This window comes from Homarus americanus, unplaced genomic scaffold (genome assembly GCF_018991925.1).
Source record: "Homarus americanus isolate GMGI-L3 unplaced genomic scaffold, GMGI_Hamer_2.0 scaffold21314, whole genome shotgun sequence".
NCBI lineage: Eukaryota > Metazoa > Arthropoda > Malacostraca > Decapoda > Nephropidae > Homarus > Homarus americanus.
Window position 1 is genome coordinate 3,215,096 of NW_024720811.1, and position 72,089 is coordinate 3,287,184.

Genomic DNA, 72,089 nt, shown 5'->3' on the forward strand with positions numbered 1-72,089 from the left:
AGCACAGAAAAAAGCATTTAGTTGAAGAGAGTCTCAAGCAAGATGTTACGTCCAGTGAAAACAGAGAGACTAACTCCTGTTTGCTGTGTTAAGAGGCTGGATGCCGCGCATTAAACTAGTCACTTTACCTTCAATTATGTTCAATAATTGTTAAAATGGCTAAAAAATTGAATATTAAACTTTTAAAATTATTGAATAGTATAAACTTCTTGATATTTACTAAAATAGTAAGGAATTTAAGCCCTAGAACCGATTAATGTATTGGCGGACTGATACTAAAGCTGGTTGCCCGGTCAGTGCAAGCGAAAACATGTTGAGGTCGGTTCGTAAGAACTCCGTTAACCGAATTTTTTTTCGTTAACCGAATTGAAGATCCTTATGGAAGGCAGTTCGTTAATCGAAATTACGTTAACCGAGGTGTTCGTTAAACGAGGGGTCACTGTACAGGTTGACAATCCCTTATCCAAAATCCTTGGGGCCAGAGGCATTTCGAAATTTTTCGGTTTTCAGAATGATTTATTTTATTTTATTTTTTTTTTTATCAACCCACCCAGGCACAAGTCACTAACCCACATTGGGCCTGGGAGGCAAAAAAAAAAATAATAATAATAATAATAACAATAATAATAATAATAATAATAATAATAATAATAATTATAATTATAATTATAATAATAATAATAATAATAATAATAATAATAATTCATAGGTCTAGGTCGTGTTTCTCACTTTTATCTTTTTTCATTCTTGCATTTCTTTATTATTATTATTATTATTATTATTATTATTATTAATTTTATTATTATATTTTCTTATTATTATTATTGTTATTATTGTTATTATTATTATTATTATTTTATTTTGGTGTATTTTTTATTAAAATTTTTATTTACTATGAATAATTATTATTATAATTAGTATTACTATTACATTTTCGCCCCCCCAGGCCCCCGATGTGGTGGGTCAGTGATCTATGCATGGGTGAGCTAATCCCTGTTTAAAAAAAAAATTGCTCCACAAAAAACTTTTGGTTTTCGGATAAAGGGTTGTCAACCTGTATGTATGGTATGTTGTGTTGTCAATAGTAAGAGAAACAATTGAGACCCTGCAATTGTGCGTAAATGAGGCAGAAAGACAGATCAGCAACCTGGGACTTGGTTACAATATTCGTGATGCCATATGGCAGCAGGGTCTACCATTAGACAACACACATTATGCTTCCAATATCTTCCCAGGCAGTAGTACCTCCCTGTTTGATAGCTGCTTCACAAATATGGTAATGAACCAACTGTATATACTCGTATATAGTATTCTCTCGATTTAACGAACTTATTCGAGCCACGCCTTTCCGTTAAATCAAAATTTCCGCTAAATCGAATTTCTGTTATTGTCGCTCGATTTAGCGAGCGATATTCCATTAAATTCTACACCAAATGCGGTGCTTGGCGCATGGGGTTTGTTTACATCCACTCAGTCTGTGTCCTGCCACCACCACGTATGTTGTTCAGCACTACCTCTCGGTCAACTAACCAATGTGCTTAGACATCATGCTGAAAGTCTCTCAGAAAGGAAGTGGTTTGGGAGAGAAAGTCAAAAGTGAGTGGCTATCAATTGGAAAAAAATTTGGAAAGTATAGACAAAATTGAAAACACCGAACCCCCTCGTTGAAGGTAAGCCATGAATAATGTTTCTATATACATATCATATGTCTGAGGTGTCTTGGTAGGTGTGGGCGTATATTAACGGAATTAATCTCAATTTAGCGAACTACGTAGTTCAATAAACCGAGTGAAAAATAGCTTGAAAAAATTCCTCCCGTTAAACCGAGTTTGTTATATGGGATTCCGTTAAATCTAAAGTAAACTGTGCTACAGTACTGTATTTGTATGATAAAGAGTGGATTTTTTGTTGTTTCTGAACAGAATTAATTTTCTTAGGTATAGTGTTTTTTTTATTTTGTTTTTTAAACCAATTTCATTCCTTTTAGGTACAATACCAAATAATACTGTATTGAGGTATTCTTGTCGTTCGGTAACCTAACCCTATTTTTCCCATTTGATATATTATTCCCAAGTACAGGTAGTCCTGATTTATCTGTACATTATATGTGTCTTAGAATACCATATTCTGTACAGTACTGTACTGTGTTGTATGTACAGTAGTCTCATATCTTCTCCTTCAAACATTACAGTTCATTTATCGATTTTGTATTAGCATCTAACATGACAATAAATTAAAGGAAATTAAACACCTATTATAGCTTGGTAACACATGGAGTTCAGTTTTATCTTAATAAAGAATGATGATAATTACAGGTAAGCCTTAACAAATGCAGGTCCATAGCACAGTTCACCATTCACCGATGTTACTAAAAATAGATTCAAGATGATGTGGTAACAGCACTGCAACACAGGAACAGAGGACAAACAGTGGTTATTTGAATTTATTATTGAAAGTAGCTGGTAAGCAGCGCTGTATTTGTCCTCCGCACCACTACCACAAGGTCACCCAGAAGCTCCGCCAACAACTGTGACGTGAATGATGAACCGTGCTATAAGCTCGCTATCTGGAGTTATTTCTTCTAATACAGTATGGTGTAAATGGTACTATAACATTCTTATCCCAATAGGAAGCCCCAAAATCCAAGTCAGCATACCTCCAGCAAGGGGAATTAAATTAGTGAAAATCATTTATAATTTCATTAAAAAAAAAATTTACACAACCCAACCTAACAATCTTTGCTTGCTCATTTTATGGTTGTTAGGTTTTGTTGGTTCATCTTGTATGCAGTTGTATATAATTTGCCACATTGTCCTTACTGGAGGTTTTTCTAATATCTGTGACTGTTCAACAATCATCAATTACTACCTATTGTCCTAGTTTCAGCAAGGCAAACTCACCAATTCGATGGTGTGTTACACGGTTAGGATTCAGTACTAGGCATATCTGTATTCATCTGTGGTGTCATTTTCGGTTTGTTTCCAGAGTAGCTAGTTGTTTACAGAGGTAGTGTATAATTGATAAGTTTTTTCCTTACATCAGTAAAAATAATAATAAGTATTGTAAAAATAATAATACTATTGTACTATACTATATCCCAAGAGACAAATACAAGTAGAATTTACTAATTTTCCAACTAATATTTTAGTTTGGCAATACACATGAACCAACAAAACAAACTGACTGCTTACCTAACCTAGGATAAAAGTTTGTTATTACTACTGGTATGTATTATTTTAGTTCACTAACAGATTGCTGCAGGCAAATGACAGACAGACAGGCAAGACTTTGTTTGAGGGAAATTTCAGAATGTACTGTACAGTATTTGTAATTTGTCATGCACACGTTGGCATCTTTGAAGTGGACATGTGATAGTGACAATTGTCTCTATTGTTTACGTGAAAGCTATGGTAAAAAACGTGATTAGGAAAAGAGCTGTTGCTTTAGTCTTGAAGTAAAAAATAACTTTTCTCTTTCGAGATTTTTTCTAGGGGGGTGCATAACCCAGTCAACTATCTTTAAATATCACCCTCCAGACCAGCGATTTTCAACCAATGTGCCGCGGGAGTCTAAATAGCATTTGGATAGAACTGTGGGGAGCCAGAATAAAAAAAAGAGAACAAAGTTGAAATGTTTGAACTGACAAAAGGTTGCAGACTGGACAAAAATCTTGTCAGTTTAATTCTACAAAGTTTGTCGCTACTGAGTAAAAACATTGAAAAGTATTTCCCATCACTCGATGTATCTTCCGTGGACTGGGTGAGAGATCCGTGTGTGGTAAGAGCGTGTGAGTCGGCAGAATTAACTGTTGTCGAAGAGGATGAGCCGACGGAAATCAGAAACGACAGAGGACTGAAACTGAAGCACCTATCAACAGATATGACTTCATTCTGGTTGTCCCTTCGAGAGGAATACTCCATCATTACAAAGAAGGCAATTGAAGCACTTCTTCCTTTCTCAACATTGTATCTGTGTGAAGCTGGCTTCTCTGCCATGAACACAATGAAGAGCAAGAACAGGTCACAGCTTCAAACACTGGAGGAGGACTTGAGGGTCTGCCTGTCAACCACTCGACCTCGGACAAGGAACAACACCAAGCACAGGTTTCCCACTGATATTTTCATGTAAGCAAAGGCCTTTTATTTTTACTCATGTTTGTATTTGAATACAATCTATAACTGATAGTTTCATATTATTTTTTAATGGATGGCATCTTTTTCAATGACATCTTGTTTCAATGTGTAGTAATAACAAATATGCACAAAACTTTCAAATTATTTTGAAAACCATGACCAACAATATACTTTTGGCAATAAAATTAATAAAAAAAATTTTTAAACTATAAACACATTCTTATCATTCATTTTCTTTTAAATGATCAAATCTATCCTTAAATACTGATGGTGTGCCTCGACCATTTTAGTGCCTGGCTCACTGTGCCGTGAGATGAAAAAGGTTGAAAATCACTGCTCTTGACCCACAGACACGCTCCTTACCCAGCAAAAAGATTACAATAAGTTGGTGGGTAGTTACCACTGCTGGGTTTGTTGGGTTTCCTTTCAAACAACTTGCAATTATGACTGAGCATTTGGAAATAAGCTCTAGCATGAATTATTATTTAATTTTTTCTTGTAATTTTTTGGGTTGGTTGTCCTAATTACCTCACCACTATTACGTTTAAATCATAAAGAAATAAGACATGAACTAAACTAATTTAACCTAGGTAACCATAGCAACCTAACCCAATAATCTAAGGTTCCTTTATTGGTTAGGTTTCATTTCATGTCAACTTTCATAAGCGGTTTAATGACAAAGCCTCTCAACCACTATTTCTAAACTGTATTCATACTGCAGATTGTAAGGAAATTTTATGCACCATGGGGTAAATTTAACATGATTTTTTTTGCAGTTTGCCATTCGTTTCTGCAGTAATAATGATTCAAAATTCATTAAGGACAATACTGGAATAACATTTAATTACTATGAGCACAAAGAGAAAAGTAAATATAACCAAGGTAGTCACTACTGGATATTTTGGTAATGGTATAAAGAGTTAATGAATTAGTAAATCAAGTCATACAAGTATACTTACCTTCATCACCAGGTCCAGTGACTAACCACGCCCAAACAAACAACTGTTGTCAAACTAAATCATTTTATGTCATACTTAATGTTAAAATATAATCGGTTTCATAAATAAGTTTGCTAAATAGAATTGAATGATGCCTTTAAAAAAAATTCAAAATATAGCGTACCTTTAATAACTCATGTAAACAAAGAGGCCTGTCAACAATTTCATCACAGAAACTTTCGATATATAAAGTACAACTCAAATGTCAGTAACAAACATATAATGATCCAAAAAGGCAATATCCAGGTCCATAATTACAAGTATATACCACCAAAGGCATGGACCTCATAAAGAGAATTAATTCCAAACATAATAGTAACACTCAAAAGCCTATCCATTAACTTGAACTATTTACTTCATTCTGTGTACTCACCACTTTTGAAGACCTCAGGAGTGTCTGGGTCCGAGGAGTCGTCACTAAAGTGTTCCATGGTTGAAGGAGTTGGTTATCCCCCGGGGTCGTCACATCGTTACACCCTGAGTCGATCACTGACAACAACACGCCATGACAGATGCCGATATAGGCCCAACACCTTCACTATTACCGTAATTGCCGTGTGTAGAATGATTATATCCGGTAATAAATGCTATTTTTGTGTAGTTATATTAAATTTTGTTTTATGGTATGAAATATTTTGTTGTGCATTTTTTATGTAACAAATAGTATTCGCATTTTAGTATAACACTTCATATATTAGTGGAAATCGTCCATAGATAAATAGGCATATATTCCGATAAATACATATAAACAGAACTTCGTGAGATAGAATTTGAAGATAATAATTACAAATATATAATTTGTTTACAATAATTTATAAGGTGACACACCATCACCAGCCATGGCTGCCCCCAACCCCTCCACACTGTTGCCGCTCGGTATGGTTGGCTGGGAATAATTAACCTATAGTGTTATTTATAGAACATACTTACTGCTTGACATTTTTCATTCCTATTCATTTACATTGATAAATTATCAGGATAATGTGAGGAGGTTCATTATCCATAATGAACCTCCTCACAGGAGGGGGCACTACATTGTGTTACATGATGTATGTGTTTTAAATGTTATTCCAGACAGCTTGAGTGTACATTTACCAGAAATAATCTTCCGGTGACAAAATGTAATGGAAATGAATGATGATTCCTTTCCCATTGCCTTGCACTTTCGGTGCTTCAACGATTTAATGGAAAATGTCATAGTATAGCGTTATATTGTACCCTAGAGCAGAGGTCTGGGTTGATAAGGTCATCTGGGGAATCTTAGTAATTTAACCCCACCATAAAGGGGGATCTCCTCCCTCCCTCTGGTTTGGTTAGATATACAGTAGTTCCTGGGTTCTGTGGATAGGTTAGGTTACTGTCAAAATTATCGTTTCGGGGTTCCAGCGATTTTTTTTTATCAGTGGTTTAGATTCTATGGTATTTTGCCCACTCATGATTATTATAAGAAAAAAATCGAATATCTTTGTGTGTTTTTTTTTATTGAAAATATGTGTTCCGATGATTTTTTAAGTGTATTTTGAACGAATCTGACCTTCATTTCTACCATGAATCACACCAGACCAAACCTAACCTAACCTAACCTAACCTTTTGTAAAATTAGCATTGCAGTTATCCAGCAATTTTTAGGATTTTAAGTTTTAGAATCAGTAGTGCTTACCTTAATTAGACCGGGAAACTATGAGTTCTGGTCATCGGGGTCGTCGTCCTCGTCATCCACCTTCTGGAGTTTAACAAATAAAATACTTGTCCATGGCCCTGGATGTGCACCGTATAAAAATGTTCCTTTATAGTGTGACACTTTATAATTACACTTCCATTTCTTTTACTGCCAGATAGCAATTCTCCTTCCACAGTACCAAAGGTGTTTGTCAGCTTGATAGCTACAGGGCTTGTTACAGTTCATGCACTTAACCTGAATTGGTAACACACTGTGTTCCTGGAGAAATTTCAGCGCCTCACCTTCTTTAACGTAATACTGTACTCGATTTGAAATCTTGCGATTGTTTGGATGTAATCTACATCACAGTCATTGCACAAGGGAGGCATCTTGAAAATAAATTCAAATTCAAGGGGGTTGCAGTGGGAGGGGGGCCTAAACCGTGCTGTGATTGGTCGATCCAAAATCAAGCCCCCCAATGAACGTATCAGATTCTTGCAAAGAACAACTGCACATGCATAATTCAGCCTAATTACCATCAGACGAACATACAAGCTTTCGGGGATGGTGTTAACATCAACCATAACTCTGAAAAAAAAAAAAAAAATTCAAAAAATTTAGTGCAATTTTCTCTGAAAGTATTGACCAGCGGGCAATATATATATATATATATATATTAAAAATCGCTGGATCCCCAAAACGATAATAATACCAAGTTAGTTTGGTTTGGAAGGATATCAAAATACAGGGATGACCAAAACTAGCATTTTACGTATGGGTTTAGCAGTAAAAACTTTAATTTTGTGATTAGGATAAGGAATAAAGGATTTGGGGACAAAAGTGTTAAATTCCACTCCCATCGTGTATTCTCATTCTTTTTCTGTACCATATAACCAGGGAAGTAAAAAAAAAAATTTAACTTCTGTACTATACTATACTATACTATACTATACTATACTATACTATACTATACTTTCAGAGTTAGTGGACAAATGTATTGGTTCTCGTATCCACATTATAATGAAGAGTGACAAAGAAATAGTTGGAACACTTCTCGGTTTTGACGACTTTGTAAACATGGTTCTTGAGGATGTGACAGAGTATGAGTCTACACCAGAGGGAAGAAGAATCACACAATTAGATCAAATTCTTCTCAATGGAAATCATATAACAATGGTAAGACATAGATGGAGGTACAGTGTTACATTACACTATATTTATAGTGTAGTACTATAAATATAATTCCATGGACCAAAGCTGATAAAATGCTGTTGTATATTTTGTTTTTGTTTTTCCATTAGGATGTGTTGTTTGGATTATAAAGGCACTGTACTGTACTTAGATTCTTGAAAATATACAGTATTTGTGAATCAGCCTAAGACTTTAATGCAGCTAAAATGAGGTAAAAGCATTTTGGTCCTATTCCCAACTGGGGTGAGGAAGAGCCCAGTACTGTACAGTGCAGCACCAGGAAGCCATCAGGACAGTGTAAAGTCTAGACTAGGACTCGGAGTATTTGATGCTGGACAACTTCCGTCCATATGGCTGAACCAGATGAAGGTTATGATGTGCTCTTGACTCATTGCTTCTAAAAATTCCTTTTATAATGGAATTTTACAGGAATATATTGCCATTTACAGAATCTTCAGATTTAATTTCTTTTAACGTCATCACTAAAGTTCACCCTGCATTTGTATTCACTGACAACATTTGTTACAGTCACTCCTAAATGGCCTTTTCTTCACCACATGTTCCAAGAAGTGGTTCTGCATACATCAGAACACCTTTTGTAATAGGCATAATCCAAATTATGGTAAATTGCATATGGCAGTGTCTGTACCCATTGTACACTGACTGCTCTAATTTCATGTTTTTCACTGGTATTATCCATTTCTCTTCACTATGGAATTTCCTGGATCCTCAAGTTTCATTGCATATTTTGTACTTGATGTGTTTGAGTTCTGTTACCTGGGTGACATGATCAATGCTGGTGGGGATGCTGAAGCCTGCTCAGTTGCAAGAATTAGAAGTGGCTTGAGTAATATTTGGGAGTTGCTGCCTTTATTGGTGGCAAGAGGACCTTCGTCTGAGTAAAAAGAAGACTGTATGTGGTTGATGTTAGAAGTGTGATGTTATGTGGCAGTGAAACATGGGGCAATTAAAGAGGATAAGTAAGTAGACTTGAGTGAGCTGAAATGAGAATGCCGAGATGGAGGTGTAATGTGGTACTGAGAGACAGGAGGCCCCTTTTAGACCTAAGAGGGCAGCTGGGTATTGAGAGTATTGGTGAAGTCTTGTGTAGAGGCAGGCTGAGATGGTTTGGGCATGTTGAAAGTATGGATGAGGCTAATTGGGTCAAGTGGTGCATGAGCCTGAATGTGGAGGGGAGGAGAGCCAGGGGTAAGCAAAGAATGACATGGGGAGAGGCTGTAAGAATGGCTGCAAGAGACCATGCTATTTGGGGAGCTGCCATCAGGTAACTGCGGCTATCCCACACAAGTGTGGAAAATGGCCGTAAAACGATGATGTTGAATCACATAATTGTCCTTACTCACTTGGTATCATAAAATTTATTTTTACATATCTTGAGCTCATCACAGATCTTGGATAGTGATATTCTTGGTATCGAAATAGAATAGTTTTCTTAATAGCTTCTGTAGACGAGCTAGGACTGTTGTTGCGGACATTATGAAACACACAAGGTTTGAAAATGCATGAAATATAAAAAGTTTTTGGGTGATGGACCATACTTCTGCTTACTACAGTATACCCATGCTAACTGGAGGTTGCTGCCTCTGCCATGTGGTCTGTTAAAATGTAAATTTTGGTCTTATTAAAGTAAATTCAGTTTTGTTTTATGCCCTTATCTGCCAACCCACCAGATAAGGGCAGAGGTGTTCTCAGTGTGAGATACAGCTGAGCGGGAGGGGTTGTACCAGCACTGCAGTGCTTAGTGACACAACTTGCGTCGAAAGACCATGAATTAGCAGATAAGTTTACCAATCTGCATACTTCAGAATATGTATTTGATTATGTACAGCAGTGCTGTTTATGAATTAATTGATGAGTTTATTATTGAATTTGAGTAAAGGCTCAGAATTACATTAATGGTTTATTCACTTATGGGAACCTGTTTTTTTAGTTGGCCAAAGCTGAAATCGAGACAGCAGCTCGGTCCTGTAAACAATGCTGAACTGGTTGTCTATCCCTTATCCATTTCGTCATCCCTTTTCCTTCTCTTGACTTGCACTGGTTTGTCTTGATAACTTTTAGTTTTTCTGTTGAATTTACTCACTTCAGTCTTTCTTCATTATTCATGATGTATTATCTCTTCACCAAAACCTACATATCATTGATATAGGAGTATATTTTGTTGGCTTAAGGGTTGGTGTGACTTCTGTAAGTTTTTGCCTCTCTGTCGTTACTTGTTTTCATATTCCAAATATTGTAGAGTACCTGATGTTCATTAAAAGCCTCTAAACCTCTTGCATATTTCAATAACTGCTTCGTATTGTTTACCTTGAACACTATTTGTTTACAGTATCTTTTTATCTTTTATGTAGACTCGCAATTTCCTTTTTCACATGTTTTTCTATTTGGTATTTACCTCTATTCTTCACTGCTGCACCATGTCAAGAGTAGCCAAGTTTTACGTTTCGTTCATGAAGATCGTATGTTCCATTCAGTTTATTTACAGCCCATTCCTTCAGGCTTATATACATGTATAGAGTCACATCCAAGAAGAGCTTTGAACCTTTTTTATTAATTATACCATGTCTAGAGATGGACCAGGCTCTATTTTGTAAATTGTGAATTTATACAGGGTATTTGAAGCACAGAACAGTATTAGCTTTTATCATCAAACATTACAATGATTGGGGATGTGTAGCGACTATATATGTATTCTCTGTTACAGAATTGTGTGATTAGATCATCTTGTTAAATATATGAAAATTTTCAGAGCTAAGGGAACACACCCTAATTTTTACTTTTATTTGCAGCTTGTCCCAGGTGGTGCAGAATTAGTAGACTAACTTTGGAAATAACATACAGGACAGTGCTGGTTTTATAACATACCAGTATTCTGTTATAAATCATACTGCATCTCTGAAGGTAATGTAGAAGCCTTTCCAAGACATCCAAAATCTTAGTTGTAAAAAAAGTTACAAAAGAGGGTGTAAAATGTTTCTTTGAAAAATACTGTTTTACATTTATCTCAGCAAATACATTTTTCAGTTTTGACAATTCAAGAAATGTTTATAAGTATCAGTTTATTTTACTATTAAGTAGATCAGAAGAAATAATTCTGACCAGAAACCAATGTCAATAGAAAGAAAATTAAGTTACAGATGATAAAAAGAAAAACAAGTCCTATACAGTACATGCATTTTTTATTTAAGTTCGTTTCATCAAAATGTTGTGAAATATTTGGAAAAAACAAGATTCATTTCTTTTAAGTTATATTTATTTATGAATGACATTTGTACATGTATACAGTAATATTACTGAATTGTATAGTATTACAGAAAGGGCAGGGCACATCTTGAATGAGATGATTATTGTTGTGGAATTTGTGTTATCTTGGAGGTGTAACCTCGTGTTTATTGGTGGAGTTAAAATGTAATACTTTTTTATACAATAAATTTTCTTACAAGAATTTCCTAATGTATATACTGTACTGGCATATGTGTTATAACTAAAAAAAATACTTGTGTACAGGTAATCTCCGATCTTACAATAGGGATAGGACCCTGATCGTAGTCAGTGCAGTGTTAATTCCATAGTTTAGGTTAGGTTGAGGAACAACCCTGTCCATACAAAACGACAATACACAGTATTATAAGTGATAAATGCACGTGCTTATTTTTCTAACTAAAGCAAGCCAAGAGTTTTTTCTGGAGTTAAATGGGTGTGTTTAATTGAAACGTTTTTTTTTTAGCCAGAGTGGATAATATTAGCAATATTAACATGGCTGAGCCAGTTGAGAATCTGAGCTCTCCTGTAGGCACCTGATATATACAGTACGTACTGTACATTTATCTCAAGGAAGTATTATGTAACATTTAGTATCATCTGGAATAGTACACATAGCATGGTAGTAATAAGAACATCTCAGAATGTTACCACGGTTATCACTTCAATTTATTTATTTATTTACGTATTTGTTTTTTTACATTTATATGATAAGTATTATGCATAAGTTAGTGGAATTGAAAAACAAATATAATGGGGAAGCAGTACAACATGGGTTGTACAATATTAAGGTTGAACAAGAGGACAGAGCTGTCAGGATTATGTCTAGTTGGCAAATATATTTATTGCAATGGTAATTTCTTATTTATTTACATGATAATTTCCGATAAAACGGTTTTGATGGTACAATAAGAGCAGGTACTGGTATATATATTAGGTATTACAATAAATATCAATACAGTATAGTCTCGATTTACGCGGATTTCCTTTACGCGTTGGGTCATTTATGCGGCACCTGGCCAGACTGGCAATTATTAGTTACGCGGAACATTCCATCATTTATGCGGGAAGCGTGCGGGCAGGGTGCGCACAAGGTCGCCCAGTCAACAAAACATTACCGAGTTCTTCACCCACCACAGCCAGCCCAAGTCAGTGATAGTGAGGATATGGACTTTGAGGGGTTTGACAAAGAGGCCCTGCAAGCCTCTGTGGTGGATAGTGATACAGGCGAGGGCCAATAATCTGCCCTCTGCCTCGGAACCAAGCCCCCATCCCCGTGTACCCAGTCATCTCTTCTACTTACGTAAGTGTTAAAAAAAACCTAATATTATTAGGTGTTAGTAAACAAGATCATGATAGATTTAACAAGTTCATGATTGATTTCTTTCATTGCTGTGAGAGTGAGTGACTGTCGAATGTGGTACCGCACTGTTTATTGACTTGTATGTGGTTTCTCATCAATAATAACTCCTAGGAATTTAGTATTCTGTTTGTGTTTGAGGCCTGCATTACCAAGGTACAGGGGGTACAAGTCTGAGGTCAAGTTTTCCTTCTGTGAAAGATCATGTAGTGGGTTTTCTCAAGGTTTAAGGTCAGTTTATTATGTATTACCCAGGTCCTGACTTTAGTCAATTCAGTGTTCATAGTTCTCATCAAGGAATGGAGGTCTGAGTTGCTGGCATAGAGATTACTATCTTCTGCAAATAAGGTGTATTTTATGAGTGTGCTGCGTGGACCATGTCGTTTATGGAACCTTGGGGGGCGCTATACAAGATTGGCTAGGAGTCAGATTGGTGATTATTATAACAGACATACTGCATCCTGTTGGACAGATATGAGATAAACCAATTGTGGGATAGGCCCCTAATGCTGTAATGTTCAAGCTTTGAAAGGAGGATGGTATGGCCGACAGTATCAAAGGCTATAGAAGGGTCCAAGAATATACCAACTGTGAACTGACTATCATCAAAGGAATTTAAGATGTCATTAGTAAAGGATAGCAGAGCACTTTCAGTCGACCTTCTAGCTCTAAATCCAAACTGGGAGTCTGTAAAGATGTTATTAGCTTTGCAGAAGTAATTTAGTCTACTACATGCCAGCTCCTCCAGTATCTTACTCAAGGCTGAGAGGACTGATACTGGGCGGTAATTCTTGAAGAGACCTTTCTCCCCAGAATTTTTATATGCTGGGTGGACTTTAGCAATTTTCAGTTTATCTTTTAAGACACCACTAGTGAAGGAGGAGTTACAAATGTGTAGGAGAACAGGTAGTAATAAGTGGGCTACTTTCTTAATGATGCTCATTGGTATATTGTCTTTGCCTGCTGCTGCATCTTTGGACATTTTTATGATGGCCAGTAATTCATCTGCTGTGACAGGGATTCTTTATGATTGTAACAGTAATGAGAACATTATATATCTACCTTTACCAACTGTGTATCTGTTGAGGTGACTGTTAGCGTGATATGACAGTTACTTGTGAAACTGCCATATATGTAACAACCTTCCTGGGTTGTCACCACTTGTAACAATCACTTGAGAAGCACGTTACCGTATATTTTAGACATACTAAAATAGATCAAAGTTTATTGGATCTTCTGTAGTGAAATCCAATGTGTTCCTTGACTGTATTTATTAAGAAAATATATACAGTTCCAAATGTATATCACCGTAACTTAATCACTGTAGCTACGAGTGTTAAATGAGGATGGAGGCTATATTAAATAGTTCTTCTAAAATATGTCCTGCTTGTGTAAGAGTGCTTGTAATACCCGTCGAGGGAGAACGGTAATATACATCCTCCCTCGAGGAAGACGGAACCAACCACTATGGCTCTCAATAATGTCTTCCTCAAGTCAAGGATATCAAACTACTGCCGCAAGAGGTGGCCAGAGAACCGGCTACTTAATGCCTTAGCTCAGCACTAAGTGACGCGACTTCCCGTGGGCACACCTTATCGCGTGCTCTGAACATGTTACCTCATAGCTAGTGGAAAGTTACAGAGGGTGATAGAGTATATAAATCAAATGTAATTAACCCATTTATATAAATACTTCTGCCTATAAGACAGGGGCTATTACCTCATTCTTCCAATATAATTTGATTATCAGAAAATATCTAAGAACAATGTGCTAACCTCTCTGCTAGTAGAGTCAGACCATTATGTTCCTACCTATTTTTTTATTGATTTATGTACCGGGGGACTATTAAAATATTTAGCTCCTATGTACAGTCTCACCCAAAAGTTTAACTCTCCCAGCCAGCTATTGCTGCACTGCCTGCCTCAGATGTATGAACTTGAGTCTGTTACTTCGAATCTTTAAATTCATTCGGATCGGTTTCATGTTCTGGTTGGTACTGAAACAATTTCAAACATATGAAGCAGGCAGTGCAGCAATAGCTGGCTGGGAGAGTTAAGGAACTTTTCGGCGAGACTACCTCTGAAAAATGTTGGCTAACTCCGCGGGAGTGCAAATTCCAAAATGGCAGCCGGTGGTCATTTTCGCAATATGACTGGTGATAACTTTTGAACTAGATACACTATAATCATAAATAGGGGGTAATTTTCCACTAATTTTTAGGTGAGAAATCTTATGGGATGGTAAATTTTTCGTTCGGGCGCCATCTTGACCTCCAAATCCAAGATGACGGCCATTGCCAAGGTTAAAAATGTGAAAACGTTACAACTAAGGAACCAATTGAGCTATATCATGAATGAGGCTGCTTCTGCCACTTGTTCCAACGTGGCAAAATGGATAAGATAGTTATTTTACTTCCGAGGTCACCTCGATCCTTTATACAAAATAGTTTCTCTGAAATTTTATAAAAACGGGTGGGAGCATAATGATCACTGATTTTATTAAAGCAACGCCACCATGCGAGAACAATTTGTGATCTCAGTATCTGGGGAATATTCTAAATAAAATTGAACAGTTAATTTTTTATGCTTTACTACAATAATCTCTTGCATTTTAAGCATCATTGTCGCTGTCACTCCCTGTGCCACTGCTGCCATTAGAATCACTGTCAGTATCAGCATCATCTCCATTGTCACTTTCACTGTCTGTGTCCATGTCTTCATCACCTTGATTCAGGGGTAGGGGTATTGATGTGGGAAGTGGTGGCTGGGTGTAGCAGACAGGCAGGCACAGGCCGCCATCCATGTCTGATGGGCGAGTGGGTGGAATTGAAGGTTTGGGTGCTTCAGCAGAAAACCAAAATAGTTTATTTGCTTTAAGTGGAGGTGAAGACTGTCTGAGTCAGGTGTCAGTTGGACTGTGTTCTACTGTGCCCTCCACTTAACTGCCCTTTCTTCTCCCCGAGTCGTGTTCTTGGCATCACAAAAGATGTATCGGATCACAAACTTCTCTAAATCATCGAGGACCTCTTTTGGGGCTTGCTGCTCTGTGCCACATGATGCCAAAAGGTCACATACCTCTTTAGAACTTTGGACATGATCTGCCACCAGTTTCTTGCTGGTGCTATAGAGGCTAGAGTTAGGATCGCAGCCAACGAGGACACAAAGTGGAATGATGCAGGCCATCATTTCCTCACAGCATAGACTTCAAGGGGTGATGAATTGTGTCTTCCTCTTCAGACACAATACTCCTGATATTTGATGGGCAACATAAGCTACCTGCACATAGTTATCGGCATCTTCTGTATCAAGAATGACAGCTTCTGTATAGCCCTTTGACCAGACAAAAAACATTGCTGTGTCAGCCTCTGCATAGGAACAAGTGAACTGTGGTGCAGGCTAGCCTGTATTGACATTTTTCACAGTGGGAGAAGATGTCTGCAGTGCTCTGGCTGCCCCAACCTGCAAACAGATCTTATTTTCTGCTTTACCCAGAAGAGAGTGGAAGCCTTTGATTGTAAGAAACTTATCTTCTGACTTCATGTAAATGTTACTGATTGACGTACTAAATCGAGTGAAAATAACAAATTAAATTTAGCTGAAATTTTGATTCAATGGAAAGGGGTGGCTTGAATTAGTTCGTTAAATCAAGAAAATACTGTATTGTATACGTGTCACACAGAACATGTATGATAAGGTTCCTTTTAATTCTTCTCTGTGAAATCCAGGAGGGCATCATACACAACATAGTCATTTTACATATTTCTCTGAAGATCAACAACAAAGTGGGCTCCTGTATTGTTCTGTAACACAATCACATACATACATACAGGTGTTTCACACTTTCAATCTTGCTTCTCAATTGTTTTCAGACATGCATTTTCCCAAAGCAATGACTATGGTCCCAAAGTGGCCACATAGGAATGCACACAGCATATATTTTCAGTATGCTGGTCATTTAAATCTTGTTTCCAGTAAATAATGAATCTCACCTCTTTGGGGGCATGTTGAGTGGAGTTACTTTCTGTTGACAGATGGCAATTGCCAAGATTACAGAAGGAAAAGGTGTCAGCCAAGCCATTTCTTCGATTTTAACTGGTACCAGTAGAATACAGATATTAAATTTGAATACAGCATTACAAAATGTTTCTTCTGGTTTCACAGCGGTAATTGTATGCACAGTGCGCACTCCTATCTGTACTGGCGCCTCCGTGATGTGTTCAGTTTCACCGCACACGATTCCCTTATTCCATCAGGCTCGGCATGTGTTTTCACAGGCTGGTGCCTATTGGGTGGAGCCTTAATAAGGACAGGGTTTTCCAGGAAAGAATGTGGCATGACTCTGGGGACATAAACATATATTCTTTTTTCTAATGGACAGGCATTAGTCACTGACAGATGAGCTGACTTTTCTATACAAGTACTGTACTGATACCAGTATATGTTGTCCACCTGGCTGGCAAAAGCTAGGTTGTAGGCAAGTCTATGGCTAGTACAGTAATCAACTCCATCTCCTCTTCACAAGTGGTGTACCTCTATGTAAATATCACAGACACTGCTGTCCATCACTCGGCTGATTATCGGCCGCTCCTGATGTTCCCACACTCCTCTATTTGTAGTGGTAGGTGGGATAGGACTGGGCACAGCTGATGCCATGCCACACCACAGCAAATGTTGTTGGGGCAGGACTAGGTAAAGGATCAAGGGGGTAAAATAGGCACCCAGGTCAGCTCTGATGAAAATGGCTGGCTTGTACCTTCCTTCAGTAAGATGTAGTGAAATTCCCATGGGAATGCTACTATGATTGGCCCTCTTTCCTGTGAATGATCATGTAAGATTAGAGCTTGATAGACTTCTTGTTATAGCCCTTAAGCCACCAGACATGATTTTGCTAGAACTGTCAATTTATTCAGCGTTTAGCTAGGCGTAGAGAGGGATGCAGGTTACCTGTGTGGGCCAAGCAGTTTACATGATAGTTTGCTTGAGGCAGCAGCCAGAACTCCACCCTAATGGAGTTATGTTTCCCACTATCCCACACATAAATTATTGGTTCTGATAAATTGAAAGGTGGCAACCTATGTATGGCAGCCTACCCTGGACTAGAGTCATAGGATGGGAAGGTCTTACTAATTGGTTAGTTAGCTCATCATTAAACCCGGTGACAGGTGGACGGGGAGGTACACTCATGTGCCATAGTTTCGATGCACCCTCTACCCCTACTCCTGGCTCGAGGGAAGTCGTAGTCAGGGCTGCAAACCCAACAGTCTCTCTTGTATAGTGATGTTAAGTATAGTGAACTGCTATTCGTACAATCCAGCAAAGCTTCGAGCTACCACATTGCACCACTAAACGATGAGTGGGGGGAAGTGAGGGGGTGGGGGGGGGGACGTTCGGTATGAAGCCAAGGCTACGACTTCCATCGAGTCAGGAGTAGGGGTAGAAGGTGCATTGAAACTATGGCGCGTGAGTGTACCTCACCTGTCTTATCACCAAGAGAAGTGTTTGGAAGGATTCGTTCTTGTGATGGTGTAAACAACCTAAGTTTTTTAATATTGACAATACCTGGTTCAGATTCATCAAATACCCATTTATTCTTATAGTTGACAGGTCCTTTAGCCTCAATGATTCTATAAGGCTCCTTCCAATGAGTTGCTAATTTTCTACTTTGCCTAGGTTCTGACTAGTGTTTTCATAGCATTACCAATGTTCCAACTTTCACTTTCAGTGGTTTTACTCTGGTTGTAATACTGAATGTAATATTACTTTGCTTGATCAGAGGCTTGTTGTGCACTATACCATGCAGCTTTCATCTGATTGGTTATCTTGACAAGGGTATGCTGTCCATAATGAACAATGGGATCATTGTTTAGACCTGATTGGAACCGACCTGGCAACCCAGTTAGGAGAAATATAGGTCGAGTGCCCTTTGACTGATGGACGGTTGTATTTAAGCCAAGTTGTAGAAAACTTAATTGTTCATTCCAGGTGTGAGGATCCTCCTGACTTAGAATGGACAGTGTCCCCTTTATGGTTCTAATTGTTCTTTCAACCAAACCATTTGACTGAGGGTGGTAAGCAGTGTTTGGTGTAGTGCGGACCTATTGCTTTAGGGTAGGGCCATGTTTCTCGTGAGAGTATTAACAGTGTGTAAAGTAGACGGGGAATTAGGGACGGGTGAAGATAATGGCTTATTAACAAGAGCTGTAGAATCTACCATCATCTTAGGCATTTCTGATATTTACGTCTATGTCTCATGGAAGTGATTACCGGATCATTCATGACAAATCTTACAGGATAATTCTCATTATTCAAGTGCAGGAAACTATTTTAAGGGGGTGCACTATGCGACAAATGAAAGTTTTGTGGTAGAAATTCCATTCCTTTTATGATGTCTCCTGGAAACTTTATACAGTATTGCCTACCTCTAAACATGCATGTCTAAAAAGGGAACTTCCTATTATTACATCCGTTAAAACTGCCTGGTCTTCAACAGTGTGTGTGACCACTCACGTTGGATGTCTGTTTATTGGACCCAACAAACTGACCAATGGGATTAAATTTTATATACAGGTGGTCCCCGGGTTATGAACGGGTTCAGTTCCTGAGGACGTTCTTAAGTCGGAACACGTGCTACGTGCATACCGTACTTATAGAACAATGTTTAAAATCCTGCTATATCGTAGCTTAAGTCCTTATATATATCTAAAATCACTTAATTTAAGACAAAAGAAGAAATAGAATGACAAAATGTAGTGAATGAAAGTGAAAAAATAAGTCATCAGGTAAATAAAATACCCTGTACTATAAATTTCAAGTTTAACCCCGTTCGTATTGGCGGGAGTTCAAAAGTTGGGGACTGCACGGTCTAGATTCTGTAATATTTCAACGTTCTGCACAATGTTCAGGGAACCTTTTCTTCTTTGGGACACTAGCAATTCCAGTAGGGCTTTAGGTCACTTAGAGGCTATAATTGATGCAAAGAAAGTAAAAATTTTAGGCGATCACACGTGCACAGCACTGGCTAGAATTCAATGCCAAAACGAACCGACCACAGCGCAGGTGGGAGCGTTGTAGAGGAACTTGTGGAAATTGCGGGCAGGCCTTTCAAATTCAGGATATTTTAAGTTTTGCCCGTAAATCCATTGCTGTTAAATCGAGGTTCAACCTGTATTGCATTACAGTATATGAGAGTGAATGGTGAGAAATTTGAGGTGATAGTAGGGGTGTATCAGGGATCAGTCATGAGCCTCCTCCTGTTTATCATGGTGCTGGAGGCAATATCATGGGACTTCTGAACCGTTCTACCCAGGGAGGTGTTGTATGCTGATAGCAAATAATATTGAAGATGCAGCATAGAAATTGGAAAATGGAAGGAATACTCAAAATGAACGTGGCAAAAACAAAATTGTTGATTAATAGTAAGGATGAGGGACCTGTTGTGGCAACTGGCCATGTGCTGTCTAAAAGAAAGATGTTGGCAGCAACTCACCAATGTGTAGTGAGTTTGGAAAGTGGCTACACAAGGGGAGTTTTGGCATGGATGGCAAACTGCATTGTGTTGCTAGAGAAACTCAACAATAGGGACATGTCCCTGGCCTGTATTAATGAGTTATGCTATCTGGGTGATATGATCACTTCTGGAAGGGATGCTCAAGCCAGTTCAGTTATAAAAGCCAGAAGTGGTTGGAACTTGGGGCAAAGTTAAGGAGTTGTTGCCTTTATTGATCACATGAAGACCTTCCCTCTGTGTGGACGGTGAATGGTGGCAATTGCCTTATGTGCGATTAACGGCAGCAGTACAGTGAAGACTGTGAATGACTCATAAGGACTCGTAAGGTCTCATAAGGTCTCACAAGGACTCGAGGACTCATAAGGACTCGTAAGGTCTCGCAAGGATTTGTAAAGACTCACAAGGACTCACAAAGACACACAAGGACTCACAGTGACTCAAAAGGGCTCATAAGGACTCACAAAGAAGTCACAAGGACTCACATGGACTCACAAGGACTGATAGGGGGTCATAAGGACTCACAAGGACTCATAAGAAGTCATCAGAACTCACAAGGACTAATGAGAAGTCATCAGAACTCATAAGGACTCGTAATAAGAACTCACTCACAAAGACTCAAGGCTCACAAGGACCCATAAAGACTCACAAACGACCCATAAGAACTCCCAAGGACTAATAATGATTCATAACTCATAACTACACAAAAGGACTCGCTAGGACTCATAAGGACTAACAAGGCCTAACATGGACTCATTAAGGACTCGCAAAGATTCATAAGGACTCACAAGGACTTATAAGAACTCACTTGGACTCACAAGGTCTCATAAGGACTTACAAGGACCTACACACTCACAAAGACTCAAATGGCGGCAATTGTCTTATGGGGGATTAACGGCAACAGTATGGCAAAGACAATGAATGGCAACAATCGCCTTATGTGGGATTAACGGCAACAGTGTGGCAAAGACGATGAATGACAACAATCACCTTATGTGGGATTAATGGCAACAGTATGGCAATGACGATGAATGGTATTAAACCTTATTTAATTTACAAAGCTTAGGATTTTATGGAATCTCCAGGTACGAGTGACAACAGTGTCTACCCAACACATGAGTACCGATACTGAACATCCTTTTTACAGCGCCCTAATCTTTGTCGTTTAATCATAAATACAATTATGAATTTTATCCGACTCATAAAATCATCCAGGATCGTATTTACAGTTCCATATACGTACGTCATTACTACACCTACACGTAATACAGATACGCACAAAACCTTAAATTTCTGTAAGCAGAACACGGTGATGGAAAGTGATATTACTGCGTTGGAAATTAAGTTAATACATTTTCTCATTATCCATTACCGTCAAAATCTACTCAATGAATCTTGTAGAAGCACCAAATTCTGGCTAGACAAGCACTGGCACATGTTCAATTAAGTATAGTATTGTATGCCCAATACCTACTGACAGTGTGAAACCCTTAAGTTGCTGGCCCTCTGACTGATTACAAAGTTGACTAATAATGAGGGGATAATACTAAACAAGTAGTTTAACGAATATATGACAATCAAGACCCTGACCTAGAGTAGGATTACACTTGAACATCAGAATGGAGGAAATGACAGCGGGCCTATTGGCCCATAGTGGGCAGTCCCGTTTACACCCGACCCCCATCATTCATATATCCGTCCAACCTATATTTGAAGCTACCCAGGGTGTTCAAGTTAATAATGATATTTGGTAACTTGTTCCACTACTCTATTTCTAACTGTAGTGCACCTTCTCCCATGTGTCAACAAGGAATAAAGCATTACAAGAGCATCATCTTGAGACTCACCGGGCGTGTGCAAGAGGTAAAAACAAGGGATTTATGCAGGTGATCCTGTCGTGTTCACTTCCGGCCTTGTGTTGACAGAGATCACGATGAGTGGACACAAGTAGGGAGGCGGACCAGGATGCAGTACCTCCACCCCATCACCATAACATTTGAGGCAATGATGCACATTCTACGACATCAAATTGTGATTGCACCCATAAAAATGTTGGGAGTTAGAGAGCCGTATTATCTGGCAAAATAACAAAATATTACATAAACATTAAAACAGCCATCAGAGGCCCCCTGCTATTGTGATTTTGAGTACTGTAATTAAAATTTTACTTTCTCCAAGTCTCCTCATCCTAGGCTCTAATAGTGTGATGCTGTGTGTGTCCTGTCAGGGTCAGATGATTTACCAAAAAATATTTAATTGAATCTTAATTTATATAAAATGTTTTACCTGAAATGTATATAAACTGTTGCCCAATTGAATTTATGAGAATTCAACACTATGTACAGTAATAGTAAATAGCAATTCGACAACTACAACAACAAAACTCAGCATAAATAACTTCCTCCGTGAATTAAAAGACTACACAAAGTTAACAGTGAAATCACTTGAAGATTAACCGTCTTAACACTACATTGGGGTTAAGTTATAGAAGGTTAGGTTATGTTTGGTAACACATGATTAGGTTAGCAATAGGGTGGTTAATCTTAGGTGATCTGGCCCTTGAAAGGTTTTGAGTTTGACACCACTGCCTTAGAGCCAGCCAGGTGAGGTGGAGAGGGAGGATGTTTTTGAAGAATCAAAGTGGTGTAAATTTAAACAAAGAGGAGAGACTTACTCATTGTTGGATGTACAGTGTGTACAGATCCTCAAACTTTAGCTTATTCAACCAAAGGAACTTAAGAGCTTTAATTGACAGCACAACAGCGCTCAACCCTAGCCACCTCCTTGTCATAGGAGGTTGCCTCTGAAGATGTCTTGAATAAAAAGACGAAAGCTGAGGTGCTCCATTGTTTCCCTTTTCCCTGTGTGAGTATATATATATATATATATATGGAGCACCTCAGCTTCTTTTTATTCAAGACATTCTTCAGAGGCAACCTCTATGACAAGGAGGTGGCTAGGGTTGAGCGCTGCTGTCAATTAAAGCTCTTAAGTTCCTTTGCTGAATAAGCTAAAGTTTGAGGATCTGTACACACTGTACATCCAACAATGAGTAAGTCTCTCCTCTTTGTTTAAATTTACACCACTTTGATTCTTCAAAAACATCGTCCCTCTCCACCTCACCTGGCTGGCTCTTAAGGCAGTGGTGTCAAACTCAAAACCTTTCAAGGGCCAATTTTTATTTTATGGCCAACACAAGTGCTATATCACATATTTGCTGGATTGAAGTTTATGGCTTCACACATTGCCTTACCTGTATTCTCAGGAATACCTCATTTGGGTTTGTCTGATCTTAAGTACGTAAAATTCATTTTACTAAATAACCATAATCATATCTATTTCTATCATAATTTCACGGGATAATAAATTTTACCATCATCCAGCGGGCCACATCTGACCATCCCAAGGGCCACATTTGGCCCGTGGGCCATGAGTTTGACACCCCTGCTCTAAGATCTTGTTTAGCATAGATAACCACACCCCTCTTACAAGTTGCTTGAAAAAGGTTCAGAAATGTATCACATCTATCTATATTGAACTCCCATACCTCCAGATTTATTCTCCAATTTTTGTACAACAATTCTACAACACCTACTATAGTGGGTGGCTGTATCTTGAGTGGGTTTCAAATTCTGCTCTCGCATCAAGGAACGTGTCAGTATTAGTGTACATACATGACTTTCAAGCCAGAATTAGTCCTAGGTAACGTCTCTGATCTTAGTAGTGACTCCAGCCCCCCTCCATTTTCAGCAACTGCCTCAATTACCAAATTCATTGTACAGTATTTTGTGGAGTGTGGTCAGAGATGACGTTTACATAGCACTCACCTCCTCCTGAGTGGGAGGTAGAGCGAGTGGGGGGGGGGGGGTGTCCCGCTGTTAACACGAAAAATAACATAAAGCAGAGATGTTTGAGGTGAATATGGTGGACATTTTTTTAAACCTTAGTTTCAAAATGTATACCTCTGAAGAAAAAACAAAACATCAGGAATATGTAATCAATTTCCTTAATATTGTACTAGTCACAAGATCCACATAGCAGTTCATATAAAATGTCACATTTGGTAATAACTGTAATTAAGGTGGTACAATAAATAAACCAATAATCTACTACTGCAGTAATACAAATTACCATCAGGTTGCTACTGTGGTACTGTCACGAATTTCATGTTAGGATTCAAAATTACAAAAAGACTACAGTGGTACTTATATGGGTGAAAAATATTATTATTCCTACCAGTTAATACCCACTTGAAAACTGATATGACACCATGATCTATTAAGCAGAAATTGAACTTACATGAAATGATGAAAAATCTTAATAGTGGCCCAAATGCAATTTCAAGTGCCTTAAGTTCAAATACTAAAGGAACTACAATCGCCAGGAAAGGGTATGGAAAATAAAACAAGCAAATGATTTCGATGTTCATTTAAAAGTAGAGCGAGGTTCACAGGTGGGAGGGTAAGAAGGGTGGGTGGGTGCTATATGTAGGTCCTTTGAGTTTCCTACAGGTGACCCATGCAGGCAGACCTTCAATATCACCATTTAAGCCATTTAGGTCATCACCAAGTAATCTGGTGGTGTACAGATGTGTGGGTAACAACTGTCATTATTTCTGCGCCACATGCAGTGAGTCGCGTTACTTTTAGTGTTCATGTACTATACCACAGCACACCATCCATCACTACTATATCTCTGCTTTTGTACTGCAGGATGTTACACTACACCATACTACCACTGAATAATTGTTCCTGATCTTTAGGAGGATACAATACCCATCACCATCACTATATCCTTTTTCTTGTACTGTAGGATGATACAACACCCATTACCATCACCACATAATTTTTCTTGTACTGTAGGATGACAACACCCACCACCATCACTAAATCCTTCTTGCTATACAGTAGGATGACACACCACACCATCCATGTTCTTGTGCTGCAGGATGAAACGGTAAGCCATCCTACCACTATTTCCCTGCTCATGCACTGTAAGATGGCACACCAGCCCACCACCACTACATCCTTGTTCTTGTACTGAACCAACTGTCATGACGTGTGCATAACAGAGGTGAACCCTAGCAAGTACACAACCTGGTGATTACCTCTACTTCATTACAACTTACAAGCTAATACTACAAGTGACCACCAGCAACAAGGGTACCAATGAGGAAGGTGTCCACATTAACACACTAATCCTGCACTATATAATAACCTTGAAACATGAGGCTAAAACTATGAATACTTAAGTAGCCTAAACACGGAAGACTCGTCATATACAAAACAACTTATGAACATACAAATCAGTACATGACACGAGTAATCAGAAAAATACTGCTTGCCTTGTCAAGAAACCAGACTTGAACATTTGACTAGAAACATGTAACGTACTTAAACATCCAAAATATATGAAGGAGATGTTATGTCAAAAAAGCACATTTCTAAATTACAGTAATTTCTAAAACATTAACACACTTAGCTACGTTGGTTTTTCTCTGATCAATCCCAATTGAGGTGTTAGCTGGCTAGGAGGCAGCGAAGCGCTCCTCCTGCCAACATTCTCACATTAAACTTCAGCTACCAACTCAAAACAGCTTAGTGGAATGCATTAACTGTCTATGAAGAATTGACAACTCGTGGAAATTATAAACTAGTCTGCCCTTAATATCTATGGTCCAGGTACCGAAGAAATTGTTAGTAGTAGCTTAGTTCTAAAGAAGTCTCATTATAATAGGGTGTTCAAATGGAGGAAATAAATTAGGTTCCTGAACTGATATTAAACTGAAGAAGGTCTCTAAGGGTGATCGTAGATTTGAGGTTTTCGGGCTTCCATGCCTGACAGTACCCTTAAGTCTTTCCCTTTAATGTACGATCTCTCAATCAATAATATATTTCATGTCCCACGAAAGATAGTATGCACGAGTCCCTCTTTTAATAGTAAACTGAAGGTCCCTCAGCTGATATTATGCTTATGGCCTCTGTTGATTGTGCAATTAGTCTGAATTGATACTGTTATTGCATCTTTCAGTCTTTTACATTTACAAAACTGAACCACAAATGGCAACCAATGTAGAGCTCTTCGTAAATGCGGTCTGCTTCATAAAATGTTACATGAAGAATCCCACAGATAATATTCAACTCACAGTCCATCTGCTGGCACTATTATACTTGTGACCTCGCCGAAGGGTATCCCAGATAATGTGCATTATACTCGGAACCTCCAGCTGAGGGCCGTACATCAAGGTTTAAATGAAGTGAACAGAATCAGATGCCAACCGACAGTTTTAGTTAGTATTTCAGTTGTGAGCTTTGCAAATGTCCCTCAGTTGACAACACTAGTTGGGCAACAGATGTTGGCACCTGATTAAGGGCCACACTCCTGCAATGCTGAATGTCAGGACCGGTAATTATGCCCTGGTAGACAAAATGTAAGTTAGTATCACAAGTGACACATCAAAGTTGAGATTTATAAGGTTATAGCTGGAGTTGAACTTTACAGCTTTCCAATGGGTGACCCATTTCGTTGGTCAACAAATGATAGACCGAGACTTAGGCTCTATTTGACAGTGGTTTAGCTAAAACCACAACTAACAGTGCTAAAGTTAGGACCAAACTTGACAGTAGTTAAGTAGAGATCTTGCTTGACAGCATTTGAATTGGAGCCCCCTACTGGCAGACAGCAGAAGGGAAGTGTTCTATATACTGTAATAGCAATAAAGTCCAGGTCTTAACTGGTAGCGATCCTGTTTGTTAACACTAAATGAAGCCTTAAGTGACAACAGAAGACTAGTAGGGCTGAATTGACAGTACCATATAGAAATCAGAGCGCCAACTAAGAGTAAATACTAGGAATAGTAATTGGCAACACTGCAGTGAACTGAGGGGGCCCTACCTGACACAACCAGTATCTGTTCCTCAACTGACAGGACCTCCGTGGTGAGGGTTGAGGTAAGCCACTAACTGAGAGACCACCAGCAGGCAAGGTGGTTTTCTGGCCATCGTTTGTGTGTATGCACTGGTTGGTTTGCATTATCATCATTCAGGGACTTGATTTTAAAATATGTACAAAACTCTGCACGCAAAGAGAGAGAGGGGAGAAAAATAGGCTAGGTTAAATAATTCTGGTGCGGGGAAACAAAATGTTGAGTCACCGCTGAAAAACAAAAAAAGAAAGAAAAGTTTCTTATCGCATTTATTATTATTTTTTTTACCCTTTTTCTATGTAATGAAGTTAAAAAGTTTGGCTGATGAACAGACCTTAGGTGGGGTGCTTCACTCAGGTCTTTTTGTTGCCAAGATAAAATTAATTTGCTTCCCATTAGGAAGCAGCCTACTGTTAAAAACTAACTTAACCCTAGTTGGCACGTTGTTGCTCATCTCATATATATCTAACTGGCACGCTCTTGATGCCCGATATGTATATTTGGCACGTTATTCCCTGTCCCTTATGTTTGATACTTCCCGCCATGCCTGTCTGCAGGCTAGGGGAGGCGTGCAGGCCTTAACGCTAGTCGTGGGTGCGGGAGTACGCAGCCAGCTTGGCATGGATGTTGGTGAAGGAGGGGCGGTGGGAGGGGTAAGGGCGCCAGCAGGCACTCATCACCTCCTGCACCTCCCGGGGGCACCACGCCGGCGGGCTCAATACAACCTGCAGCACCAACAATTTTGGAGATAATGAAGGGCATAAAAATATGTTGTGAAGCATAAATACTTCTAATACAGTACACAAATTCTTAATTAATTTTCAATAAAAAATCTATCAATAAATAAAGAAATGATTAAATAAATAAATATAGTTTTTTGATTCATCATTTGTACATCACGAAGCAAAACAATAATCTGCCCAATGTAGAATAAACCTCAAAGTAAGAGCATGATGCCTGCACATGGTGACTCACCTGCGGAGTAGCGTAAGTATCGTTGGCTGGTGTGGGTGGGTGTGCGTGGGCGTGCGTGGAAAGGATGGCGTGGAAGAGGAGGTCGTCAGACAGATGGTGGTGAGGTCGACGGCGTGCCAAGGTAAGGATCTCCCACAGTGTCACCCCAAACGACCACACGTCACTGGCTGAACTAAAGGTGCTCTGGGGGAGTAGATGGAGGTGAGTATTACCTGTAGCACACATTGTTCATGGTAAGGATTATGTTTGGGGATCTTGTTCCCCTAACTGGTACAAACTAATCAGATCTAGTTAGTTTAAGTGAACCAGTTAGATCTGCTCTTTTATCTACAGTTACAAGGAAAATTCAGCATACAAACATTTTAATTACGTAAAACATGGATTTATCAAAACACCCTGAAAAATACATTCTTCTAGTTGCATTTCTAGTTCTTTCTTTCTTTCTTACACAACCTCTCTCTCTCTCTCTCTCTCTCTCTCTCTCTCTCTCTCTCTCAATTTTCCTCCTATTGACTCTGTCTGTTGATCTCTTTCACAATTCTAATTCATTTGTGTCTGTCTGAGAGATGATGATGATAATCTTTCAAAACACTGCCAGGTGCCCCACGGTGTTGTGACCAGCTGGCTGCCAACTTAGGTAATTAGTCTACTTCTAACATGACTCACTGCCTCCAGCACATCGAGTCCAGTCTTAAATACAAGTGCTACTCCAAACTTGATGAAGGAGGACCAACTTGATGAATCATGATAGAAGGATACTTTTAGCTGGGGTTATCTTTTGTTCTGCCTTAGTTATCGTTTGTATACCTGGCAGAAAAGCCTTTCCACTAGGAGGCCTTCGTCCTTCCCACCAACCAGACACAGCCCCTCACTCCTCCCATTAACTAGGCAAACAGTCCCTCACTCCTCCCATTAACTAGGCAGACAGTCCCTCACCCCTCCCATTAACTAAACACAGTCCCTCACTCCTTCCATAACCAGGCAGATAGCCTCTCACCTGACAGAGTGCCTCTGGGCTGCACCATCGTAGCGGTGCAGGACCCCGACCATCAGGAGGCCGCCAGTAGTCGCTGGAGTAGCGTGGTAGAGCAGAGCCCACCTGCGTCACCTTCACGCTGCTGCCCACCACTACCACGTTCCTGCTCAGACACAAAGAACAAGTTTATAAGGTCAGGTCAAAACCTTTCCATACATAATAACGTCACACTATATGTAAAAGTTGATTTGGGAAAGGTTAAAATGTTCATTATAACTGCCGTCTTGTAGTTTCAACTACAACCACCATAACAACCCACTCACCACCACAACGTCACCTAACAACTTTGCCTGCTACATACAGGTCCAAGAGGTATGTACACACACGGTGAGAGTAATTTACAGGTAAGGTGGTGTACCTGGCGAGTGTGGGAAGGAGATATTGGCCGAATATGGAGTGTGTCTTAACAGGGTCATAAACAGAGCTGTGGTGAGTGAGGGATGGTGGGGTCATGTGGATGTTCCTCGTGACGTTACATGAAACATCACAACTTTTAAATGATTTTTTTTAACTGCTACTTTTTATGTACTGAATGTAAATTCTTTTTAAACCTATTGTTTTAGTGTAATATCAACTTGGTTTATATAATTTAGGTTTTAGTAAGTCGAGTGTTTTTAATGTAAATGTTATTAATGTTATATGATTTTGATATAAAGATATTTCTATGGTGATGATTTAAATAGAATAAATTCTAATTCAAATACTTTCAATTGTGTAATACTGTTTTTGATATCCAGGATGTTCTTCTAATGTAACAACACCTGTTTTTAATATTGTTTTTATGTAATATATTTTCTAATACTCAACTTAATGTAATTCACATATTTATTAACATTGCTTCCTTGTAGGTCATTACAGGTAGTGGGGTGATAGTACTATACAGGTAGGTCATTACAGGTAGTGTGGTTATGGTACTATAGGTCATTACAGGTAGTGGGGTGATGGTACTATACAGGTAGGTCATTACAGGTAGTGGGGTGTTGGTACTATATGTCATTACAGGTAGTGGGGTGATGGTACTATACAGGTAGGTCATTACAGGTAGTGGGGTGTTGGTACTATAGGTCATTACAGGTAGTGGGGTGATGGTACTATAGGTCATTACAGGTAGTGGGGTGATGGTACTATACAGGTAGGTCATTACAGGTAGTGGGGTGTTGGTACTATATGTCATTACAGGTAGTGGGGTGATGGTACTATACAGGTAGGTCATTACAGGTAGTGTGGTTATGGTACTATAGGTCATTACAGGTAGTGGGGTGATGGTACTATAGGTTATTACAGGTAGACAGGTACGAGGGTCGGGGTCCTCTCGCCAGCTACACAACAATGCCTCTCTCTCTGGCTTCCCGGACGCCCATCAGAATTAATCAACAAAGGTTCAAATCACCGGCCAGAGCTGAGTGTCGGCATAGTAATGAAACCCAAGATGCAAATGCCCTTCCTTGACTCACGGTTACCAGGGAGAGGCATTACCAGGGGGGGGGACATATGGTCAGAAACTATCTGAATTTGTCTGTCTATTACCTCTATAGGAGTTTCTGGTACAGCACTGTATTGCCTCAGCGGGGGTTAATTTATAATGTGTTGAGGGAGGAAAATTAGGACTGTGTGGGGGAGGGAGACTCTCACTGTAGGCCCTACCTGCCATCATCCACTACAACCTCCTCGTCTTCCACTTACGTCTCTCATTCTTCGCCCCTGACGCCCACCCCAGCTTCCTCCTCAACTCACATAGGCTGCCGGTCACCCTCCTCACCCCCACCATCGGAACACACCATCCAGGATAAAATAACTCGAGTTCTGAGATAAATGCACAAGTTCAGATCATACAACAGAAAAAAAAAATGAAAGATGGTTTTAGTCAACTTTTGTTTCCCTAAGATACAAAACAATAATAAATCACAAAGAAAATGTATTATATCCATCAGGCAGTACAGTCATGCCTTATCGATAAATTCCAGGGTTTCGTTCCGTCTTCCCGGTAAGTCGGAACACAATTACCTCGGTGATTCATTGTTCTCATAACCATAATTTATGTGTTGCTTGGGATCACCTGAAGATTAAGCACCCAGGTTATTTTACCAAACGCTAACCTAATCACCCTAACGCTAACCTAAGACTACCTTAACCTAACACTAACATAACCAAATCTGATAATTTTTGCCGTGGTTTCCCTCACCAACTTCAGACCCCCCCAACCCCTACACACACAACACACACCCACCACTTATCTAACGCGGTACTAATTTCACCAGACAGCGACCAGGTGTGTGTAAATACCTGCGCGGAGGGGGAGGAAGGGGCAGGGGAGTACAGGAGCTTGCCACCCTGTCATTACACCTGTTAACCAATATTTACACGGATAAATTTGTGTGGCAGGGATCGCCAGGTAAGTACTGTGCCTCTGCTGTCACTCAACACTTTATTGCACTAAATATACACCTGTGTTAATAGCCACACTTAGCACATTCCATTAAATAATCAGTACCATAAACCCGGTTTGAATAACGTCATGTGGTCGGTAGGTTAATTACACCGAGTCTTGAGTAGCGTGTGTGTGTATTGTCTAATTATATGTATTTGTAATATTTCTGAATATATATATATATATATATATATATATATATATATATATATATATATATATATATATATATATATATATATTTATTTATTTATTTATTTATTTGAAGATTATACAACTCGGATAATACAACTGTGTGGATGATCAGGTGTATCTCTGTGTGATCAGGTAACTGAGTGTTATCAGAACAGCAGCCCAGTAGTTACGTCGTGGCCTGGTTGAGGTGTCGCCTATCCGTCTCTTTACTCAGTCTGTTCTGCTGTGTCTCAAGGGCCACTAAAATCCGCATAGAACTGAGCTTAACTAACTGAGCTAAGGTAGATACTTTTGTATTTGGATAGTTGGGTAATAAAATGTGTGGATAGCTACTTATGTATTAGGATATTTAATATTAAGGTAATTAAATGGTGGCGAAGGTGTGGCTATTGGGGGAGGCTGGAGGCCACGTTTAAAAAAAAAAGTAGTAGTATAAGTGTTAGTAGTAGTGGTATAAGTGGTAGTAGTAGTTGTATAAGTGTCTAGTATAAGTGTTAGTAGTAGCAGTAGTACAAGTGTGAGTAGTAGTTGTATAAGTGTCTAGTATAAGTGTTAGTAGTAGTAGTAGTATCGCTTACAACTGTAATTGAACACCCAGCTTGACAAATCACCTAGATTGCTGGGAGGGAAGGAAGGAAAAGAGGGAGAGGAGGGAGGGTGAGGGAGAGGAGGGAGGGTAATGGAGAGGAGGGAGGGTAATGGAGAGGGAGAGGGGGAACGGGAGGGGTAGAGTTTATTATAACCCTTGTGGTTCCCTTACCTCTTTACCCCCCCCCCCTAACGTTATCTCTCACTAGTGTGTATATCTTTCGTCTTGAAAGTTACCTTAGCGGACACTATCACGCACATCCGTAGTGAGGGGATGCTGTAACTCACACGTCTCTCTCTCTCTCTCTCTCTCTCATCATACCCACACTATATCTAGTTGAGTGACATCCCCTACCATCATCACTAACATCACCACCACTACTAACAGTATCACCACCACCAGGAGACCAGGTGTAGAACAAGGTAATAACGCCCCAAGGGTTTTAATTAGCAAGTTAAACAACTGCAAATAAATGGAAAAATCATCCAGCTTCCACAATTGCTCAATGATCCGCCTCTAGTTGGAAGATTAGTATAACGGCTACAAATCACCAGCGTTACCATCGATTACCGAAGTAGAGGGGCGCGCGCGCGTGCACACACACACACAATGATAATTCCCCTGAGACTCCACGATAGAGAGGCCTGGGACCACACCTCACCCACTTGAGTGAGTGAATTCCTGTGACAACGGACCACGTGGTGTCCCCATTATGCACGACACCGCATAGTGAATGAGTTGCTACAGCATTATGTGAAGTTCCTCATAACACCTGCGAGGGAATTACTACACCACGTGATGCCCCTTATAACACCATCTGTGAGGGAATTACTACACCACATCAGGCCCCTCATACACCATCTGTGAGGGAATTACTACACATCAGGCCCCTCATACACCATCTGTGAGGGAATTACTACACCACATCAGGCCCCTCATAACACCATCTGTGAGGGAATTACTACACCACATCAGGCCCCTCATAACACCATCTGTGAGGGAAGTACTACACATCAGACCCCTCATAACACCATCTGTGAGGGAATTACTACACCACATCATGCCCCTCATAACACCATCTGTGAGGGAATTACTACACCACGTCAAGTCCCTCATAACACCATCTGTGAGGGAACGACCCCTCATAACACCATCTGTGAGGGAGTTACTATACTACGTGTCTGCTGTTCAACACCTCAGCTCACATGATCTACGTGTGTAAACATTAATCTGTATGTTCACTGTATGTTCCTTCACCTTTCTCTAATGAAGGCTTTTGTTAAACCACCAATGTATGTAATAAGTCATTTATGTCCAATGTATATTTTCAGCCTTCGGGCTGCAGAACTTTTTCAATAAACCGTTTATTATTATTATTATTATTAATATGCGCACCCACAGACAGACAAACACTATGTCTATACCAGGAATGAAAAGCCGAAAAGAGAAATAGTCAACTGCATCTGGTAAGCAATTCGCCTCCTAGTTTTAACATACCCAGCTACGCCTTCCTACCCCCTAACACCACTACCAAGACCTGGGAACAGGAGCAGCACCTGACGCATAGTTCACGATCAACACACGTAATGTAAGGTCACTGAAAGCGAGACTCATCCCAATCAGATTTTTTATAACCAATTTTTTTTTACCATGAAATTTGACCATTGGGCCTTGACCTTCGACTTTAATTTAGTGTCAAGATCAATCATTGAATGACCTTTGACTTCTAAACTGTACGAGGTTAAGTTAGGATAAAAATTGGGGAAGGTTGGTAGTCTTGTATCCAGGAAAAAATAATTGAGTGTTCTTTTGATATTTTATAAAAAATACGAGCGTGGCGAGGCGGAAGAGACTGACGCAGGGTCTGGGGTGGTGTGGAGGTGTGGGGTGGTGTGGAGGAAGTGTGGGGTGGTGTGGAGGAAGTGTGGGGTGGTGTGGAGGGGGTGGGGGGGTGGGGGTGTGGGAGGGAGGTGTGGGGGGTGTGGTGGGAGGTGTGTGGTGGGGGGTGTGGGTGGAGGTGGAGGTGTGGGGTGGAGGAGGTGGTGGGGTGGTGGAGGGGCTGGAGGGGTTGTGGGGGGTGGAGGGTTGTGGGGGTGGGGTGGGGTGGTGGAGGGGGTGTGGGGTGGGGAGGTGTGGGAGGGTGTGGGGTGGTGTGGAGGTGTGGGGTGTGGAGGGGGGGTGGAGGGGTGGGGTGGGGAGGAAGTGTGGGGTGGGTGGGAGGAAGTGTGGGGGTGTGGAGGGAAGGGAGGGGTGTGGAGGGGAAGTGTGGAGGGGTGGGAGGAGTGGGAGGGGGTGGAGGAAGTGGAGGGTGTGGGAGGAAGTGGGGGAGGTGGGTGTGGAGGAAGTGGGAGAGGGGTGGAGGGAGTGTGGAGGGGTGGAGGAAGTGTGGAGGGGGTGGAGGAAGGTGGAGGGTGTGGAGGAAGTGGAGGGGGTGTGGAGGAAGGGAGGGCGGTGTGGAGAGGGGTGTGGGGGTGTGGGGGGGTGGGAGGTGGGGAGAGGGGTGTGGTGGGGGGAGTGGGGTAGTGGGGAGGGGGTGGGGAGGGGGTGGGGGTGGGGTAGTGTGGGAGGGGTGTGGGGTGGGGTGGGGTGTGGGGGGGTGGGGTGTGGGGTAGGGAGGGGGTGGGGTAGTGGAGGGTAGGGGAGGGTGGGGTAGGGAGGGGGTGGGGTAGGGAGGGGTGGGGTAGTGTGGGAGGGGGCGTGGGGTAGTGGAGGGGGTGGAGGGTGGAGGGGCGTGGAGGGCGTGGAGGTGTGGAGGGGGGTGTAGTGTGTGGAGGGGGTGGGGGTGGTGGAGTGTGGGAGGGGTGGGGTGGAGGGGGTGGGTGGGGGTGTGGGGGGGTGGGGGTGGGGGGTGGGGTAGTGGGAGAGGGGGTGTGGGGAGGGGGGTAGTGGAGGGGGGTGGGGTAGTGTGGAGGGGTGGGGTGTGTGTGTGGGGGGGAGGGGTGTGGGGTAGTGGGGGGTGGGGGTGTGGGGGGGTGTGGGGGGTGTGGGAGGGGTGGGGTGGGGAGGGGGTGTGGGGTAGGTGGAGGGTGGGGTAGTGTGGAGGGGGGTAGGAGGGGTGGGGTAGTGTGTGTGTGTGGAGGGGTGGTGTGGGGAGGGTGTGGGGTAGTGTGGAGGAGGGGTAGTGTGGAGGGGGTTGTGGGGTGGTAAAGGTCCACAACAGCCCTGGATATCTACCTGGCTCTACAGTGGATTAGGTTCCTGTAGAATGAATCGGTAAATCATGAAGCATAATTATCTTTTCAATACTACAATATTACTACTTCAGCCATCACTAGCGTCCAACATACAGGAAATGTCGAGTAAATAATTGGATTCTAAGTGAAGAGGAAAATTTTGTCTGCTTATAAGCAAGTTAATTTGATATTCTGAATTTTTATTTCCAAAGGAGTGTTTGATGAGGTTACGATAGGCTTGTCTTTCTTAGGTTAGGGTCATGTTACAAAAGTGTTGGTTAGGTTAGGTCAGGTTTGGTGGAGTACAACGCTGGAGCCAGAGGTCAGGTGTGGGCGCGTGACCCTGGGTAATTAAGGGCAGTTTTATGTGGCGTGCAGCTGTACCATCACCACTAAACTACCAACATTAAACACCATTTTCACAAGGGGTGGGTTTGGCTCACGCATTTCGCGGGATTTCTGTTATGGCGGCAATAAAAGGTGGAGATATCGGCTGTGTGGAGCGTCAGTCGCCCACTGGGGTCGTTTGCTGGTCACCGACAAAATTCCCAACAGACAAAATTCCCAACAGAAAATCCCCCCCCAGCCCCCCAAAAAAAATAAATTACTGCAGACAAAATCCCGCAGGTAATCCTACTCGAGAATTTTCCACAGCACAAAACCTCACCTGTAAAATAGTGAACAGAATCCAACTAGAAGATATACAACACCTACACCACACCCCCAAAAAAAAAAGAAAGAACAAAATTACCACAACCACAAAGTCCTCAAAACTCCCACGTCCCTTCTAGGTTAAGTGAGACTTTGCCTGTTGGCTCCCGAGCGTCGGATTTCATACAGCGAGATGATGTCCGACACAATGATTCACCACTACTGCCAATCACAGTGTGTTTGTTTCCTTACTTTCTGGCGCTACCTCGATATTACATAGGTACTTCCACTCTAAACCTGAATAAACTGAGGCTGTATTATCGCCCTCTTTATTTTCACAAGTTTAAGAGGTTTAGTGTCGAAAAAATGTATGAAAACAGTGCCCCGTGAATGTACTACAGCAGGGTGTTTTTCAGCTGGAAGGGGCCATGTTTTTCAATTTGTTCAGCAGGGTTTTACGGAGCTGTTTCACACCCACCAACCATCACACACACACAATTGTAATCACAATATGTACAAGTATGTTAGAGTTTGTAGTTTACACCTCAGCTTTCTTACCAAAGAGATTTTTTTGGGGGGGGGCGTGAATTCAGCATTATTTGTTTGCCAACCAACGAGAATTTATACTGTTTGCGACGATCACTTTGGCGGGCTGAGGAACAATAACCCCTACCCGCTTCCTAGTGTACTGTCGACGCTGTTTATACATAAGTAACTCGCACACTAGTGATATATTCTACCCGGAACACTGAAAAAAAGGTGTTGTAGTTCGGTCGGGTTGTTTTGTCGTGTGCCCGTGTCCAGCCTTTTATTTGATGTTCTGTATTGGCCGCTCTCCTCTCCCTCACCCCATCCCTCCCCCTACCCTCCTCTTACACCTTCCCCATCCCCCCATCAGGTCCAATAGGGAACATATAGTAACAACTGAAGGATTTTTTATTTTCAACCATTTAACTGCTTGGCGCTGCTGCATATTACCTCCGAAACTCTTGAGGTGTCATTGAATCCTAAACAAAACTAATCGACTCAGACGTTCAACAGCTGGTAATACCTAGCCTCCAAACTTCTGGGTCATACACGCGATCGGTTTAAAGATTATGAAAGCTACTTCTCCCTATAAATTACGCCAGAATAAATTAATCTTATATCACAATCGCCCTTACCAACATGACTCTCATACAGACAACAGTGGAGAAGGGATACAGTCATCGTCAATTCACAAACACCACCAACAATAAAATAATAATTATATTAGAAACAATAATAACTGCAGCGGCATTATTTCGGTATGACGCCCACAGATGGAACACACATACACAAGACTACACCAGCTTAACACCACAACAGGCAAGAGAGCCACATGAGCCAAGAGAGGGTCACATGAGCCAACAGAGGGCCACATGAGTCTACAAAGAGCCACAGGAGGTAACAGAACATCAAAGGGGATTAAAAAGAGTACTAAGATGATGTCAACAGGTTCAACCCCCTAGGTGATACTTCTGAGAGGCAATGAACACTACTTAGAGGCACCGAACACTACTGAGAGGCACCGAACACTACTGAGAGGCACTGAACACTACTGAGAGACACTGAGAGTCATCAACAAGATCCAAGAAGGAATTATGGCCTCTCAGAAGCTGCCACGAGGATTAAAGAGGAACCCAGAGAATGTGTGTGTCTGAAACTGTACCAAGAGGAAGTAAGAAGCCCATATATAAGCAGCAAAAGGCACCAAGAAGGTCTGCTGAAAAGGTTAGGTGATGAATGCAAGAGCAAATAAGAGGAAATTCAAGAGGAACGCTAAACACAATATCAAGAGGTGTCAAGAAGGTCGAATAAGATAATTAGTCCCAAGATTCACCAAGAGGCTTAAAGAGGAACGTTAAAGAGCCCCCAGGGGAAAGTTTTAAGATGGCGGAACACACGGGCACACGATACTTAACTTCCTGGATTTTAATTTCAGAGTAACATTATTTTTAACCATTAATTTTTTTGCATATTTTTGTAGTTAATCTCTCTCTCTGGATCAGCTGAAGACTAAACCCTTCAAGGGACACAGGCTACCCTCATAAATATAATGAACCAACCCAGCACCTGAGATCGTAAACAATACACGAAAATGTTCAGCATTTTTTTTTTAATTTGCGTCTCCATAATATAATAAACAAGTAGCCATTACGTATGATATAATAGTAACAACTTTCAAAAAAAATGTACAGTACACCCTTATGTTAGGTTAGGGCTCCGTCTTTGTACATGGTCCCCATCTCTGTGTTGACACGACAGTCAGCTGACCTTTACACACCCTCGGCCCGCGGGGAAAATAACCAGGTTGGTCGCCCTGGTATTTACACTAAATCCTGCCAGAGGGTGGCGTGTGGCGGCGCTGGTAGTGACGACGTACGGCGGGAAGTACCATGGTAGTGACGAGGCATCAAGGGAAGTACTTTACCTTGATAGTGATAAAGTACCTCAAGGAAAATAACAAGACACACCAAGGAAATATCTGAAATGCATAAGGGAAGTACCAAAAGACAACAGGATAGTACCGAGAGACAAGAAGGAAGTACCAAGACACAAGAAGAAAGTACCAAGGTGACAAGGGAAGTACCAAGAGACAACAGGAAAGTACCAAGAGACAAGAGGGAAGTACCAAGGGACAAGAGGGAAGTATCAAGAGGACAAGGGAAGTACCATAACTCCACCAAGCCAATGATCATGATAAACTGACACAGGGTTTTGCCAAGCTCGCTACGACAGGTTATTTGTGAGAATAACGGAGAGAGAGAGAGAGAGAGAGAGAGAGAGCGAGTGTGTGTGTTAAGTGCATCATTTGTACCTACACCCTCCCTGGCTTCATTACAGACGAGCTCCCCGACACCCTACGATTTACGGTGCCAATAACACCATCACGACGCCCCGCCGCTTGCCAGGGTGGGTGGATGAAGCCAAGTAGGTACCACTCTAGCGGTCTTCTGCTGATCTATTCCACTATGACGACTCGTATCCTGTCAAGGGTTCGTGTGTGTGATTAATGGGGGGTGTATAACTCACCTAGTAGCCAGGAAGGTGAGACTACCTGTAGCCTCAGAGATAAGACACCTAGTAGCCAGGAAGGGGTGGGAGCTTACCTCTAAGTCTCTAGAAACAGAGGAGAAGAGACAAAGTGACTCACCTTGCGGCCAGGTCGGTGTGTGAGACTCGGTGAGACTCGAGGAAGGCCATCCCTGCTGCCACCTGCACTGCCACGCCCACCAGTCCCCCAACACTGTGTAGAAACTCACTGTTAGCATGGCACGTGGGCGGGGGAGATGGGAGGGGAAGGAAGAAAGGGAGGGGATGGGATAGAAGGAGAAGAAGAAAAGGAGGCGAGGATGGATGGGGAGGAAGGAGAAGTGTGAAAAAGTGTAAGTGGAAGGAGAGAAGATTAATGAGAGGTGGCAGAGATGGGGGTGGGATAACCTTACTATAATAACAAGTGCCATTAAACACTTGTGTTACCTTCACCTACTGTTACAGCAAGTATATTATAACAGTTACTGTCGGTGTGTGTATAACAACTACTGTCAGTGTGTGTATAACAACTACTGTCAGTGTGTGTATAACAACTACTGTCAGTGTGTGTATAACAACTACTGTCAGTGTGTGTATAACAACTACTGTCAGTGTGTGTATAACAACTACTGTCAGTGTGTGTATAACAACTACTGTCAGTGTGTGTATAACAACTGTCAGTGTGTGTATAACAACTACTGTCAGTGTGTGTATAACAACTACTGTCAGTGTGTATAACAACTACTGTCAGTGTGTGTATAACAACTACTGTCAGTGTGTGTATAACAACTACTGTCAGTGTGTATAACAACTACTGTCAGTGTGTGTATAACAACTACTGTCAGTGTGTGTATAACAACTACTGTCAGTGTGTATAACAACTACTGTCAGTGTGTGTATAAAAACTACTGTCAGTGTGTATAACAGCTACTGTCAGTGTGTGTATTCACTACTGTCAGTGTGTGTATAACAGCTACTGTCAGTGTGTGTAAGTGTGTATAACAACTACTGTCAGTGTGTGTATAACAACTACTGTCAGTGTGTGTATCAACTACTGTCAGTGTGTGTACCAGCTACTGTCAGTGTGTGTATAACACTACTGTCAGTGTGTGTATAACAACTACTGTCAGTGTGTGTATAACTACTACTGTCAGTGTGTGTATAACAACTACTGTCAGTGTGTGTACAACAACTACTGTCAGTGTGTGTACAACAACTACTGTCAGTGTGTGTATAACAACTACTGTCAGTGTGTGTATAACACTACTGTCAGTGTGTGTATAACAACTACTGTCAGTGTGTACAACAACTACTGTCAGTGTGTGTATAACAGCTACTGTCAGTGTGTGTATAACACTACTGTCAGTGTGTATAATCAGGTGTGTATAACAACTACTGTCAGTGTGTGTATAACTACTGTCAGTGTGTGTAAATACTGTCAGTGTGTGTACAACAACTACTGTCAGTGTGTGTATAACAACTACTGTCAGTGTGTGTATAACATACTGTCAGTGTGTGTATAACTACTACTGTCAGTGTGTGTATAACAGCTACTGTCAGTTGTATAACAACCGTGTATAACAACTACTGTCAGTGTGTGTACAACAACTACTGTCAGTGTGTTATTACTGTCAGTGTGTATAACAGCTACTGTCAGTGTGTGTGTATAACAGCTACTGTCAGTGTGTGTATAACAGCTACTGTCAGTGTGTGTATAACAGCTACTGTCAGTGTGTCATATCACACTAAATATCAACACAGTAGAGGTATGACGTGGACACCTACCTGATGGTGGAATGTGTGTGGACGTCTGGGCGTGTGATGGCGGTGTGGGCATAGTCAGCCGGGGCGAGGGTGCGGGCGTGCAGGTACTCTGGAAGGTGTGCATCTGCTTGGTACTCCAGCACCAGCGTCACGCCCACGGGTCCGCCCACCACCACCCCCAGCAGTCGGGTCAGGTTCTCGTGGTTGAGTGATGCCAACAACTGTGTGGGGGAGACAGCGAGGGATACTGAGCGAGCGTTAAAGTGTGCGACTGTATGAAAGAGAGACCGAGTGTGTCAGGTGGTGGTGACACTGTTAAGAATTGTTGATAGTGGGTGTGAGAGGAAGACAGCGAGTGATTTGAGAGATAATACGAGGTAGTGCGACAGGCAAGATAGAGAGATCATGTCATGCAAGTAAGGACAGGTAGTAATTGCTGCCATACTGATAATAGGGGTGGGTGCTATTGTCATACTGGTGTCATGGCTGAGAGCTGACTGACCTGTGCGTGGCGTGTTGCTGCCGGCGCTGCCTCGTGGGCAGTCACTGTGATTAATGCAGCCTGCTTTGGGGGCGGGGCCATGCTATCATCATCCACAAATCCTTGTGGTGCATCTTCCGAGACCACGCCCACCGACAGCTATTTCGAGTAAAAACGTTGTGTTCTAATTATATCCAAGTATTTCTGTTGTCTTATTTTGTGTATGTAAATGTTCGTATATTTTAACCGTATTTTACGACAAATATATTCAGATTAATGTGAGATGCAAAAGTATTGAACAATGTAGATCCTTGCCCTCCACTAACGTGTGACTTCTCTTCTAAAACACTAGACCAAGAGAGTCGCCACGAATGCTGACCAACTTGTAGGTATCTAAAAATACAATGTGCATGTAAAACACAACACGAGAATGGTTGTTTAAATTTATTAAAATACAAAGTTATGACTGAGCTTGCTGGGAGAGCGTGTGTAGGGCACCTACGGGCTCCACTAATGTCTTCAGATAAAGGCTATTTACAATGTCCTTTGATGTATGTGATGACGGAGTCGTTTGAGGGAGTTATACACCCACAACATCACTACCTCCTGTACTCCAACAGTTTGTGTACATAACTGCTCTTCAAGTCCACTTGTAAACATCGTATCAATGAGAATAGTGAAGCGTCCTCTACTTGTCCTCCCTTAAGTCAGTGTACAGTACATGGTGAAGAGTACTGTACAAGTTTGTGCAGAAAATAATGGAGTGCATGCCTGTGTTTTGGATGAGTACTTTCCTCAAAGAACTCCGTTAACACAAACATCAAGGGATTTTGTAAATAGCCTGTCAAAGAGAGTCCCAGCACCAGCCGTCTGTTTGTAACAAAGCAGATACAGCTTCGAGTAGCTCTTCAGTATACAAGGAGGCAGTGTGGGGTCACACGGCACTCGACAACCATCAATTCCTCAACTATACATTACACTAATTAATGTGCATTACCATAATGATGAAATCACTTACTTAACCTACAATCTGGACAATAATCTAGTTCATCACTGAACCACACTGTAATAGATAACTTATTTTTTCTAGAACGAATGTTGCGGATGCTTTATATACAGTACGTGTCCACAATGAGAAATACAACATACGAATTAAAAATGTGAATCAGTGTACAAATTGCTAGCCAAGGCTTATTAATTAAAATATAATTAATAGCCAAACACCACCAGTTGACTCACCGTAGCAAAGGCCCCTGAAGCCAGCATGCCCGTCCGGGTGATCCGCTCCGGGGCAAGCCGGCGTGTGTGTGGGTGTAGCCAGGTGGGTCGGGTCCTGCCGGTACACGCATGTCAGCCACGGACCAGTCACGGACGGTACCTGCCCCAGCGACACGGACGGTGGAGAGAGAGAGAAGAGTTATTAAAGCCAAGGGTCACGTCCACACTATCAGCCGCCCGGCAGGCTGTTGTAAAGGACACTAACGTAACTTACCCTTAACTTTTTAAAGCTGAACTATTCATATACATCTATAAGGTTAAATATTCTTTCACTAGAAATCATTACCGGTTCTAAAATTACTGTTACCCCTTATTACAGTCAAGGTTTGTAGGCTACTACCTTTAATAGAGTTATTACACACAATATATGGGAGGTAATACATATAAAGCGTGACAACTGCATTGTTATTATATATATATACTGTACATACTGAATAAATCTAAACTTGCATTGAATATCTATCTATCTATCACCAGAATACCCTATCCCCTGGTAGAAGGTAAAACTGTTCCCCAGCAGCTACACCGTCAGGAGTGGTAGGCGGGCGGTAATGAGGGGAGTTCACTAGTGTGGGTGCAGCGGAGGCTCCAGATACACTGTCAATAGCAACACTCGTGCTCGTGATGAAAAGATTTCCTGATGCAATTTACACTCGTCCTGTTCCTCGCCGACCTGCTCACAGTCTCACACCACTGAACACTACACAGGTGCCGACGCCTCTACTGCTTCTCAAATATTTCCTTGTAATTTGAGGAACATCGGTAAAGTAAGACTCCTAACCTACACGCAGTGCTCCAAGAAGTTGATTCGGTAGTTCCATTTGTGTAATACTGAGACATTCAAGTGAACCCGAGTCACCTCAAACGAAGGCTACAATAATGTTATTTGCCTACGGAATACAACCATTTACAAGTGTTGATAAGAATAACCAGTGTATTTGCGTCGTTTCATTAATGGCAAGTGTATACTAATGTTGTCAACCTCAATGCATAACGACTGATCTTAGACGAGGGCTTCAATAGTGTTACTCAGAAACTAACAAAGACGGGCGGTGGTGGGTGATGATCTGGAAGAGTGAGCGGTGTTTAAAGTGGTGGTGTCACTAAGTCACTCGGTGATCCCAACCTCCTGCTAAAACACCTCCAGAGAGCACCAAACTACCGTCGGGCAGCTCCTTAACCACTCCAGAAATTGTAGCTGTGGTGTCCTGCTGGTGGAGGGCACCACAGCTGCCATGCTCATCTCCCCAAGATGGGAACAGCTGCAGCAACCACGAGCCCTACACTAGCGCACGACACTAACTATGCATGAACAAAACTTAACTGGACAACACCTGCGAGTCCATCTCCAGGATTGAGGTACAACTTCAACAATAACAACAAGTCTTTGATCAGTACTAGCGTTAAAGGTTTGCAGTTCTGGGAATAACATGGAGAAATTCTACATCACAATACTAATCACTGCTGGGAATTTCTACATTAATAAATAAAAACTCTTTACACTCCCGGAACAGTAGTACTGCTCACTCCATCGATGTAGATCAAACTGCTCGTAACTGGAGTTCAGTTCTCTCAACTTATTGCCTCTCGTAAACTTCACAAAAAGCAAGACCTGGATTCTCAAAGGCCCATAAATTAATTTTAGCTACGCCAACAGATATAAGCGACACTCACTAACTGAAAAACTCAATCGCTGGAGAAAAATAGATTTATTTGTGATAGTCTGTTTTAATCTACCCAAACAACTTAAAACTGCCTTGCTAGACATAACACAGAGCTTCTTTCTATCATCACTCAAGAAGGTCACTCACGGCTGGGAAAATTTACTTGAACACTGACCTAGTGCGCCACTGAGAGGGGTTACTGTGTGTGTGTGTTTACTCTCACAGGGGATACAACACACACACAGTGACGACAGTTTGTGTGTAACTTGGACGCCACTATAACTGATGATGAGTGTGCCATCATGTCCAGTTATGTGGAAAAAATAGCATATAAACCTTTCAAGAATAGTGATTATCGTCTCCCCTGGTACCATAAAACAAGGCACTAGAGATATATATACTGTACATACGAGTATTTCCATCACCGACGCCGCCAGCACTCAACCTCAAATGTTTGTGTGTTAAATTATTCTCCTACAGGGTGATACAAAACACATACGAGAATCCAACGTCAGCTCCGTCAAACACAGGCACAATCATAACTGGAGTTAGAGAGAGCTGGGAATCTGCTACAAAGACAATAACGTTTCCTCAAGACGATTAACGGTGAGGAAACACTGCTCTGAAAGTACTACAAGTACCTAACACGGATTAAACACTAAAGTAACTGTGAGAAAGACTAATATACGCACGGGGGGAGAGAGAGAGAGAGAGAGAGACTAGATACAATATACAGTGCCTCATTCTTCACAACAAAAGGGGTCATTTCCTACACCTGTGTTGTATTATACGTTATATAAATCACACACACACACACACACACACACACACACACACACACACACACAAAAAACACAATTCTTGATGCACCTGTGTCATACTATACGTTGCAGTGTCCAGAATAATGATAAAACTAAGAGTTAATTTTTAGACACGTCCACAACATAAGCTGGTGGCCGACTTCCTCCCTGCCTGAAAAATATTGTTGTTTATCTTATGTTTCTCTCATTCTCACTTTCAACCATGAGAATAGTGCCAAAGAACATGGTAATATAACGCGCGCGCTTCAATATTTCACCGACATGATAATAACACTTCACCTTTTACCTGTTTTTATTATACCACAAAGGACAAACACTTTCGCCAAAAATCATGAATTTCGTCCGTACACGCCATCTGTAGCAAGTGGTGTGAAATTCCGTTGATAACTACTGGACGAGTCGAGTGTATGAACTATTGATAAGACATACAGACTGATATGATGAACACAGACACACTAAAAAAAATCCCTTTATCACCCGGCCTCGCCTAGGGGTCAAGTATAAAAAATATAAGGAAAGAAAAAAGAACGTCTCACTTTTAGTTACACACTACCTCTTGACTGTTACATTATTACACTCACTCACCTGTATCTGTCTCATTTCTCAAACGGGGTGGAATTGGCGGTGGCCGTGGCAGTGGCAGGCGGGAGATGGAGGCGAGGGTGACAGGGCGGGGGATGGGCGTGAAAGAGGAGGTGGAAGGGAAGGTGGAGGAGGACCTGAGGGCGGGGGTGGCGTCAGTGGCGTCAGGGTAAGGGCGGGGGTAGGGTGTCAGGGGGCTTCTGTAGGTCGTCGTAGAGGAGGCAGCTCCCTTCCTCGTAAGTGGGCAGTGGTGCTACCCATGATGTTCGTGCCCATGCCCACTCCCTCCATCAGGCTCTTCATGTCAAGGGTGTCCGGGGGAGGGCGGCGGAAAACACGAGGGGACGAGGTTTTGCCCCGTCTTCGTCGTAGCCATACCCCCGCCCACACCAGGACCAGGACGCCCACGCCCACACTGAAGCCCACAGCCACGCCCACGTAGGTACGGTGTTGATGAGCGGTGTAGACGGCCCACACGTCGGCAGGAGGTTCAGGTGGGCGGGCGGCGGTGTGTTCCTCAGGAGTGGTCACGGGGCGTCTCTCCCAGTCACTCAGACCACACCCACATGGCTCTATGGGAGACAACACTTAAGTAAAACAACGCCAGCACAAGCAATCAACATCGCCCATAATGGTAAGGTTATTGGAGCTGTACCAGACGAACGCTTCGCCATCTACCCTCTGCCTACAGTGGCGCTCTCAGATGTTCAGTACTACTCGTGCACCAGTATACTACACTGTGTATCTGACGCCATTAAGCTATAACCACCAGGAGGATTAATCTAGTCACCACCCCATAAATCTTACGTCACCACCCCATAAACCTTACGTCAGTACCCCATAAATATTAAGTCAGTATGTTAGTAAATCTTACGCCAACAAGCCATAAATCTTGTCACTAAGCCATAAATCTTACATCACAAAGACATAAATCTTACGTCACAAAATTATAAGTCTTACGCCACTAAGTTATAAATCTAACGTCACTACGCCATAAAGCGCTGTCATAAGGTTCGTAAACTTTGTCACTAGGACGTATAGTATATTTTGCGCCAGTGTGTGTGTGTGTGTGTGTGTGTGTGTGTGTGTGTGTGTGTGTGTGTTCCTTTTAAATACTCGACACAAACTTCTATCAAACTTTACTCTTTCATTTTTTTTCATCTCTGAGGGTCATCCCAGGTTGAGGTCACAAGATTAAAAGGTCATATGGTCGGCTCTTAATGCTGTTGAGTTACACTTTACACTCAGACCTTGAGATGTTCTCCAGGACGACTTAAGAGAATCCTTCCAAACTCCGGTCTCCAGATAAGTCCTCCATTATCACTGGCATTTACACATACTTAATGAACAAAATTCCCCCTCATCTCTTGCAAGGAATGACTAGGTTTCTTCATTTCTTTCCTTTTTGTTCCAAGTGTTAGGACATTACTGCCGGGAGCTGAGCAACACAAAAAAATATCAGTAGTGCCCCGAGGAGAGCCAAGATGAGACAAGTATTTTTGAAACGGAGGGTTTCACCAGACACGACACATGGACGTTAGCGGGGAGAGCAGCATCACATCCCTTGGCCCAGCCTCTCGTGATGTGTACGATCGACTCTCTTACCTCACACCTCTTACACACTTTTCTTCTCATCTCTCAGCTGCAACACCACGTTTCTAATAAAGTTAATATAGAATCACCATCTGCACAACTTTGACTTAAATCTATATTTATTTAACTTAAACTCCCTGGTCATGGTTCACTTGTGTGAAGGGGCAGAGGGCGAGGCTGGAGGCGGTGCAGGAGGTGGTCACCACATCAACTCTGAGAGGCGGTCATCAACGGGGGTAAGTCTCCCAACACACGCAGCTGACCCACTCGGTCCCTGTTTAACCTCACTTAACGTCCCTTCTTTATGAATACATCACCCAAAGACAAAACACACACATTTTATATATATATATATATATATATATATATATATATATATATATATATATATATATATATATATATATATATATATATATTTCACCAAACCAGATTATTAATCTTCCAGTGGGAGAATTTTTTTCTTCCATCCTTCCTTCCTTCCTTCGTGCATAAAATGAACAATCATTCTTTAATGTCTGTCCAATCATTGTAAACATATATTATGCTCTGCTGTTCTGTCATATTTACACCATTTAATACGAGAGCTGGCAGCATACTGTAGACCTCGCACAATACTACGACGTACTTCAACGAGGTCACAGCTGCAGGCAGGTGACGGTACCTAAAGACATGTTGTATTCACTTGTTAATTCTTGGTGATGTCATGAGCTTATCACTACAACAGGTCACGTTAGGTTGATATATTATTCACGTATTTAGCGGAAGTGACAGCACACGGCGTGAAGATCAATTGACAACAACTTCAAGGTCATAAATCTTTCTCAATACGGCCGCTATCAGACATTGGGGCGTAAACTCAGAGAAATAAATTTCCCCTCGAGTTGTCATATAAAACTTCGTCTTTTATCAAGGCCGCACCATCAGTGATTAATGCCGAGTGTGACGTCATCAGCCAGTCGAGCATGTAGACGAAATACAGGATTAAATATTTTTCATTTAAATTTTTTCAAGCTGTTTTTCAGACGTGATTCTTGTAGGCGACACCCAGGAAAAGTCCTCCTGTGAGACTGACCTTTCAATATTCATCAGGGTCATCATCAACGACTCTTAATTGGGTGTGTCTTTGTGATCTGCTGATTTCTTTTAAACTTTATTCTTAAAAAAACTTGATAATGACAGAGGAAGATCAAGTTTCACATTAGTTCGTCTGATTATTCATTCTGTTCAGACTGTCGGTAGTAGTAGCTGGTCGTCCGTCCCCGCGTGAGGTTGACGCTACACTGTTTCTACATATTTTTTCTACTAAACAAAATCCCACGAGAGAAAGTCCCACTAGCTCAGGTTTTTCACAGTCCTACCACCATTAAAGGTATGTTTAGATCTTGTTAGTGTAGTTAGGTTAAGTTATGGTAGGGCTACAAGAAAATAATGTTCGGTATGATGAATCACATAAACATAAGGTGACATATGGTGCAGTAACAAGGCTAGATTAGTTTAAACTACACCAGGGTAATTTAGGTGTACTAACACTAGGTTTAGAAACATTAGCTGAAACCACAACAGACCACGTCCAGGTAAAGGTTAATGTAGCGAGAGTTGGGGTACCATCAAGCAGGGTACACCACCCCCAGGTGTTCTCTTGCTGCTTCACCTGCTGACTACTGAGGCGGAGGGATTCTTACAGGATTCAACTATACTGTACAAGATGCCAACAAATGTATCATAAACGGACAGAAAGGTTGGCTGGGTGCGGGGTTATGGCTCTGTAGGAAGACTCTGAAAGGTGGTACTGTATATTCTTTGGGGGCATTCACTAGCATTTTAGTCTACACAAGGAGGAAATATAAAATATATATAATCTTGAATCTATATAATATGTTGGAGTCCTCAGAGAGATATAAATTCAAGGAGGATAAAGATAAGACAAACACATGTGGAGTGGAGGGCCGTGGTCGCCAACCCTTAGACTGGCTGATGAAACATTGACTGATTGATAACAAACACATCATATCGTAAACAGTGCCTAATACGGTCTTAGTTAACACAGTAATGGCCGGTGGGCTTTGGCCTCGATGGCACCCAGCTACCAGCCTCTGTTTCCGCTTCCGCTATAACGAGATAAAAATGAAAATGACAAAAATGTTGCAATTACTGTCGTCCATCAGCCCTGACATAAAAATTTCGGCGACATTGTCAATAGCCAACAGTTTTATGCGGGACGATTTTTATTTTACCTTTTTATTTCATATTCGATTTATTCACTATATTGATCCCTAGTGGACGATGGTTTACAACTTTAACGAAATATATTTGAACCATTTAACTACTTGTGTACAGAAGTCCCCAGAGTGTAGCAAGGTTAACGGAGAATGCTTACACCCTAGCGACGATGTTTAACCGTTCTCAAAGCCCCAGTTACGATAGTTTGCTAGAATAAGTCAAACAGACTGTCACCATTATCTTACACTGTACACGCCGCCCCGACAAGCGTGGTGGACGTGTACAACATTTATATACAACACACGACTTATGAGTATCGGTGTATCCTTCATATATGCCCTGTGGCAGTAGTCAGTGGGTCACGTCTGTTGTATGGAGCCTCGAGACGAGTTGATTGTTGACGAGTAATGTGAAGTGTAACAATATCTTTAATGTTCCAGTTTTTAAAGAGATATATAAATATAGTTGTTTATACAACATTTAGGCTGATATACTCGTAATATAGACTAATAGCACTACTGTATACTGATTTGTGCTCGCCAAGACCATGATGAGTCACTGTGGCGGCCCGAGTGTGGATTTATTTCGTGGTGAGCCACAAGGTTTTTCGTTCACCCTGAGTGCTCTTTCTTTGTCGCTTTAAGGATCGTCACTTGGGAGTGTATTTTTTTAAATTAGCATAATAATTACAAAACTTATTAATTTTACTTACGGGAGTCGGGGTAGACCTCAAGGATGTTGACTAAGTGGTTGACCTGACCTCCACCTGGAGGCTGGAGGCCGGTCGCTGCCGTAAGTCAAATGTGAGGTTCTGAGGTCCCTCGGGGGTGAGGTTGGAGGAAGCCCAGGTGGTGCTCACAGCTGTGTCATCCATAACCGAAGAGTTGAACCCAAACATTACTGTGGCCTTGATTCGGGCTGAAACACAACACAACCAATAATGTTTACATAAATATTGAGTATATATATATATATATATATATATATATATATATATATATATATATATATATAATATATATATAGAAAGAATATATATATATATATATATATATATATATCAGCTGCACTTAATTATTCATGCAGGCACTTCATTTCAAAGTAAATTAGATTGCTTACTGTAATTAGCAAACGAGATGCTCCATACATAATGGCCAATGTAAGTGCAGTCGCTAGTAGTTAGAGATACACACAAACACCAACCCTATATTAGCTCGATAGTAAGGTCCAGTATACCTTCCCAGAGATCCGCGGCGCTTGTTGAATCTAGTATAATATTAAAAGTAATAAACTAATGTTCATTACTCATTTTATTCAGTTACTTGAAAAAAAGATTCACCCATGGGTAAGGTTCACTGTCTCATACACCTGCCTGGTGATACTTGCACAACCATCTCCATCCTAACCCTTAACCCCTGGATACAACTGGCCTGAATCTTTCATCCCCCCGGCTCTTCACCTACTAGCACGTACCTGTCTCAGTAGCTATTAACGCCTTAATCACTTCCTTATGTTTGTAGTCACCCGCCTGCCTGCTGATAACCTCACCTGGGCACTGAGCTGGAGACTACCTGGGCACAGAGCTAGGACTCACCTGGGCACTGAGCTGGGAAACTCACCTGGGCACAGAGCTAGGAGACTCACCTGGGCACTGAGCTGGAGACTCACCTGGGCACTGAGCTGGGAAACCTACCTGGGCACAGAGCTGGGAAACTCACCTGGGCACAGAGCTGGGAAACCACCTGGGCACAGAGCTGGGAGACTACCTGGGCACAGAGCTAGGAGACTCACCTGGGCACTGAGCTGGGAAACCCACCTGGGCACAGAGCTAGGAGACTCACTGGGCACTGAGCTGGGAGACACCACCTGGGCACTGAGCTGGGAAACTCACCTGGGCACAGAGCTGGGAACCTCACCTGGGCACAGAGCTAGGAGACTCACCTGGGCATGCAGAGCTGGGAGACTCACCTGGGCATGCAGAGCTGGGAGACTCACCTGGGCACTGAGCTGGGAACTCACCTGGGCACTGAGCTGGGAACCACCTGGGCACTGAGCTGGGAAACCCACCTGGGCACTGAGCTGGGAGACTCACCTGGGCACTGAGCTGGGAGACTACCTGGGCACTGAGCTGGAGACTCACCTGGGCACTGAGCTGGGAGACTCACCTGGGCACTTGAGGCTGGGAGACTCACCTGGGCACTGAGCTGAGACACCTGGGCACTGAGCTGGGAGACTCACCTGGGCACTGAGCTGGGAGACTCACCTGGGCACAGAGCTGGGAGACTCACCTGGGCACTGAGCTGAGAGACTCACCTGGGCACTGAGCTGGGAGACTCACCTGGGCACTGAGGGCGAGATCACCTGGGCACTGAAGCTGGGAGACTCACCTGGGCACTGAGCTGGGAGACTCACCTGGGCACTGAGCTGGGAGACTCACCTGGGCACTCAGCTGGGAGACTTACCTGGGCACTCAGCTGGGCACTGAGCTGAGAGACTCACCTGGGCACTGAGCTGGGAGACTCACCCAGGCACTGAGCTGGGAGACTACCTGGGCACAGAGCTGGGAGACCACCTGGGCACTGAGCTGGGAGGTGATGAGGTAGAAGCACAGGGCGCGGAACCTTCTCATGACGTCGAAGGAAGACCATCACACCGTGTCCGGGGCTGGTTCTAGCCCTGGGGAGGTGGCGGTTAGTGACGGCGAGTAGTAGTGATGGTTAGTGACGGCGAGTAGTAGTGATGGTTAGTGACTTATGGTAGTAGTGATGGTTAGTGACGGCGAGAGTAGTAGTGATGGTTAGTGACGGCGAGTAGTAGTGATGGTTAGTGACGGCGAGTAGTAGTGATGGTTAGTGACGGCGAGTAGTGATGGTTAGTGACGGCGAGTAGTAGTGATGGTTAGTGACGGCGAGTAGTAGTGATGGTTAGTGACGGCGAGTAGTAGTGATGGTTAGTGACTGCGAGTAGTAGTGATGGTTAGTGACGACGAGTAGTAGTGATGGTTAGTGACTGCGAGTAGTAGTGATGGTTAGTGACTATGAGTAGTAGTGTATGGTTAGTGACTATGAGTAGGAGGTGGTGGTGGTAGTGTGGTGGTGGAGGGTGGGAATGGTGGTGGTAGGAGTGGTAGTAGTAATGAGGGTGGGAGAAAGGAGTGGTGGTGGTAGCAGGAGGTAGGTAGCAGGAGTGGTGTGTGGTGGCAGGCAGGTGGTGGTGGTAGCAGGAGTGGTGGTGGTGGTAGCAGGAGTGGTGGTGGAGGAGAGAAAGAGTGGTAGTGTGGTAGCAGGAGGAGTGGTGGTGGTGGTAGCAGTGAGTGGTGGTGGTGGTAGCAGAGTGGTGGTGGTGGTAGCAGTGAGTGGTGGTGGTGGTAGTGAGTGGTGGTGGTGGTGGTAGTAGTGAGTGGTGGTGGTGGTGGTGGTGGTGGTAGTAGTAGTGAGTGGTGGTGGGTGGTGGTGGTGGTGGTAGTAGTAGTGAGTGGTGGTGGTGGTGGTGGTAGTGAGTGGTGGTGGTGGTAGTAGTGAGTGGTGGGTAGTTGAGTGGTGGTGGTGGTAGTAGTGAGTGTGGTGGTGGTGGTGGTGGTGGTGGTAGTAGTGAGGGTGGTGGTGGTAGTAGTGAGGGTGGTGGTAGTAGTGAGTGGTGGTGTGGTAGTAGTGAGGTGGTGGTGGTAGTAGTAGTAGTAGTAGTAGTAGTAGTAGCTATAGCGCAGAGGTGGGCGCTCGAACTGGTTAACTACGTTACCGATAAGGGCAATGGTTTCAGCCTTAACAAACAAGAATTTACAGATGCCATTGCTCTAAGGTACGGTTAGTAGATGTATTTGGTCCTCCAAATGCGTGTGTGGCTATTCCTATGATGGCGATCACGCCATGGTTTGCAAGAAGGGCTTACGGAGGCATGACGAGGTAAGTGGATCTCACAGCAAATATGTTGAAGGAAATCTGCCGACGTCATGTAGAACCGACCTCCTTCCACTGGATGGCGAGATCCTCCAACACAGGACTTCAAACACATCTAACGAAGCCCGTTTACGTCAGTGCTCGAGGATTCTGGACGCGGGACAGCGAGCTTTCTTCGACATCAGGATTTGATCCCATGGCCGTTTGTCACCGTAACCTAGCTCGATGCTGCGCATAGGAGGAACGAGAACGACAAGAAGGGCATAAGGGGAGAGAATTCAAATGTTGATCAAGGCAGCTTCACCCTCTAGTGTTCACAACCTCTGGTGGATGGGCCCGTGCAAGAGGTTTCTTTACGCCAGACTCGCGGAGCTGATCTCCGAACAGAAGCAGCAGCCCAGAAGTTATGTCACAGCCCGATGATGTCGACTGTCCTTCTCTCCTTCGGTCGGCTTTGCTCTGCCCTCAGGGGAACGAGAGCTTGCCCCTACTCCGTCAACTGCCGCAGATATCGACTATGAGGCTACAGTCAATGAATGCCGCATGGATTCGTGGCTCAACTAATTTAACACAGATAGATAGTTAAGTATTTGTATTAGGATATTTAATATTAAGGTAAATAAATGGTGGCGAAGGTGTGGCTATTGGAGGCTGAGGCTGTAGTAGTAGTAGTAGTAGTAGTAGTAGTAGTAGTAGTAGTAGTAGGAGTGGTGGTGTGGTGGTGTGTGGGTGGTGGTAGTGAGTGGTGGTGGTAGTGAGTGGTGGTGGGTGGGAGGGTGGTGAGTGGTGGGAGGGTGGTGGTGGTGGGAGTGGTGGTGGTGGTCGGTGGTGGTGTGTGGTGGTGGTGAGTGGTAGTGAGTGGTGAGTGGTGGGTGAGTGGTGGTGGTGAGTGGTGGTGAGTGGTGGGTGAGGGTGGTGGTGTGGTGGGTGGTGGTTAGTGACGGCGGTAGTAGTGATGGTGAGTAGTAGTAGTAGTGGTGGTAGGGTGTGGTGGAGGGTAGTGAGTGGTGGTGTGGTAGGAGGTGTAGAGTGGTGGTGGTAGTGAGTGGTGGTGGTGGTAGTGAGTGGTGGTGGTGGTGGTAGGAGTGGTGGTGGTGGTGGTAGTGAGTGGTGGTGGTGGTAGTGAGTGGTGGTGGTGGTGGTAGTGAGTGGTGGTGGTGGTGGTGGTAGTGATTGGTGGTGGGATACAGGGTAGTGGTGGTTGTTGAAGTTCATCAGAAAGCTGTTACTATCACTCATTACTCCCTGTCAACACGGCTGGAGGGGGAGGATCATGTGGTGTCTTGGTCTGTATATTTTTGTGTGTGTGTGTGTCCACCTACAGGAGCACCACACACACTACCTGGCCACCTGCAGGAGCACCACACACACTGCCTGGCCACCTGCAGGAGCACCACGGTGTTCCTCTAAAAATATGCAGCCGAAAAGGCCAATAAATTATCATAATTTGGCTATTTACGGTAAAAAATTCGGAAAATTCAAATAAAATTGCTTTCATCTTCTTCTGAACAAAGCTTCATATATATACACACACTGTATATATACTGTATAATGAACCGTGCGTAAGAACCTTGGTGGGGAGGAGGGTGATTACGCCGCCACGTCCTACATAGTGGGGCATAAAAAATAATTTCTTGGAAGGTAAAACTGTGTGAATTATTTACCTTCGACCTGGATCAGCTCCTGGGCGTCTAGAAGTGTTGCATCAAGCTCCTCCTGGCCGCCCACACGCCCGTCATACAGCATCCCCTCACCGACACTCACTGGGTCTCCCACGCCCGCGCCCACGTATGTCTTAGACCTGCCCACACTGTAGCTCAATAGCCCGTCTGTAACACACAGAGTAGAGATGTTAGGGGCTCTGCACAATAATAACACATTATATATTATTATTATTATTATTATTATTATTATTATTATTATTATTATTATTATTATTATTATTATTATTATTATTATTATTATTATTATTATTATTATTATTATTATTATACACACACACACACATAATAATACTAGTAAGAAATATATTACCAAAAATGCATTATTCCTACAATTCCCAACGACTACTTTTTGGGAGGGGGAGAGGAAATTGTCGAGTTTGAACATAAAAATATATAACCTTGGCAGCTGAAACAGCAAACTCTACAACAACAACAACAACAGGAGGTGCTGTAGACGAGGAGAATAAGAGTGTGGTTCACTGTTACTGTCAGTGAACACCGATGATTACTGATGGAGAGTGAATGTAGTCTGGCTGGGCAGAGGATGAGAGGGTGGCTCCTCCATCCCCTTCACCTCCCTCACCCCAACCCTTCCTTCTCCATCCTATTCCCCTCCTTCACCCTACCCTTCCTCCTCCGTCACCCTACCCTTCCTCCTCCGTCACCCTACTCTCCTCCGTCACCCTACCCTTCCTCCTCCGTCACCCCACTCCTCTCACCCATCTTCCTCCCACTACTCCCTCTCCTCCTTCACCCCACCCTCCTCCTCCCCACCTCCTACTCCTCCTCTCAATTTCACCCCACCTCACCACCTCCTCCTCCATCCCCAATCACCAATTACCACTCACAATCACCAACCCACAAGACACAATCATCACCTCACAATCACCAAGAGTGGGGAGAGAACTCCTGTCGGCCGTCAAGGAAAAAGTTTCTAATGACTGTTATTTCTGAAGACGGCAGCAGCAATAATAACTATAAACACAATGCCACGCAACACAATACAACATAACACAATACAATCTAATACAAAACAATACAATACAAACTAACAATATAATACAACCTATCACAATACAACATAACACAACACAATTCAACATAACCTAACACAATACAAATACACAAACCATCTTCTTCCTCATAGTAAATCAGTATAAGAAGTCTAACACAACACCATATTATTTGTTTTGTTTTTTCTTACGTTGAACCTTTGAAGTAACACCGTCACACAGTTGAGTACTTAGACAACCAACCAACAGAGCCAGGCTGATCCTCACATCAACCCACGATTTCCAACTTAAAACCCAGGATTAGTTAGTTAGGTAAGGGGTGGGGTTGGGGGTGGGGTTGGGGTTGAAGGAGGCTGGGGTTGGGGCTGGGTGGGTTGGGGTGGGGTTGGGGCTGGGGTTAGGGGTGGGGGCTGGGGTGGGTTGCTGAGGTCAGTTGGGCTGTGAAGGGGTAATAGGTTAAGGCGGAATGGGAAGGTTTGGTTGGTTAGGTTAGAGAGACTAGATAAGGTTAGGGTTACGTTGCTAGGTTACGTTGAAGTTAGGTTAAGTCTGCTAGGTTAAAGTTCTGCCTGTCAGATTACGTTAGAATCCGAACTGATTTGCACTCACACACCACCTGGATCTAAGACTGCCTCTCAAACTGGTAATTCACGATCCGACATTTATATAAAACAGTGTTAGCGCCGACTGGGATTAACTCTGCAGTTTACCAATCTCTTTTGCCAGGGGCACACAGCGGCTCTGGAACACCTGCTGTTTTTATGAGGGGGTGGAGGAAGGTAGAGCTTTATAGAGGTGGAGGTAGAGCTGTTTGAGGTGGTGGAGGGAAGGTAGAGCTTTATAGAGGGTGGTGGAGGGAAGGTAGAGCTTATAGAGGTGGTGGAGGAAGGTAGAGCTTATAGAAGGTGGTGGAGGGAAGGTAGAGCTTTATAGAGGAAAGGTAGAGCCTGGTAGGCTGGGATAACATTAACAACATTCCTCCGTGGATGACAATTAACACCCAGAACTCGATGTTAATATTGAAGCCCACAGGATTAGTTAGGGTTAAAATAGGGGAGGGAGGCCTTTACACGAGGAGAATTTTCCCACACTATTGGACGTAGGGAAGGAGGAGTGGGGAGAGAGGAAGGGGGGAGGGGGAGGGAGGGGATGAGGAGATGTAGGGTGGAGGAGGAAGAGGCCCAGGCCCATCTGCCACATCTGGTGTAAAGATTACCATCATCTGGCGAGAACTGATCAGGTGGGCGAGGCATCTTGACGTGCTGCTTACGCCACCAACACCTACCCTTGGGGATTTTGAAGGGTGGGGATGAGGTGAGGTGTGGTGTTTAACCTTATCCTCGCCACCATCCATCGCCCACTACATGATAATCTTCGTCCACATCATCCATTGTTTCACTTGCAGCCAACCCCACACTTTCTGCCCTACCCTTCAACCCATCCTCCTCAATCTAGGTGCCTCCCCATCACCCACCCTCACCCATCAACCCCTCTGTACGTTCCATCCGCTCATCCATCATCCCCCATCTTCACACACCCGTCATCCACCCTCACCCATGATCCTCCTCAATCAGCCACACTCATCCATCATCCTTCCCTGCCCTCAGTCCCACCCTCACCCATCATACCTACAGTACAATACCCTGTTCCATCTAATCATCCAGCCTTTGTGTCTTCCTCATCACCCGTGTAGATGAAGGTGCATGGGGGGTACCTGTGTCGTACCTGTGTAGTTACAGCCATACAGTTCGAGGCGTAGGCAGACGACCCTGGTGTGGGCGCTGAAGGGGTGGAGGCGGACTGGCCAGGAGGGAGAACGAAGTGCCTTCTATGTGTTGTTACCACGAGCAGCGTCTGGTGGAGAAATTACTATATGTTAGAGACACAGTTAACATGTTAATATTAAATACATTACTTAGTTAACAGGTCTTACCCAGCATCAGAGTCTGTCATAAACAAATATCTATACTAGAATTAGGATTGAGGACGAAGAAGTGTTGCTGTCAGGTAACAAAGTAGAATTATGTGTTATCCTCTGGCAGCGTGTGGTGAAGACAATCAATGGACATATTACAAGGATAAAGCCATGATAGATAAACCTACACCACAATTAAATGAACAAAATCCTATCAGCCAACATTATATACACGTAATATATATTTAGATTTAAATATAACCAAATTATCAAGTATCCAATTAGTGAGTAAATAATTTCACCTTGGAAAAAATGGTGAGCAAATACTGTACCTCAGCCAGGGAATGTTTTCTTAAATGTAAGTCTGGTGGCATGAGAGAACACACCTGGGCCCACTGATGGTATCCGTACAAAAACCATCCCAAGGCCTGGGCAAATTCCGCCTGGACCGCCGGGGAAACGGACAGAAACAAGATGTGAGAAGAAAAAATTCCCTCACTCGGCCTATTCCAGGAAAACTACCAGGGGGTTGTGAAGGTCTGAGGAACATAAGAAATACAAGAATGGATGAAACTGCAGCAGACCTATTAATAATACTTAGGCAGCCAGCTTTACACCCAACCCCTATCGCTCATATATCCATCCAATCTATGTTTGAAGCTACCCAGCGAGTTCGAGTTAATGATTAGTGCTGGTGTTGTTCCAATCACTACTCTATTTACAAACCAGTATTTACCTATCTCAAAAGCAAATCTAAGTTTGTCTAACTTAAAACCATTGTTACGAGATCGCCCTGTTTGATAGTTTAAATACCTTTGTTATATCACCTTTGCTTAAACCGGACTTCCATTTATACACCTCGACCATATCGCCCCTCACTCTACGTCTCTCTGATAACACAACATACATATACAGGAGATAATGTACAGTAGTTTTAACTCTTGACCTGTTTAATATGATTTATTTAATTATGGTTCTTTATTTGTATTTTATTATTTTATTTTTTATTGATTTTTTTATTAATTATCATTATTATTAGTCCGCTGGAGCATCTCTAAAAAAATGCAAGTCAACTTATTATTAAGAACGCAGACGGTGCATATTAGGTCACATAATTATACAGTAGTCTGTCTGCCTGTGAGATGAACTGTTTAACTCAAATGTCAGACCCAATGAAAGAGGCAGGACAATGTTTAATTGGTATATTACAACAGCCACAAAAGAGCTGGGGTGCTCATCAAACTCCACGCTGTTGGTTAAGAGCTCATTTACCCCCTTTTATTAGAAATTTTCTCACTGACAGGAAGTTTGTCAAAATCTCTAAATTTAACGTAAAGTCGGACACATTTGTCCAAGAAAAGCCCAGGGCAGTGTTCTTGGTCCGGTTCTTTTTAATTATGATCTCACTGTTCGTCGATGACTGTGCATTGTGGCACTACGGCGCCGATGATCAACTTGTATTTTTCACTGCACGCCCGCCAGGTAAATAGGCCTGTCGTAATCTTTGGTAAGGTTTAATATTTGTTTTCAATAGAAAAACTGAAAACAATAGCACTACTACTAGTACTAATATCAACACCATAATTAAACATAATCCGAGCGGGTGCAAATTAATACAGGTATAGTCGTAGCTGAAGGCTGTCTCATGTCATCGTTTTTTAATTCCCACATCCTATAACCCATGAATCACTTGGTCAATTTCAACAATTTACACGAAACGTTTAACATGTGGACCATGATGATCAAAACCTCGAATTTGGCGCACATCTGCACACCCGTTCTCGAGTTACTACTATGGAGACAGACAGACAAACAACATCCTGACCCACAATTGTGAGAAGGACAATAAAGCAAAATATTAAAACAAATTAAATGAAGTTAAAAGTAGGATGAACTTTCAGGAGTAAGCATTAGTGTAACATTCCTGGTCTGAGGTAGCAGTGTAGCCAAACTTCCCTCAATTATTAACACTTAACATCCTAACTTGTGAACTGGACCGAAAAGACGGCCAGTGAGGGGAGATCAGGGTGTGTGGTGAGGCGTGGTGTCCTCGGCGGTGGTGTAAGAGGAGGTGATGGTCACGGTCAACAACAACACACCGCCTACACTCCATTAACATTATACATGTGGTACTTGATTTGGCTTATTGGTGCCTGCTAGTGAGAGAAGGAGGAGAGGGTAAATGAAGTGAGGGGGTGGAGAGGTGAGGCAGACAAGTGAGGTGAGGAAGTGGCAATGAGACGAAAGGTGATGCAAGCCACCAAACAGATGAGGTAAGTTGGGTGTGGTGAGGGAGGGGGGCTGGGGTGAGGGAGGGTGTCAGTGGAGGGAGGGTGGGGCTGTGTAAGGAAGGGCTGGTGAAGGGTGGGAAGGATGAGGGAAGAAGGTGGATTTGGGTAAGAGAGGATGGGCCCTGTAAGAAGGTGTTGAGGGTGACAGGCATCAAGGCATAAACTAACAGGTATAACGAGACAATCAAACCAGAAACCAGGGAAGGGCTTCACAGTATTTGACCGAGAAAGTGTGGAAACCGACCGAGAGAAAAATACCTGACATGATTTAGCAACATATAGGTAAGAAACCAAGATGTAAATTGTAATAGAGAGGCCCCACACACACATACCTGGCTACACCTCCGATAACAACCGAGTTATGTTCCGCTTCTGCCCGCCCTCACACTACCCCAACCCACTGCACCTCCCATCGTTACTCAATATCTCTCCCCTGTATGGACGAGTGTACATCACGACTGCTGCCTGTCCGACCTAACAACATCCCCAAATAACAGCACAAAATACAACAATTAAAAATACAAAAGAAAAGAGATATAATAATACTACAAAGATGACAAGACAAATTTTTAAAACCACTATGGTAAATGACAAGTCTTCTGAAAGGTAATACCAAAAATGACGAATACAGATAATATTGTAGGTAAGATCTGAGTATATTCAAAGAACTGCATAAGTTGTAGGCTGATGGTAAACTGTGAAGAGGAGAAGGACTGCAATAATCCCAAAGTGTAAGGAATAAAGGAGGAAACTGGTAATAAGTTTGACAAATGGGAACTTGTAGTGAGTAAGGGTAGCATGATGGAGTATGACGTGGATTGTAATGGTAGGTTAGATGATGGATCAGTGTTCACTATCACCTGGAAATAAAGGTAGGGAAAAATAAATAAACAGGGAAGAGTTGGATTATCTGATGAGGAGGTGAGGGGGAGGGGTGAGGTGGGAGGAGGTGAGGTGGAGGGGGGTGAGGGGAGGGGTGAGGTGAGGGGGGTGGGGAGGGGTGAGGTGGGAGGGGAGGGAGGGGTGGAGGTGGAGGTGGAGGGAGGGGTGAGGTGGAGGGGTGAGGTGGAGGGGTGAGGTGGAGGAGGAAGTGTGGAGGGGGAGGAGTGGAGGGTGGGGGGCTGATTGACGGAGAGTGAGCTGGGTGGTTAGAGCTCCATCACCCCAAGACAATACCTCAGAGACGACGAACACACAGCTGAGAGCAGGTGAGAAGGGAGGATGAAAGGTAGACAAACCAGACAAACAACAGACAAAAACCTCACATCTTCACTTAAACCAACCTTCCCTAAACCAGACAAAAACCTCACTAAACCGGACATCTCAACTTAAACCAACCTTCCTAAAACAAACAAAAACCTAAATACATCGAACATCATTACTTACACAAACTGATCTTAAACCAGATAAAAACCACTAAAACCGGACATCTCCACTTAAACCAACCTCCTAAACCAGACAAAACCTCATAAATCGGACATCTCAACTTAAACCAACCTTCCCCTAAAACAAACAAAAACCTAAATACATCGAACATCATTACTTACACAAACTGATCTTAAACCAGATAAAAACCTCACTAAACCGGACATCTTCACTTAAACCAACCTTCCCTAAACCGGACTAACTTCACTTACTCGTACCAATCTCCCGGCTTTTGATTACACAAGAAATGAAAAAAAGAAAACCCCTAAAGGAAAGAAGAATGAAGGAATAAGGTGTAATGAAAGACAAATACAGGAGATAAGAAATGAAAGAAGAGTAAATCCTTTGTACTGTATTTTCTCCTACAATATTTAGTGAAGGAAGGAAGGAAGGAAGAAGGAAGGAAGGAAGGAAGGAAGGAAGGAAGGAGGAGGGCTGCACCACACACCATATCAATGTTTAAACACCTCTTAGACCAACTCCAAAGAACACCCTCACCTTGTACTCCTCCTCCCCCTAACCCCCTACTACTACTCCCCCTTACACCCCCTACTCCTGCTCCCCCTAACCCCCTACTACTACTCCCCTTTACACCCTATACTCTTCCCTCCTGCACACCCCATACATCTCACCCCTACACCTCCCCCCACCTCGTCCCCTTTACACCCTCCCACCCTGCAACGACTCTCCTCTACTCCTCTCCTCCTCATCCCCCTTACACCTCCTCCTCCCCTTACCTCTACACCTCCTCCTCCCCCTCATCTCACACACCTCTACTGCCCCCCACACCCCCTCCCCCGGTGATGAAGGTAATAGGTTTCACTTAAGTCTGTGTCCGGGGCAAGTTTACGCAGGGCGGTGAGGGAACAATGATGGGATGAGGGAGGGAGAAGGGGACCTGGGGGGGAGAGAGAGGAAGGGTGGAAGAGAGAGAGAGAGAGGAAGGGTGGAAGAGAGAGAGAGAGAGACTGACTTTAGAAGGCTCTCCTCGTGGTGTCGTGGTCACCATACCAACATAATAAGACCAAGATCCAGGGTGCAGGCGGAGGGGATGAAGCCTCGGGTGAGTCAGTGAGCTCTCCCTTCTGCTGTAGAGGGGGGCGAGAAGAATATGACTGGTACAGGAGGAGTAAAATACAGTATTATCTAGAAACTGAAGAAGCGGTAGGAGGCAACAATTGGAGGGCCAAGTAACTAAGCTCAGTATGTATATAAGTATGTATATGGAAATGTTTTTATTTTTTTGGGAGATGATTTCAAAGTCATTATCCCGTGTAAAAAAAAGTTTGATGTATGTGTGGGATTGAATCGTTAGGCTAAATTAGGTTAGTAGCTATACCTAAGATATTAGACAATAGTTGAAGCGTCTAGTCCTGGATATTACCGAGTATTGAAGTTATTAAAAAATGATCGTGTAAGTAGATCAATTCTCATTACACACACACACACACACACACACACACTTAACACTATATACACCCCCTCTCCGATCTATAACACGGAAATAAATATGATTAATTTATTTGGTTTACATCTGTCAGCCAACACATAAATCCAGGTTACGGCTATAAATCACCCAGGCGATGTGTTCCGTCCATTACGCATTACGATCACGGACTTTTAATATCAAATCCCATTCTTTCTGTCTTTCTCCCTAGCAATTTTAACGCATTATCTTGTCGTTCATCATTGTGGTAACCATTATTTGTGTGTCTAATGAAATGTTAAGGCGAATACACTTTTTTTTTTCAGGTCGTTTATCTTGGGGCAATAAGACCTGGTAGTGTACAAAGACCTGAAGACAACGAGTGCACCAGCAGCGTCGCGTTCGGTATACCGGTACTTGACACAGGTTGACGCTGTTGTGCAGGTGTTGTGTTGGTAGCGGATTTTACACCCTGACACTATAGGTACACAGATTCTACACCCTGACACTATACGTACACAGATTCTACACCCTAACACTATACGTACACAGATTCTACACTCTGACACTATAGGCACACAGATTCTACACCCGACACTATAGGTACACAGATTCTACACCCTGACACTACAGGTACACCGATTCTACACCATGACACAACAGGTACACAGATTCTATAACCTGACACTAACCTACACCTCTACATCAGGTATTACAGCATACTAACTACGTCTAGGTGGCTTAACAGGGTGTCAGTCATTACTTAGTCACGAGGAGCGAGACCACTATCAGTGTGTGTGTGTGTTCTATACTGCGTCTCACCCCCTTCCCCCTCGCGTCCCCCGGCGGCCGTAAACCAGGTGTCAGGAGAGTCTTATTAAACCACGGCACTGACAGGCTGGGTCACTCACTCCCTCCCTCCGTCACCCATCAAGCTCAACCACTGCAGTCTGTCTTCCGTCTCGCACTCTCATTATACCCTCCCTCTCTCCTTCCGTTTCTTAGCTCCCTCTTCGTCTCTGTCATCTCTACCCCTCCATCCCTCCTACCCTCTCCCATCTCTTTCTCTATCCCTCTCCCCTTCCGTATTCCCCTTCCATCTCTTAGTTCCTTCTTCACCCTTCCAACTATATCTCTCCATCCCTTCCGTTGTCTCCCTCCGTCTTCCTTCTCATCTTTCAACATAAGAATGGAGGAAACTACAGCGGGCCTATTGACCCATACTGGGCAGCCCCATTTACACCCAACCCCTGTTGCTCATACATCCATCCAACCGATGATTGAAGCAATCCAGCGTATTCGAGTTAATGATGATGTTTGGTAACTTGTTCCATTCATCCACTACTCTATTTACAAACCAGTATTTACCTATCTCGCTGCTAAATCCAAATTTGTCTAATTTAAAACAATTGTTTCGAGTTCGCTCCTGGTTGGATAGTTTGAGTACCTTTGTAATGTCCCCTTTGTACAGCCCTGACTTCCATTTATACACCTCGGCCATATCGCCCCTCACTCTACGTCTCTCGAGGGAGTGCAGATTAAGATGCTTTAACCTGTCTCTGTACTCGAGGTTCCTAATTTCCGGGATTAGTCTCGTCATTCTCCTCTGGATTCTTTCTCGGGATTCTATATCCGTTATGTAGTACGATGACCAGAACTGAACTGCGTAATCTAAGTGAGGTTTCACAAGCGCAAGATACTGGTTTCGCTTTAGGATGACCTCTCTAGTCTTGTAACTAACACTCCTTTGCATGAACCCAAGTACTTTATTAGCCTTCTTTCGAGCAAATACACATTTTTCACTAGGTTTAAAATCCCTACTTATCATTACTCCTAAATCTTTCTCACAGTCGGATTTCTCTATGACATCGTTGTTCATCTGGTACCTGGTTTCTCTGTTTATATCTCCTTGACTAAGTACTTTATATTTGTCCACATTAAATTTTCTCTCCAGCCTTACCTTTCCATCTCTCACTTCCAGTTCGTTTCCTTCCTTCCTTCCTTCCTTCCCTTCGCTCCTTAAGTCCTGCCCTCTTTCTTCTCTCCCTCCCTCTTTCCTCATCAAACTCCCCGCGTCTATAGCAACTTCTTGAATGCCCTTTTTCCTCCCCCCTCCCCTCATTCACCCTCTCTCCTTACCCAGCCCACCTCCCCCTCATTCACCCTCTCTACTTACCTAGCCCCCCCCTTCATTCACCCTCTCTACTTACCCAGCCCCTCACCCTCCCCTCTCCTTACCTAGCCCCTCCTCCCCCCTCATTTATAGCATCCCTCAGACACTATTCCTTCCCCTCACCTTTCCTTCTCATCTATCTATCCATCTAATATTCCTCCTCCTCCTCCTCCTCCTTCCACCGCCTTCAAGAATTTCCTCAGATTTTATTTCATTATTATTATTTGGGTAGAGAAAGAGGAGAAAGAGGAGAAAGAGGAGAAAGAGGATAAGAGGAAGAGGGTTAATAGTTAGGAAATTGAAGAGTGGTGAAATTTTAGATCTGTTAGTCAGTTTAGTCGTCGCTGGCACTAACTAGACAGTCTGCCCTATCCCATGTACAGGTGTTTTGAAGACCACATTTCATACTCCGCCGATCTTGTTAATGCGGAGTGTGTTCTAGGGAGGTTGTCTATTGTCTGACTCCATGAGGTCTGGTAACTAGTGATGGCTGTTGTCACTCGCTGGTGGAAGTCTTTGTAGGAGATCTTGTTCGATTCGTTCTATTTTTTTCCAACTCTCCAAGCCAAAAGTGTGTAGCTGCTCGGTGATGGGTCTTACTGCCAGGTGTGTGTGTGTGTGTAGGACAGTAGACTACCAAAGCAGCTACTTTACAGTCACCTAACGAATAGTAAACGTAACGCCGGCGGACAACTGAAAAGGTATAAGGATATTCTTAAGACAAACCTGAAAAAATGCCAAATCGACCCCGTCACCTGGGAGTCGATTACTCCACATCGTAATGCTTGGAGGAGCACCAAACGAAAGTGTGTCAATACTTTCGAGTTAGCCCGACTGCAAACCGAGGCAGACAAGCGCCAACGCCAGAAAGACGGTGCCGCCGCCCCTCCCGCACTAGAAGTAGCCCTCTGCATGTGCAATATCTGTGATCGAACCTGCCGGTCCCGTATCGGCCTCTTTAGTCTCCCCAGAACTCACCAACCTTGGTGACATCCTTAATAATACTATATAATTTCATCATAGCTGGATGATCGTCATATTCGATTCCGAGTGACAGCAAAATAGTAGCAGTAGTGTTTCTGTTATGGTGGTTATATATCTTGCACCTGTGATGACTCAGGGCTTCGTACTGGACCACCTGCAGGTTAAATATACGGGCGGTGGTCAAGAGTGTACTTAAGGTTATTATTTATCGGTATAAAGTATTATTTAACCAAGCGTAGTTTTACTTCCTTAGCTACGGACCCTCTTATTCCCCCTCAACTACCCCTTCCTCCCCTCCCTCCCAGTCCCCACTACTCTCTCCCAGTCCCCTCATATATCAACCCCTCCACCCTCCTCCATGATTACATGATTTCCCCTTAACTGTTATTATACTCCGCCACTTATTGTTTCTTCCACGAGGGGAGGATGAGGGGAAGAGGGGAGGGAGGGAGGGGGGAGGGGATATGGGAGGAGGTGATGGATGGAGAGACGCAGTCAACAAGGGGAGGGGTGTAGGGGATGGGGGGAGGGAATGAGGAAAGGGGGAGTGGTGATGGGGAGGGTCGACGAGTAATGGAATGAGGTAGAGAGGCGATGGGGAGGGGAGGGAATGAGGGAATGGGGGAATGAGGGAATGGGGGGAGGGAGGGAAGGAGGGAATGGGGAGGAGGGAATGAGGGAATGGGGAGGAGGAATGAGGAATGGGGGGAGGGAGGGGAATGAGGAATGGGGGGAGGAGGGAATGAGGGAATGGGGAGGAGGGAATGAGGGAATGGGGGAGGGAGGAATGAGGGAATGGGGGGGAGGGAGGAATGAGGGAATGGGGGGAGGGGAGGGAATGAGGGAATGGGGGAGGGAGGGAATGAGGGAATGGGGGGAGGGAGGGAATGAGGAATGGGGGGAGGGAGGGAATGGGAGGGGAATGGGGGAGGGAGGGAATGAGGGAATGGGGGAGGGAGGGAATGAGGAAAGGGGAGTGGTGATGAGGAGGTTGACGAGTAATGGAATGAGGTAGGAGAGGCGATGGGGAGGGGTGAGGGATGGAAGAGAAAGGTAAAATGGGCAGTAGACTGATAAAAACTATAGGTAAGTAAACCATGTGTATAAAAATAATAATAATAATAATAATAATAATAATAATAATAATAATAATAATAATATACCTGTAATAATGAATATCCCCCCATTAACTAAAGCAGATGTCTCCTTACCGATAACATATCCATAATAACACAACCTGTCCGTACCTGTTACCACAGCCAAGATAACACAAGAGATAACTATTTAATAACAAGAGATAACACCTTCGGGACGACTAACACACAAACGTTACCCCAGACAGGATAACACAGTAATAACGTTTCACCGACAATCCTCAACGTTCCTTATTTAATAACTGGCCGTCATAACCTGCCTCTACACGTCACCTCACACAAGATAACACAAAGACAAGCTACTAAGTGTTATCTTTTTTCCCTCAGGGTTATTTTTTTTTTTAACGGAGCAAATTTCATCGAGTAATTACACTGCTAATTTCTGAGGGTAAGAGGGACATAAGTAGCAGATAACCCAAGACATAAACACGGGAGTTACGGAGGTGGGGGCTGGGGTGGGGCTGGGGGTGGGGCTGGGGGGGGCTGGGGGTGGGGCTGGGGGGCTGGGGGGTGGGGCTGGGGTGGGGCTGGGGGGTGGGGCTGGGGGTGGGGCTGGGGGGTGGGGCTGGGGGTGGGGCTGGGGGTGGGGCCAGGGGCTGGGGGTGGGGCTGGGGGGGTGGGGGCTGGGGTGGGGGCTGGGGGTGGGGCTGGGGGTGGGGGGCTGGGGGGTGGGGCTGGGGGTTGGGGGCTGGGGTATTGAGAAGGTTAAGGGCTGAAGGGAGGAAGCTCAGGGTTAGGAAGTTAAAGGTTGAGGGGCTGAAATTGGGAGAACTAAGGGCTTAGGAATTATTAGATGACAGGACGATTATGGACTGGGGGCTAGGGAAGGGGAGGGAGGGGAAGGGAGGGGGGAAAGGAGGAAAGGGAGGGGAAGGAAGGGGTGGGGAGGGAAGGGAGGGGAAGGAAGGGGTGGGGACTATTCACGACATTACATTAGCGTCCGGAGAAACAATAAGACGGTAATAATAATAATGAGAAGAAGAGGTGGAGGTGGAATGGGCAATACCTGGGTCGTTCCTCACTGTCCACTAACATTACCCACTCCCTACACCACCCACCGATAGAGAGAGACTGTGTGTGTGTGTGTGTGTGTGTGTGTGTGTGTGTGTGTGAGCGTCATCCACAAAGAAGCTCAATATCTCCAGCTGAGTGACGTGGCCGCCATAAAACTCTGTCATTTAAATGTTGTGTGACTCTGGCGTGTGAGAAGTTGCCTCTCCAATAACGTCTGCTGATCCATCTGTCCTGTACCCCCTGTGTGACGACCCTATCCTCTGACCCCCCTCCCTGTGTGACGACCCTGCACTCTGCCCTCCCTGTGTGACGACCATGTACTCTGAGCCCCCTGTGACGACCATGTACTCTGAGCCCCCTGTGACGACCATGTACTCTGATCCCCTGTGAGACGACCCTGTACCCCGTCACAAGCCCCGTCACCCGTCAGTCAGTACCCCCAGCTCCCTGTCGTTGCCGTCACCCCGTCATACAACTCTTGAATCAACATGGCCGTGTTGTGATTAACTCGGGCTGTTTGTGTTTCTGAAGATGAATGGTTGTGGGTGGTGAGTTAGGTGACGGTCGGCTGTGGGTGTAAATCCAACCTAATCCAGGATAAACTTTCCTAACCTGATTTGAAATACTCTAATCTAATCTTATCTAACCTAAGATGTTTTCTATGTATGGATATCGCTGGAGGTGAAACGACCTTGTTCTGGACCAGTATTAGACGCAACCTGAAAATTCCTCAATATTTACGAGTGGGCAACACATGAGCCACAATCTGTAATTAAAAAAAAATAAATATAATTTCATTTTAAAGTGATTATGTCTCACTGCATTATCTTTCATTATACATTAATTGGTTATTCACAGAGTTTTAACAAGTTTTAACTAAATTATTCTCCAGCGTCTTTCTAAAAGGGACGTCCATTATGTGTCGCTGTTTTGACTCAAGTTTTATTACACAATCACAAACACTAGTCCACCATAACTCGATTCCATTTTATTAGAAAGGAAATAATACAGTTAAATACAGTTAAAAAGAACCTCCGTCCTCTGGTTAGGTTTAATGATCAGAAGTTTGGCTAAATTTAATATTCGTCAGGTTTTCTTTTATTTTTTTTTCATTTTCATCAGACAAAAAAAAAAAAGGTATCCGTATTTACAGCTCCGTTGGTATTTGGTTCAGTAACTCAAAATTCTAACGTGAAATATATCGCCATTGTGATGTTCCGTAAAGAAATACAGTAAATCTAACGTTTTCCTGATATAGTGAACTAATCCCTAACTAGATAACTGGCGTAACATCCTCAGCAGAATACAGTATACCGCTAATATGACGTAATACCGTCAATCGTCACCAGTAGCTACATAACGAGGGTTGGAGAGGCACAAAAACCCCTCGAGTGTTCTCTGTTAGGGCGGCCCCTCCTTTAGAAACTAACCCTCAGTGGCAGTACTAAAGGCTGGGTCATTCACAGCACAGTGACGGCCGCGCTGACTGGAGGGTGGGACAAAGTGGAGTGACGGACGGGTGAAAGACACACACACACACACACACACACACACACACACATAGATACATAAAAAACACACACAAAGTCACCTGAATACTCACACATACATAATGCACATAAACACACATTGCTCTTACGTACACGAACACATACTGCATATACACATTCAATATAAACGCACACATTCCATTCACACACACACACACACACACACACATAAAAAGAGGAATGCCACTCTCTGGAATCTTTTCAATTTTGACGTCCAGCGAAAACTTTTTGTGGGTCCTGACGCGCCAGCCTTGGTTCTCCGCTCTCCTACAGACACACGCGGACACAGGGAGCTACAGGGACACATGGACATACATAATGGAGGAAATGTAGTGACAGACACGTGGAGAAGACGATACAATGACCCAGAGACAGAAAGGGGGAATACAATGACTCGGAAGATACATACATACTGGGGAAGGACAGGGTTACAGAGGATACATACAAGAATAGATGGGGGGGTTAGGGGGAGAGATAAACCGTGATACATATGGGTCACATGGAGACAATTCACGGTACAAGGAAATAGTGAGATACATTTAAGAGTACAGGATGATACATGACACATACAGAGAGGAATGAGAAAGACGACAACATGGGGATACATACATGAGGAAATAAATGAGATAAAAGACACAAGGATATCTTAAAGACACACCAGACACATAGGGAGGATAGAAAGAACACATATGAATAATAGCTAAGACACACGATAGATAATACAGCTACTTATGTGTTAGTGGGTGTACGTAGGGGGTGTACGTGGGGGGGGGTGTACGTGGGGGGGGTGTACGTGGTGGGGGGGTGTACGTGCACATAATCTCAAAACTGTTATTACCCAAGAGGTCCTTTCATCTGTAGATTAACTCCCAATAAAAATTTTCCGTCGCTCCTAATTCGTCAAGTGACTGTTAGTGAAGTACAATAATCGGGCAGTAATTATTGGGTGAGGCTTAGAGGCTCGGCTTCCAATCTAAACTCAATTCATTTTCCAATTTGGCTTCATGGTATTATGGTAATGATTTCATAACGCAGGTTGTCCCCCTCCCCCATATCCCTTCCCCCAATCACCACCCTCCTCCCCCCTCCTCAGTTTTCTACAACGTCCACAGCATTCGGGTATCGCGCAGAGAGAGAGACTGTGATTTTCCTTAAGTCATAATAATAATAATAATAATAATAAAATGATAATTCCGGCCAATTCAATACCTATGAGTACTGAGTTAACACACACAACACTCGCGGCTCAAACGCTGATCCTAGTAGCTGTGGGAGGATCACGCCCACACTGCAGCTTGTAAACTGTAAACACACATTGACTATTATTAAAGACCTCTGATCACCTGAAGATTAGCCCCACTTAAATCACCTTAACATTAACTATCCTAACGCTAAACTAACCTAACCAACCTATTATACCCTAACCTAACCTAGCCCCCAGGTAGCTAGGGTATTTAATTAATCAATCAGGTGATATAAGATGAGGTGCTAATCTTCACGTGGTCCAAAGACTCGCTCATATTTCGGTCTCAAACTGAAGTAGTATTCAACAAATTATATTATCCACAGTGGCCAGGACACACACACACACACACACACACACACACACACACACACACACCTACCTTTCACTACACTGGACAGCTTCTACATCACACGGAAACCCAAACATGCAAATTATTTCCATCACATTTTACAACGAACCGTAATCCCTGTGACAAGTTTACCTGACGGCGGGCTGAACCTTGACACAGGACCAGGTGTGTGAATATACAACCCCGCCGGGACATAACCGCTGAAAGGGCAAAAGGGAATGGGCGGTGAGGTGGAATGGGTGGTGGGGAGGGTGGACTGGGTGTAGGTGGGGGTGGTAGGGGTGGTAGGTGGGGGTGGTAGGTGTTGGGTGGGGGTGGTAGGTGTTGGGTGGGGGTGGTAGGTGTAGGGTGGTGGACGGCGGTGGAGTGG

The 72,089-nt window shown here is 43.1% G+C and overlaps 2 protein-coding genes and 1 long non-coding RNA gene across 3 annotated transcripts; 1 reads left to right on the forward strand and 2 right to left on the reverse strand.

Annotated features, from left to right (window-relative positions):
* The first annotated feature begins 5,960 nt into the window (after positions 1–5,960).
* On the forward strand, positions 5,961–11,448 carry LOC121861236 (U6 snRNA-associated Sm-like protein LSm5). The gene is made up of 3 exons (XM_042358885.1): positions 5,961–6,007; positions 7,771–7,967; positions 10,793–11,448. Exons 1-3 carry the CDS (start codon positions 5,971–5,973, stop codon positions 10,823–10,825), a joined length of 267 nt encoding a protein of 88 aa, XP_042214819.1. The 5' UTR covers positions 5,961–5,970; the 3' UTR covers positions 10,826–11,448.
* Positions 11,449–24,540: 13,092 nt separating this feature from the next.
* LOC121861237 (insulin-like growth factor 1 receptor) lies at positions 24,541–45,792 on the reverse strand. The gene is made up of 8 exons (XM_042358886.1): positions 45,747–45,792; positions 42,638–42,776; positions 41,420–41,557; positions 40,939–41,138; positions 39,275–39,367; positions 29,025–29,166; positions 28,028–28,210; positions 24,541–27,777 (listed from the first exon to the last, which is right to left on the reverse strand). Exons 2-8 carry the CDS (start codon positions 42,662–42,664, stop codon positions 27,637–27,639), a joined length of 924 nt encoding a protein of 307 aa, XP_042214820.1. The 5' UTR covers positions 42,665–42,776; positions 45,747–45,792; the 3' UTR covers positions 24,541–27,636.
* Positions 45,793–50,318: 4,526 nt separating this feature from the next.
* LOC121861238 lies at positions 50,319–55,252 on the reverse strand. Its single transcript, XR_006087992.1, has 3 exons — positions 55,120–55,252; positions 52,132–52,235; positions 50,319–50,477 (listed from the first exon to the last, which is right to left on the reverse strand). It is a non-coding gene; the product is annotated as an uncharacterized LOC121861238 (long non-coding RNA).
* Between the last annotated feature and the right edge of the window lie 16,837 nt (positions 55,253–72,089).

Bases quoted from the DNA above. Each gene is read 5' to 3' on its own strand.
- LOC121861237 (XM_042358886.1), bottom strand. From the start codon at position 42,664: ATGCTGGCTTCAGGGGCCTTTGCTACG. The intron at 41,139-41,419 runs GTCAGTCAGCTC...TCCCCCACACAG, and splicing joins CAGCAACACGCCACGCACAG to TTGTTGGCATCACTCAACCA. The intron at 27,778-28,027 runs GTGAGTCACCAT...TTGGTGCTGCAG, and splicing joins ATACTTACGCTACTCCGCAG to GTTGTATTGAGCCCGCCGGC.
- LOC121861236 (XM_042358885.1), top strand. From the start codon at position 5,971: ATGGCTGCCCCCAACCCCTCCACACTGTTGCCGCTCG. The intron at 6,008-7,770 runs GTATGGTTGGCT...CTATACTTTCAG, and splicing joins CTCCACACTGTTGCCGCTCG to AGTTAGTGGACAAATGTATT. The intron at 7,968-10,792 runs GTAAGACATAGA...TTTTATTTGCAG, and splicing joins ATGGAAATCATATAACAATG to CTTGTCCCAGGTGGTGCAGA.